Source organism: Myotis nattereri (genome assembly GCF_964212035.1).
Source record: "Myotis nattereri genome assembly, chromosome: 4".
NCBI lineage: Eukaryota > Metazoa > Chordata > Mammalia > Chiroptera > Vespertilionidae > Myotis > Myotis nattereri.
The window spans coordinates 21,876,650-21,948,738 of NC_138079.1; the positions used below are offsets into that span (position 1 = coordinate 21,876,650).

At 35.6% G+C, this 72,089-nt stretch overlaps 1 protein-coding gene across 1 annotated transcript; it reads left to right on the forward strand.

The window, feature by feature from the left end:
- Nucleotides 1–13,919: 13,919 nt before the first annotated feature.
- LOC308518116 (large ribosomal subunit protein mL37-like) lies at nucleotides 13,920–49,484 on the forward strand (the record flags this gene model as incomplete). Its single annotated transcript, XM_081089680.1, is given in 3 exon segments — nucleotides 13,920–14,655; nucleotides 14,658–15,145; nucleotides 49,332–49,484. Coding segments are annotated over 3 exon segments (1,377 nt in total).
- Between the last annotated feature and the right edge of the window lie 22,605 nt (nucleotides 49,485–72,089).

Consider the following 72,089-nt stretch of genomic DNA (forward strand, 5'->3'; position numbering starts at 1 on the left):
TATCTATATATGAATTTATAGTTTTAAAAGTTCATAGACATAGGAATTGAAAGTTACCACCTATCAAATACCAATTATGTTCTTGAGTTGAATAACTTTTCTTGAAGAAGTATTTTAGGGAGGAGTTAAGGGAGCTTTAAAAAAATTGTATTATCAGTTTTTGTACAAGGACAATCAATTGTGGATTTATTAAATGTAACTTTTAAAATTTTGTAGTATTTTGATTACTAGTTTAGAAACATAAAATATAATTTCAAAATGTTCCTTAAAATAAATTGCATATAGATAATTTGCATAGAAAAACATAAAGACATTTTTTTAGTTAGAATGACATTTACCTCAGAACAAAATTTCTTACATGACTTCCTTCTTCAAAAATTATTTTAATGAGAAATATGGTTCTAAATATTATGACAGCAAGAAGTTAATAACTCTAGGAGCCCAAGTCCACTGCTTTGCCAATTATTCTTCCATTTGACCCTCTTGAAAAGCATTATTTTATTCAGTAATCCTGAGTGAAGATAACTCTATTATTCCCCTTAACTGAATAACCTTTTTGATCCCATTTTTCTTCTTGACTTCAGAGTACATAAAGAAAAACTGAACATGCAGAAAATACAATTTGTATTACAGGGTCTTGTAGATAAACACCTATGAGACATTATTAAGTATTTATTATTAAATGATTTCTCTCTACCCACAAACATTTGCTACTTTGTATTTCTTCACGGTATATGAGCTTTTTGATCAAGAGTTATTATGCTTTTTGCTACCTTTAAGTTATTAAGATAGCTTTCCTTTAGTTACAAATAAATATTATACTGTGTACTTCAAAAATAAATATTTAGATAGAAAATTCGTCAAAGCATCTCAAACTACACCTGCACATAATTTTTCATTATAAAACTTACTCTGCTCTTCTTGCATAACCATCTGATTATTGAAATATGTGCAAACAAATAAAAACTGGAACATTACAGTATGTTTGGCAATGTGTTTGATACAGACGATCTGAAAAAAGTAGGTTAGCACTCTAACCTGTATTTTTCAAAAATGTGTTCAAATATATTGAGTAATCCTAGTATTTGAATTTAGGATCTAACTTTAAAAATAGACACCAAAATGTGCCTTCCTTAATTTTTATTGTCCTAAAAATTATTAGTTTTCTAAGATGTAAAATAAATTTGCCTAAAACCTGCCTCAACTGTCCATAATAAATGTGTCAGTAATGGAAGAGAGGGAGCTATTACTTGCATTTTGAAGAAACTACATAACATTTATCATTTCACATTTGGATACATACTTTAAAATGTAGTAAGATTTTAGATAAGATTTACTTACCTCTCATGCTTAAAATGTCTAATGCTTTTGGAGGTGTTGGTAAATATATTGATAACAAGGAAAAGGTTACAGCTTTGTCAAGTAAACATAGTATGAAAAAATACCTAAGAAAAACACAGAACAAAAATATTTGGGAAGAAAGAAGTGAAATAAGCACTGCTGCTCAAATCAGATATCTTCCACTACAATTCTTTTACATTAAATCCATCAGGTATAATAGATTTACTGTAGGCAGCTGTCACTAGGAACTGGAGGAGAAGGGCCTGCAAGGAGGAATGTGCAGAGGATGTGGGCATGCCCTGTGGACTCCACCAGCTCCCCTGGAAGTGCAGGAGCCATGTCCATTGTTGGGAAGCGGGCTGAGGGTTGCAACATCTCCAGGCTTCCTGATGGTGGGTCCTTCAACACATCCCCTGCCCACTACCTTAGAGAGCACCAAAGAGTACCCCCCCCTTTGGCCAACAGGGCACGGTAGGCAGGGGTTCTTGCATGCTACAAGCTAGCAAGATAATTGGATAGAAATAAAAAGCCCTCCCCGCCTTTTCTCTGGAAGAACCGGGCTTGAGCAGGAAGAGGGGATGGTCTTTGAGATGGGAGTCCACCCTTCTTCCTGGCCTTGGCACCTGAATAAAACCTCTTTTCATTTGCACTAATACCTGCCTCACAAGTTTGGTTTTCAATGTGGCAGCAGCCATACCTGCATTTTTTGTTTGGTAATTCAGTTAAAGTATTATTTCTAATAGTTGCAAGTGCTCCTTCAAAATTTCAGTGACTCTAGAAATATATCCTTTAGTTTTCCAAATATTAGAGGGAATTGGTATAATTTCTTCCTTAAATGTTTTATCGAAATCACCCATGTACTTGTTTGGGCCTGGTTGCTTTATGTTTTGAAATATCAATTACTGATTCACTTTCTTTAATAGATATAAGACTATTTGGATTGTTTCTTGCTGTGTGTTTCAAAGATCATATCTTTCAAGGAATTGGCCCATTTCATCTAGATTATTAAATTTGTGGGCATAGAATTAGTCATACCATTTCTTTATTATTCTTCTACTGACTACAGGACCTGTTATTCTCTCTCTTTCATTTCTGATATGAGTACGTTTGGTTTCACTCTTTTTTTCCTAGTTAATCTGGTTGGAGGCTAGTCAATTTTAGTGCTTTTGTCAAAGAACAAACTTTTTGTTACAGTACTCTCTGTCAATTTTATGTGTTTTTTTTTTATTTCACTGATGTTTGCTCTAATTGTTATTATTTTATTTATTTGAATTGGATTTAATCTTATTTTCTAGATTCCTAAGGTAACACGTAGATGATTAATATTAGATCTCTTCTTCTAATATAATCTGTAAATTTCCTTCTCAGCACTTTCTCTACATCAAAAAGTTTTGATAAGTTGTGTTTTCATTTGTAATTAGTTTAGAGTATTATTTAATTCCTCTTAAGATTTCCTCTTTGACCCATTTGGTTTTTAGAAGTGTATTGCTTCATCTCTATGTATTTTGAGATTTTCCAGTTGTCTTTCTGTTATTGATTTCTACTTTAATTTCATTGTTATCTGAGCAACTATTGCATAATTTCTTTTCTTTAAAATTTCATAAGGTGTGTTTTATGGCTCATAAAGTGGTCTATTTTTTTTCCATGTCACTTCCCTGTCTGTATTTAGAGAAATTGATAAACCCAATAAATTCAATATAAGGAATTGCCCTGGACCCTTAGCCAGAGTGAAGGGGCCAGAGATAGGACCTGCAAGGACCTGTCACTCAATGGCAGAGCTTAAACCCCACTGGATGACTGCCCGGAGACAAAGATGAGAGATTCTGTAAATACCAGTCACTTTAACTGTAGCCAATAACTCTGTTGTCTTATTGAAAATGTTTCAGATCCCAACAGACCAGTGACTGATTATAAAAATAAGTTCCATTTCCATTACAAGTTTATCTCAAAGGAATTAGTACACAAATAAATATATAACTACAACTACATAAGGATTATGATATCTCAAGCTTCTTTCGCCTGCTTTCCCAGCTGCTCATGTAAATGAGATGCCATGACCTCCTATAGGTCTATGTAGGTATGTGCAATTGAGCTAAAAAAAAAAAAGTATTATCCTTTTTGTCCTATATCTCTTGATATCTGAATCTATTCAGTCTGTAGGAATTCATATAGTAAAAATGTTTTGCTACCCAGGATTCCAGATATAAATGAGGGCTCAAATAATCAGGATTACCAGCTCTGATCTGACACTAAGGAATGCCTATAAACAATGATGTCTCCCTTAAAACACACACACACACACACACACACACACACACACACACACACACACACCTCTCCGACAAAAAAGGTTTCTTTAAAATCCTAAATGATAGTGTTACGGGCAGTGTTGGTAGCAAAATTGGACCTTGATTCTTGAGTTCATTTGGCAAAGAAAGATTTCAGAGCCAAAAACTCAATTTACAAGAGCAAGTCTATTCACAAAGTTACAAAGGTAGTAGAAGGGCCCTGAAGCTTCAGAGAGAGAAAGCTAAAAGTGGTCTATATTAGTGAATGTTCCATGTGAGTTCTAAAAGATTATGTATCCTGCTGTTGGATGAAGCAGTCTACAGATGTCAATTAAATCCAGTTGATTAATGATATTTTTGAGTTTAACTGTATCCTTATCAAGTTTTCTGCTTGGTAAATTTGTGCATTTCTGATAGATGGGATGTTGAAATCTATGATAGTGGATTTAACTATTTTTCTTTGCAATCCTGTTATTTATTGCCTCACATAGCTTGATGTTCTGTTGTTAGGTGCTACACATTGAGGACTGATATATATTCTTGGAGAATTGGCCTTTATAGTTATGTACTGCCCTTCTTTATTCCCAATAACTCTCTGTGCTTTGAATTCAGCTCTGTCTGAAATAATATAGCTACTCAGACTTTCTTTTATTATTGATAGCATGATCTATTCTTCACCATCCATTTACTTTGTATCTATATGATTCTTTATATTTAAAGTTCTCAATTAGTTTTTGGATCAATCCCGTATACAAATTTTCCCTAAATCATGGCTGGTGAATGACTTCAGGGGACTCTTTGGACTGCTGGTTTGAAATGCAAATTTATACAGGAAGAAAGAGAAGCATCTACAGAATATTGGCAAAGAGGACTAATTGCCTGCATCATAAACAAGAACACTAAGGAATTATGATGCATAATAAAATTTAATAATTACAGCTGTAAAGATAGGTAATTTACATATTTATATAGACATTCACTCATATGATATTTTAGAAAACTTTTAATACTTTCTTAACCAGATTTTTCAGCATTTTAGAGAGTGATTTAAAGAATAAACAAAGCGTTCACTGTCAAGGTTTCTTTCAGCTGTTGAGAAATTTTCAAATCTTTAAGTGTTACTTCTCTTCTTGTATTCTAATTAATTTTTATTTCCAATTCTACAATAATGTACTTTGCTCATATTATGTGAGGCTTAAATATGCCTATTTATAATCTGGATATATAAAGGAATTCAATAATCTCATATGTTGCAACATATATAAATGTTATGATTTTCCACCATATAACAGATTGTCTTACTATTAATTTTGTACCACTGCATATTACTGCAAAATTCTAATTTTGTTTTTAATTTTTAACACATAGTCGAGGTATTTAGTTGTGTGTGTGTGTACACGAATGTGCGTTTATGTATCTCAGGAAGGTTACTAAAGTGGTTTATTATTTCCTTTGTGTTCTAGATATCATGTCAGCATCACTTGGTTCCATGACTGATTCTCTTTTGAGCTTCCTTCTTGAATCATGTTTTCTAAATTTCTGTCCTCAGCCCTTTTTGATATCTACTTCACTATGTGTTGTCCCTTCAGACTTGTGCTATTGCAGAATGGGGGCAATCACCTCACCAAGTGTAAAGTTCACACTCTAAATACAGTCTCTTAGGGAGCCGTTGTCTTGAATTCCCATGACTGCTGCTTCTTTGCCAAGTCTTTTAAGATCAGGCTGTCAGCCAAATTGGCTCACGTGATGAAACTTCATGGATATGTGTCAGATGTCAGAAAATCTGGAATCCATTTAATATTTTTTCAATATTGTGAAGTCTGTCCTCACCTACCTCTGACGTATTTAATGAACCTGACAAGTATCATGCATTATTTTCTTTATAACTTCTGCAGAATTGACAGGTGCCAGGGGCTATACTAGCACATATAAAATGTGTTATTTAGAAAAAAACTTGATTGTTTATATAGATAATTATAGAACCAGTATTTATTTTTATACTGCACTTATAATCCAGTGAATGTTTTAAGTAGTACCAGACATGAAATGAGTAATAATCTCTAAATGTCAACAAAATCTGTTATTGTTAAAGAAAATTATATGAGCTCTTTATATCTAAATAATTGTATCTCTTTCAGTAGGAAAAAACAGCTATCAGTCAAAAGATTAATGAATCAAAATGAAGCAATTTTTCAAAAACTGAGAAGCCTGATTGTCTCTCCTTATTTTGGGAGAATTTCTCAAATTTATAGCAGAAAGATGACTTGACGAGTCAAAATCCTGATATTCATATCTTCTCAACTTTCAATTTCCTAAGCAACAGAACATGGTAAGATATACACAGCCTGGCTCCAGATAATTCATGCAGCTTCTGCCTGGATCTTTTTGGATGCTTTATCTGGAGGAAGAAATGACCACGTAGATATCTGGCTATTCTGGGACCATCATGAGTGAAGGGTCATATCTAAGTCTTCTGACTAATGGTCCAGCTGAGAACAAAATTATAGCCATCTCATCACCAGTGCCAGACAGGCCAGCGCAGCCAACTTAGACACTGCACTAGCTTATCCATTAGCTTAGATCCACTCACTGACCACATGCAATGCCATGCATAGCAATCTAACCTATGTAATTCAGACGTAGCCAATCTAACATATACTTTGGGCATTCAGACTCATGATGGCTTAATAAAGTGTGTATTATTTTAATCCATTATTAATGGGGCTAGTTTGTTATGCAGCAGTGGCAACTGGAATTCCCTCTCAGTTTGACTACAATTGAATTGTTTGAATGACTTGTTAGCAGACAAAACGCACAAATATATTTGATAAGAACTTGCATATTCTTGTTCTCCTGTCATCACTATTAATGGGATATGCCTGGGATAGCCCACTGTTTTTAGCAGGGTAATGAGAAACACAGTAGGGTTGGCCAAACACAACTTTAGCAGATGAACCCAGCCTAGAATGCAGCCCTAGTGAGTGAGCAGACACATGAGTGAGCCCACCATCTCACAGATGCAGCCAGAATCAGCGGAAGGCAAGCAGGTTCACCTGAACTCCAAACAATACGCAAATGTCAGTTTTGTTGTTTTGTGTTGTGTTTTAATCCAGAAATACCAGACTGATACATACTACAATAAGATTTCTCATTAAACAAATTGAATTACTAGAGGTCAAAGAGTGTGCTGTGTCATTTTTTATGTTCCACATATTACTCTGTATATAACAAAAATCACCAAAATTTGTATAGCTCAAGTTACAGTGTCTTATATTGTTCTGTATTTAGTTTTAAACAGCTATGTTTTTCTCTAGTTTTAATAGCAAGTACATGCATATGTTTAGTTATACCCTAGATATTATTCTAACAATAGTAATATATATTTACAAATGTAGTTAAATTATAATTAGGGTGTACAGAATTAGACAAATTTCTTGATCATGTAGAGCAACATAAGTCAGTGCAAACTACAATCTAATCAGCATACTGTGTAAAGAAATGTTAAGATTCACTGAAATTTCCAAAAATTGTTATAAATAGAATCTAAATACTTACAGTTTGTGTGTAACATAAATATTGCATGTAGAGGGAGGGACAGAAGTTCAAGCTAAAATATGTTAATTTAATCTTTATTAAGGACAAGATAGGAGCAATTTTGGCAAATTATATGGTGTATACATATATATTTTATTTTCTATTATCTTCTAATAATACCTTCTTCCCCTTTACCATATATACTATTATTTTGTTTGTTTGTGTGTGTGTGTGTGTGTGTGTGTGAGTGTGTGATGAAGATGAGTAAAGTAGTCACAATTCCTCCTTAGAAGGTAGAAGAGACACTATTGAGGAAAGTGATGATTTGTTTAAGAAGCTGGCTCTCCTCAGTGATGAAGATCTTCTAAGTCATTTGTGTGTTAAGGTTGCTATTTTGTGCAATTATTGAAAATAAAGTGTACCGGAATCTGTCACTCTATATGGACATTCTAGAATTACAGGAGAAATCTTGACTCAGAGTGAGAGCTAGCTATTGCAGACTCATATATTACATGGTTTCATCATCTCCCTTCCTCCATTTTTTCCTGGTTTCTTTGAGCACCGACCAGAGCATTCTTTTTTTAAAATATATTTTATTTATTTTTTACAGAGAGGAAGGGAGAGAGATAGAGAGTTAGAAACATCGATGAGAGAGAAACATCGATCAGCTGCCTCCTGCACACCCTCCACTGGGGATGTGCCCGCAACCCAGGTACATGCCCTTGACCGGAATCGAACCTGGGACCCCTCAGTCCGCAGGCCGACGCTCTATCCATTGAGCCAAACCGGTCTCGGCAAATAAAAGCTGCCTGAGTGACCATTATTTCCTTCTTCAACAGATATATCTTGTGAAGACATTCAGAGTTAGCAGTGTAGCAACTTCAGACTTAGCAAAATGAATTTATATTTGCACTAAGCCTATATTCTTGTTGATGCAATTTTCCAAAATTTCAAGCATTCAACAAGATTTTATAAGACTATTTAGCATTAACTACAAACCCAGTAGTATGAATCAATATAGCTATATGGGAATCTCGAATCAACTTTTCTTTCCAGACTCCAGATCAAAGGATAATATAAATATGTACTGTGGAAGATGATGGTCTAGAAAGTGATGTTCATGATTAAAAGTTAAAAAGCAAGGGCCTCATGCTTTCTACCTTGCCATAATTCCAACCATTTTTTTTCAGGTCTAAAAATCTATTTGGGATTATTAAAACCTAATTTATAGATTGTCTTAGCACATTTTGGCTCTCATAACAAAAAACCACACATTTATTTTATTTATTTTTGTCAATGTACTTCTCACTGCTCTAGAGGCTTAGAAGTTCAAGATCAAGGTGTCTAGTGAAGAATCAATCCTGGTTCCTTATAAGCTCATGTGGTGATCACTTCTCAGCCTTTTGGCTAAGATCAAGTCTATACCCTCATGTGGTGAAATAGGTGAGGGATCTATCTGGGGCCTCTTTTATAAGGGTATTAATTCCATTCATGAGCCCTTGTCCTCATGACTTAATTACATTCTAAAGGCCCCACTTCCTTTGGTGCACAGAGCATACACTGTTTATAATAGCCACTATCTATGTTAATGTCTTTGTACTCCTTGATTTCCAATTTTCTACCCTTATTTATAAATCATTAAACTGATTGTAAAGTCTTAGAGGTTTACTCTTCCAAAATGTACTTAATTTGTGACTTTTGCTTTCCTGGAGAAGCTGCCTTAATGGAACCTAAATTGCAGCTGTAGTTTTCCCAAAATGGTTTCCTTAGTTATTAACATTAAACACATATTTAGCAATATATACTTCCACATATTTTTAAAAATATAATTTATAGATTATTTTATATATTCAGTCATTTTGGGGGAGCCAATGATTTAAAGCCATACTTTCTGGAAAATTATATATATATATATATATATATATATATATATATATATATATATGCAAACTCCATCTAAGTTATTCAGATGTTTAGCCAGGGTTAACATGTAGAATGTGATCTACTTCACTATGATGCTTCTCACCTCAGAAAAGAGAAAGTAGAAAGAGAAACAGAGAAACTCAATAAAAAAGAAAAAGGAATGTAAAGCTTTTTCAGAGCACACTTACCTACGTTCTTTCAATGTTTCATTATATGATGTATATTAACCACCTAATATGTGTTGGTCTTCATTACTTTTCGTGACCATCTTTCTTTAGTACATGCCTTTGGGGACTAGCATGATTTTTCTCCCCTTCTTCAATTTACCACATAGCATAACAGTAATATTTGTCCTAAACACAGCATGATATAGTTTAAAATACTTGATTGATTTTTTTGCTCTTAATGGGCAATGCTGAGCCCCAAAGGTTAAACTTATGCTGCTAAACTGACAACATAGTTAACTGATTGATTTTGCAGCATTAGGCATCATTGAAAAAAAACAATATTTGATTGTTCTGTAGCTAAATTATTTTTGATTTCTAGATTAGATACAATCTCAAATCCACTTGTTCTTCCATTGTTTGAGAATTATGTACTGTATCCTAAAAGATTTATTTTGAATTTAGAGGCCAAAACCTCTTTCTACATAATTTCCTCATGTAGGAATTGGGACTTTGACTCATTCACTTTGAGATTATAAATCGTTGAACACACAACCATTAAACGCCACTTAATGATTCCAGAGGGTAACTAAAAGACACAAACTATTTTGCTATCAAATAAATAGAATAATAATTGCTTAATTTTACTGGCATCTTTGTTTATTACCAGAAGACAAACATGTATTATTCAATTTTATTCTACTTTCCCTTCACTAAATTGTAATAAAATAAGTATAAAAAGCCATAAGCATTCTGTACGTAATTATAGTTCCTTTAAAGTCTAAGTAGTTATATCTGAAGAAGAAAATAATTTGACTATTTTTAACATATGCTTTGGCTTAATCTTCACTAGCCTGCACTGAGGATTGTACAATTGTGGGAACATCTGCATTTGAGAAATTTATTATTTTTCCACAAGTCAAAAATATTCAAAACAGAGATATTTTGCATATTGTATCTTTAACTAAACAAGTTATTCTTCTGTGCTTCCTTGACTGTCATTGCTGAATAAAATCATTTTTTTCTTAAAATCAAACAATCGTCGTAATTGCAGACTAGTTTATGACTATCTTCATCAAAACTATGAGTATATTAATTGTTGAGCATATAAGCAACTTTTCACAAAGTGATTACATTGTTTAAAATATAATGAGCAGAAATGGCATTTCAACAGATAATAAGCCATGTGGGCTGTTTTTTTCCTCAAAACAAAAATAATACTTTCTGATTCTCATTATAGATATGGAATTCTCTGTACAAAAGAAGAGGGATCCTTTCTGTCTTTACGTGCATGCATCATCATTTTAGTTCCATAGACTTCTAAGTTCACTTTGGAAGCTATTTGTATTTGCACACATTGTAGAACTTAAACTTTATAACTGCATGCTTTTATATATATATTCAAAACCTATTCAGTTACTTAAGCCTAGTTTATGTCAATGGTTTTTAGCTCTAGAAATAATTGCATAAGTTGTTATAAGTTATCAACTCCTATAATATATAAATATATTTATAGGACACAGCACTTCTATAACAATTTTATATATTAAAAAAAAAACAAAAGTTAAGGAACTCAATAAATATGAGATCTGTGATTTGAATATGCAACAGCTGTAAATAATCTGATGTGTGTTCCACTAGATGACGCTGCTTTCATCATCTCTATTGGTGAAGGTTATGGAACAAACTGATACTAGAAAATGGGAGGTATAACAACAAATAGAATTGTACTCATTTCTTCACTACTATCATGTGTCAGGCATGTGAAATGAGCAACGTATATATCAATGTTACAACTGTAAAAATGAAAAAAAAAATCAACATAGAAAAAGTTAAATAAGCCTACCCAAGGCATTTTTAAATAAAAGAACATTGGGTTCCACTACCCGCAGAGTTCAAATTAATTCTCCACACAGTAAATTTAATTACCAAGAATGCTATAGGGGGTATGAGAAACCTTGGTTAATTATTATATTTTCTAGAGAATATGAGGATTAGCCATTTGAAAAATCTTGGAGCATAATAAAATTAACTCAGTGCTAAACATATTATTATTTCTTCAAAGAGCCAGATAATACACTGGAGTCTTTTAGTCCCTCCGAGTTATCATTATGAACCTGAATTGTCCCCATTCAGCATGTGTGGGTTTGAGCAGACTAAGAATTGAGGGAGGTAGAATTTTAAATGAATTGACTTTCACTGAAAATAGTTGAGTGTTAATCACCAAGCCTCTAAGGTATTATTTAACATATTTTTGTTGCAGTGCTAAAGAAGACCTCAGCAATCCTTTAAAGACAGAATAGTTTTTTAAGTATAAAATTATTTCCAAGATCAACTTGGAATCTGAAGTAATACAGTAGTCATTATTCTTACATCCACTCTCATTTGATTAAGATGAATAAGTCCCAATATTATTTATTATTCAAATAAACCTTCATAAAATTATACACTGAAAATATATAGGTCCATTTCTATATCACACTTGAAGCCTGTTACACTTAGGATATATCTTTCTCTGTCCATTTTTTTTTTTTAAATCCTCACCTGAAGATATTTTTCCATTGATTTTTTTTTTTTCTTTTAGAGAGAGTAGAAGAGAGAGGGAAAGACAGAAATATCAATGTGAGAGAAACGCATTGATTGGTTACTTCCTGCAAGTGTCCTGACCAGGGCCCCGGCCAGGGAGGAGCCTGCAACCAAGGTACATGCTCTTGACTGGAATTGAACGGGACCCTTCCATCCACAGGCCAATGCTCTATCCACTGAGCAAACTGGTTAGGGCTGTCTCTATTTTTATCTCTACCTCAGCCTAGGCCTTTGCCTATCTCTGTCTCTATCTAAAGAGAGAGCAATATTATCCATTCAGAGCTTGTCTTCTATATATCTGTATTGAAATGTATAAAATACACAGGTTTATTGACATAGATATAAATGTATATGTAAGTATCAATATAGATATAGATAGTATATATTTTCTTTGTGAAAGTAGTTGTCATTTAGTAAACTATCATTCCAGGTAGTAGGTATAAAACTGGAAATTAAAAGTCAGTCTTTTTAGGCTGTTTGATACATATCTAAACATTTTTTATTATATAAATCAATTTATATTTTCTATATAAGACAATCTAGTTTTTGCATTTGATAGTTAAAAGCATCATTTTTAATGCAGTTGAAAATAAATGCAAATATTAAAGTATTAAAGAATAACAGTAATGCCTGATATTTATTATTTTCCATGTGTGCTTTATATGCATTAAACTAATTTAAGTTTCCTATCAAACTTTCAGGTAGGCAAAATCACCCCCAAACTGCTTCCCTAAGATAGGTAACTGAGATACAGAGAGTTGTATAACTCTCCTATGGGCATGCATTTTCGATGTGTAGAGGGGAAAGGCATTTGAGATAAAAACAGCTACACTTGCATGGCCAGCATGGCTCAGTGGTTCAGCATCTACCTATGAACCAGGAGGTCATGGCTCAATTCTGGTCAGGGCACATGTCCTGGTTGCAGGCTTGATCCCCAGTGTGAGGCATGCAGGAGGCAGCTGATCAATTATTCTCTCTCATCATTGATGTTTCTCTCTCCCTCTCTGAAATAAATGAAAATATATTTTAAAAACATATACAAAACAGCTACACTAGTGGATAAGCAGAAAATTTCGGAGAGGCAAACTAATAATGAAGCAGATCTCAAAAACTTAAAATCTGTTGCTTCTCTGAGTCTCACTCACTCTACTCCTGGACTCTCAGTGAACAAAGGACATTACATATTCCTCTTCCCATCGGAGGATGCCCATTCCTCGCCCATCTGGCTCTCTTGACTTAATTTTTCTTTTGGCTGGTTCTGGTTACATGCTAGCCTTGGTACAGCAAACCTTGCTAGGGAGACTGGAACTTGAGCCTGCAGATTCGTGAACCATTTTCTGCTTCAATGTTTGTTTGAAAAGGGAAAAAATTGCCTTTGTCAAGAGCTGATGGGGAGAAAAATGTACTGGAAACTCACAGATAAACACTGTGAGATATGATCTGAGCATATTAGGCACTCTACTTTTCCCTTTTGTATTATTAGCCATAATGTTTATATTTCTCATCAATTTTATCTCCATCCTTGTTTGCTACATTGGGAAAACACCACAAATGCAAATTTCCCTGGTGTCAATTCTACTCTAATATGCTCAAAGCTATTTAAGTCTTTTTGCATTTACAGTTTATTTTAAATCATTTTTTATTGCATTCATCTCCCTTTTCACTTGGTCTTTTTTTTAATAGCCTATCCATTTGTCTCTTGATTTTTAGTTCCTGTTTTATAGATACATCTTCTGATCTGTTGATATTACTAAAAACTAATGATGAACATTTATTTAGAAACTAGAGGCCTGGTGCACGAATTGGTGCACCAGTGGAGTCCCTTGGCCTGGCCTGTGGGTTCGGGCTGGAATTGGCTCTCCGATGTCCTGCAAGGGGTCCCAGATTGTGAGAGGGTGCAGGCCAGGCTGAGGGACCTCACTGATTGGGGCTGGGGAGGGACGCGAGAGGTTGGCCAGCTGGGGAGGGACTGCAGGAGGGCTTCAGGGCATGTCTGGCCTGTCTCACTCAGTCCCAATTGGCCTTGCGCACGGGAAGATGGCGGCGTCCTGGTGGAGGTCTTGAGGAGAGCAAGTCGGCGGGCATGGCGTTGGCGTCGGGGCCGGCCAGGCTGGTGCTGGCTCGCCCCGGACAGCTCGGCCTTGGGGGCTGTGTGGCCCCGAAACGCGGGGCGTACGAGTGGGTCGTCCGCTCCACGCGGAAGCCCGAGCCTCCTACCCTGGACAGGGTGTACGAAATCCCTGGACTGGAGCCCATCACCTACGCGGGGAAGATGCACTTCGTGCCCTGGCTGGCGCGGCCGGTCTTCCCGCCCTGGGATCGCGGCTGGACGCATCCAAGGTTCCGCCAGCCGACCCCCGTGCACAAGCATCCGCTGTACAAGGACCGGACCTGCCACACCTTCCACCAGCGCTGCCGCCTCCTGGAGGGTGTAAAGCAGGCCCTCTGGCTCACCAAGACCAAGTTAATTGAAGGTCTTCCCGACAAAGTACTTAGCCTTGTTGACGACCCACGGAACCACATAGAGAACCAAGATGAACGCGTTCTGAACGTGATCTCTCATGCCCGTCTCTGGCACTCCACTGAAGACATCCCCAAGAGAAAGACCTATTGCCCCGTCATTGTGGAAAGCCTGATACAGCTGTGTAAATCCCAGATTTTAAAGCATCCTGCTCTGGCCAGGCGGATCTGCGCCAAAAACTCCAGGGTATCCACCACCTGGAACCGAGAGTCTGTTCTCCTTCAGGTCGATGGTATTAGCGGAACCCGGCTGAATGCCAAGGATCCTCTGCCCCCCATCGCCTCCAGAGAGGAAGTTGAGCTACTAAGAATCATGTTCTCGAGACGTTCTATCCCATATCTCCCACTATTGGTCTTCAGGAATCCAATGTTTATGATGAGAAAGACGACACAGGTTTCCAGGAGGGTTATCCTTACCCCTATCCCCACACCCTGTATTTGCTGGAGGCAGCCAATATCCGACCGCTAGGCTTTCAACCAGATCAGCTGAGGGCCAAGATGATCCTGTTTGCCTTTGGCAATGCCCTGGCCCAGGCCCGGCTTCTCTATGGGAACAACGCGAAGGTTTTGGAGCAGCCAGTAGTCGTGCAGAGTGTGGGCACTGATGGCCGAGTCTTCCATTTCCTGGTCTTACAGCTGAACACCACAGATCTGGCCTCTAGTGAGGGAATCAAGAATCTGGTCTGGGTGGACTCAGACCAGCTCCTCTATCAGCATTTTTGGTGCCTCCCAGTGATCAAAAAGAAGGTGGTGTCCCCCTGGTGTCCCCAGCAGCAAGCTAACCTACCAGTCAGAGCATCTGCCTCCTGGTGTTCAGTGCATGTCATAGAAGTGATTGAGCAGCCTTAGCATAGCATTAGCATATTATGCTTTGATTGGTTGAATGGACGACCGGATAACCGGACACTTAGCATATTAGGCTTTTATTATATAGGATAACAATTTGCCAGACACTATGCTGAACAAGTGTTCATTTAATCTGCACAGCCACATGAAGTACTACAACGTGTATATTTCACAGATGGCACCAAGAGATTTAGTAAATCATCTAAGGTCATGCCCTGAAATTGTAGAGCTGATTTAACCTAGGCCATCTGAGTAGAGTCCATAATTTTACAACTATGGACAAATGCACAACGATTACTTTCAAATATACTGCTTCTTGTAATAATTCATTTCCAATGTCTGTATCTATGTGATGATTCCTTTTCCTAACATTGTTTTTGTCCAATTTTGTTAATCTTGTTTATCTATCTCTGAATAAAGATGTATTTTATCAAAACTGTTTTAGCTTCTCTTATCCTGTAATTTATTCCTATTTGTTATTTCAGTCCTCATATATAGCACCCAATGTATTGTTTATCTGTGATAAAATGTTTTCTTCCATTTGTTGATTGCTTCACATTAATGCTGCGAAATTAAATGTACCATTGTATGCTGTTATTAGAAATATTTCTATTTCAGCCTCAACTGAAGCATTGAGGAGGCAATGTATTCACAATATATGAAAATAAAAATAATGTATATGAGTTGACATATGTATATTTTAGTACATAAAATAATCACCAATATTTGTTGAAAAGTAGTTTCTAATAGCAAATGTAAAATTGATCCAACCATAATATGTGCAACTTTGCATTCTGCACATATTTCTACACATAATTATTGAATTATCAGTGCTATATTTCTTGAGATAAATTTGTTATTTTCTAAAGAGCTTCATGAGTTTTATATAATTGATGCATTTAAACTTCAATAAGTATTTGCTGAATTAATGTTACTTTTAGTGCATCTGCTTTGAATTTAATTTAGAAAAAAAAAATTGACACTGTTTAGTTGCTTGATGTCAATCAGTGACCTATACTTGTATTTTTTTTGGAAATAAAATGTTGCTATTTTATTTGAAAACTAGGGGCCCAGTGCATGGATTCGTGCACCTTGAAAGGAACTGTGGGCCACAAAACTGCAGTGGGCACAGGGGTAGGTCTTGGCCCATCCTCTGCACCCACTCTGGCCCTTCCCACCTCAGCCCTGGTACCCTGTCCGCCAGCAGCCCCACTCCCGCCACCACAGCTCCCATGTCTGATGGTGCCAGTCCTGCTAGCACCCGCTCACTGCATGGAGTGATTGGGGCTGGTGCCAGCAGCAGGTGTGAGCAGGGCCAGTGCTGGCAGTGGGTACAAGAGGCGGCTGCCGGCCCCAATCACCCCTCAGGAGCAGGGGAAGGTAGAGAAGCCGAATGATCATGGCCAGCGCCAGCAGTGGGTGCGAGCAGGGCCAGCACCATCAGCGGGTGTGAGTGGTGGCTCCAGTGCTGGCAGTGAGTTCGAGCGGGGCCAGTGCTGGCAGCAGGTGCGAGCACTGGGCAGCACTGTGGCGTGCAAGAGCAAAGAATTTTCACTAACCACCAGAGGCTCGCCTAGTGACAGCAATTGGCACCCCACCTTGGTCTGGCGGCCCCGCTCACCTGCTCCACTATCCTGCCATGGCCAGCACCTGCCATGTTCCATGCTCTGCCACCTGCTGCCAATGCCTGCCATGTTCCATGCACACCCCCTGGTGGTCAGCGCACATCATAGCAACCGGTTGTTCAGATGTTCTGTTGTTAGGTTTTTCTGCCATTTGGACTATTTGCATAGTAGGGCTTTATATAGAGAGATAGTATGCACATTTTATTTTGAAAATTTTATTTGCAAAGTTTTTTTTAAAGGATACAGATACAACAGGGTAGTAAACAAGAGAGACTATTTGACTTTAAATAATTTATCTTTTTATGGAATGGGTGAGTTTATTTTCAATAGTTTGTTACAGGTGGTATTACTATGATGAGCATGGACGAGGTGTGTTTTAAGAGAAAATACACAAATGCACTTAGTTATCTTTATTAAGTAACTAGAAATTAATCCAAACTACAACAATAGTTATTTAATGTACACACTGTAGCTGGGGCTGGTTAGATGCTGGAGACCCAGGATGGAGTGGAGATAGGGCAGAGATAGTAAACATTTTCATGCTAAACAGTAATCTAGAATTATATATTCCTATGTTTTACATAAATACATTCCATTCAGTGGTAAAATATGCATATAATATAAAATTTATTTCCTTACCCATTTTAAGTGTACAGTTTAGTGGCATTAGGCACAGTCACATTTTTGTGCGACCATCACCACCATCCATCTCCAGAACTCTTTCATCTTGTGGAACTGAAACTGTGTACCCATTAAACAATAACCCCCTCTACCCCTTCACCTCAGCACCTGGCAACCACTGCTCTTCTCTATGGACCTTTTTATGACTGGCTTATTACACTTAGCATAAGGTCCTCAATTTTCATCCAAGTTATAGTATATGTTAGAATTGACTTCCTTTATGAGGATGAATAATATTCCACTGCTTGAACATACCACATTTTGCTTACCTCTTTATCTGTTGATTCACACATGGGTTGGTTCTATACTTTAGCTATTGTGATTAATGATGCAATGAGTATGAGTGTGAAAATATTTCTTTGAGACCATACTGAATTTTTTGGAATATATACCCAGAAATGAAATTGCTGGTTCATTTGGCATTTCTATTTTTTATTTGTTTTGTTTTTTTTAGGAAGTGCCATGCTGTTTCCCATAGCAGTTTACCATTTTACTTTCCATCAACAGTGCACAAGAGTTCTAATTTCTCCACATCCTTGTCATTTTCTATTTTCTTCGTTTTGATAGTAGTTTTCTTAATAATGGATATGAGATGGTATCTTATTGCAGTTTTGATTACATTTTACTAGTCATTAGTGATGTTGAGCATCTATTCATGTGCATTGTGGCTATTCTTACGCCTTCCTTTGGAGAAATTTCTATTCAATACCATTGCCCTTTTTTGGATAATTCATTTTTCTTGAATTTTAGGAGTTCTCTGTATATTCTGAATATTAAATCTGTTTGAGATATATGATTAAAAATGTTTCTCCCACTTCACTACTCTGTTGACTATGTTTTTTGATGCATATATTTTAAAATTGTCATTAAGTTCAATTTATCTTTGTTGTTGTTGTTGTTGACTATGCCTTTGGTGCTATATCCAAGAAACCATTGCCAAATCCAATGTCATAAAACTTTGCCCTGTATTTTCTTCTAAAAGTTTTAGGTCTTATATTTAGCCTATAATTCCATTTTTAGTACATTTTTATATGTGGCAAAGGTTAGGGTTCAACTTCACCTTTTTGCATGTCGATATCCAGTTTACCAGCATCATTTTTTGAAAAGACTGTCTTGTCTGCCCCCCGCACCCGACCCCATTTAACTGCCTTGGTATCCTTGTCAAAAACAACTTGAACATATATTCAAGGATTTATCTCTGGACTCTCCATCCTGTTCCACTGGTATATACGTATATCTGCCATTATCCACTTCCACACTGTTATGATTTCTGTAGCTTTGTAGTAAAATTTCAAATCAGGAAGTATGATTTTTGGCTCTTTTTAAGGATCATTGTGTTTTGGGGTCTCTAGAGATTCCATATGAATTCCAGGATGGGTTTTCTAATTCTGAAAAAAATGTCATTTGGAAAAAATTTCATTGGAAATTTGATAAGGATTTTATAAAATTTATATATCACTTGTAGTAATATTTACATCTTAAGATTATTATTATTTTTTTAATCTGTGAACATGGGATGTTTTCCCACTTGTTTGTCTTTATTTTCTTTCAGGAATCTTTTGTGATTTCTATTGTGCAAGTCTTTCTCCTCTTGTTTAATTCCTAAGTATTTTATTCTATTAAATGTAAGTTGGAATTATAAATAAAATTTATAATTATAATATAATTTTCATTATATTAACAATGACATTATTTTCTTAATTTCCTTTTCAAATTGTTTATTATTCATATATAGAAATGCAACTGATTTTTGTTCATTAATTTTGTATCTGGCTAATTTGCTGAATTCATTTATTCTAGCAGTTTATCTGTAGAATTTTTAGATTTTTGTACATACAAGATGTTATCATCTGACATCAGAGATAATTTTACTTATTTTTTTTTACAATGTGATGCTTTTTTCCCCCTTGCCTAATTGCTATGGCCAGGATTTCCAGTAATATGCTGAATAGAAGTGGTGAAAGAGAGTTTCCTTGCTTTGTTCTTGATCTTAGAGAAAAAAAGCTTTTATTCTTTCCCAGTTGGGTATGAAATCCCATCATTTCCTGTAGGATTTTAAAATATGGCTTTTATTATGTTAAAGTGGTTTTCTTCTATTCCTAGTTTGCTGAGAGATATTATCATAAAAGGGTGTTAAATTTTATCAAATGCTTTTTCTATATTAATTTAGATGTTTATGTTTTATTTCTTTCATTCTGTTAATGTGATGTTGATCAATATTTTGTATGTTTAAACATCCTTGCACTCCAGGAATAAATCCCACTGGCTTGTGGTATTTAATCATTTCAATTTGGTTTGCTAGTATTTTGATGAGAATTTTTCCATCAGTGTTCATCAGGGATATTGGTGTGTGATTTTAATTATTATAGGTTTTTTTGGCCTGACTTTGGTATTAAGGTAATGTTAGCCTCTTAGAACAAGTATACATCTTTTGAAAAAGTTTGAAAAGTATTGGTTGTTAGTTCTTAAATGTATTTTTTTAGAATTCATAAAGCACAAAGGTACAGGGTTTTTGGTCAATGTTGTTGTTCAAAAGTTATTGTTAATGATTCGTTCTGCTTGTTATTTATACATTTAATCCGATTTTCTATTTCTTCATGATTTAGCTTTTGTAGGTTTTGTGTTTCTAGAAATTTGTCAGTTTTATCTAGGTTATCCAATTTATTGGCCTACAATTGCCTATGGTACTCTCTTATAATCTTTCTTATTTATCTGGAATTAGTAATAAAGTCCTCACTTTCATTTCTGATTTTGATTATTTGAGTCTTCTGTCATTTTTTAAAATATAATTTTATTGATTTCAGAGAGGAAGGGAGAGGAAGAGAGATATAGAAACATCAATGATGAGAGAGAATCATTGATTGGCTGCCTCTTGCAGGCTCCACACTGGGGATCCAGTCTGCAACCCAGGCATATGCCCCAAGCAGGAATCGAATCATGACCTCCTGGTTCATAGGTAGACACTCAACCGCTGAGCCCCAGCAGTCGGGTGAGCCTCTGTCTTTTTATCTTAGTTCATCAAGCTAAATTTTTGTCAATTCTGTTTATCTCATTTTGGGTTTTGCTGATTTTTTCTATCATTTTTTTTCTATTTATTTTGTTTATCCAAGTCTAATTTTATTATTTCCTCTTTCTGCTAGCTTTGGGTTTTATTTGTTCTTTTCTAGTTTCAGGTGTAAAATTAAGGTTGTTGATTTGATGTATTTCCTGTGTTGTTGTTTGTTTGTTTTTAAATGTAAGCATTTATAACTATAAACTTCTCATTTAGCAAAGATTCTTTGTGTCCCCTAAGTTTTAGCATGTGCTTTCATTTACATTCACTTGTATTTTATAATTTCCCTTGTGATTTCTTCTTTGATCTGTTGCCTTTTAGATTACGTTGTTTAATTTCCACCAATTTGTAAATTTTCCAACTTTTCTTGTTATTTATCCCTAACTTGATCTCATTGTGGCTGAAGTAGATGCTTTGTATTACACCTGTCTTTTTAAGTACATTGAGACTTAATTTATGTCCTAATATATGGTCTGTCTTGGAAAACATCCCATGTGTACTTGAGAATCATCTGTTTCTGTTGTGCGTAGAATGCTCTGTGTATGTGTTAGATCTTATTGGTACATTGTGTTATTCAAGTCCTTTAATTCCTTAGCTTCTGTCTGGTAATTCTATCCATTAGTAAGAGTGGGGTATTAAAGTTTCTATTTTAGAAATATGTATGAACATTTATGAACATATATAAACATTTTCTAAATGTGTAATATTTAATTTCATACTTATATGTTATTATACCATTAACCTTCTGAAAATTAGAAATTATGTGATGAAAGAAAAGTGATAACCCATAGGATATTTTATTTTGGTAATCCTTACCTTAGGATATTTTTCCATTGATTTTTTTAGAGAGAGGGGAGAAGAGGAAGGAGGGGGAGAGAGGGAAACATTGATGTGAGTGAGACACATAGATTGGTTGCCTCCCACAGGTGCCCAGACTCAGGCCAGGTAGCCAGCCTGCAACCAAGGTACTTGCCCTTGACTGGAAATCGAACCTGCAACCCTTAGGTCTGTGGGCTAATATTCTAACCATGGAGCAACACTGGCCAGGGCCATTCATAGGATATTTTAAATGACCGTTGGAATTTAGTGTGGTGCAATGCCTTATATTGCTGTCAATGTAGAAAATGCCCAAACCTGTAGAGAATTATGTGTTTATTTACCCAAACTGATGGCATGCACCAGGGAGCAAGATTTTAAATGTTCTGGAGAATAATAGCAGCTTCTTTTATCTATTTGAAATTAAGGAGGGAAGTAAGGAAGATTACATAGAGGTAGGGGAAGCAAGAAAGGGACTGGATTACAGGATAGTGAATAAGATTATTTTCTCTCTTGAGAGTAGTTATTTCAAAGGTGTGTTAATAGATGCACAGAAGAAAAGGCCAATGGGGGGAAATGGGACGTCGATAATACTTTTAACAATAAAGATAAATTTTAAAAAGTAGATGTACAGAAACAATGGTCATGGCCTGCTAAAGACAAGGTTAAACCTGCTACTAAAAGGTATATGCCTGCTCTAACTGGTTTGGCTCAGTGGATAGAGCCTTGGCCTGCGGGATTCCAGTCAAGGACACATACCTGAGTTACAGGCTCCTCCCCAGCATGGGCCCTGAGGAGGCAACCAATCCATGGGTTTCTCTTACATAGATATTTCTCTTTGTTTTTCCCTCTCCCTTTCACTTTCTCTAAAAAATGGAAAAAGTATCATTGGGTGAGGATTAGAAAAAAAAAGTTACATGCCTGAGGCCTGATTATCCACCCTGACCTGGCCAGTTTAGAATTTACAGCTAGATCACTCTGTGAGGTTACTTTCCATAAAAACCCAATTTTTGCCCAGACTTCAATAAGACTATTTTCTTAGGATTCAGAAATGTGTTCCTCTCCTTGTTATGCATGTCAGAAGCAGAGTCTTGGTCATTTCTATAACCTGCTGAATCAAAATATATTTTTTAGCAGAGTCCGCTATGACTTTTAAAGATAGCCACTCTAGCAACTGTTCTTATCTTGTCAGCCAAACTTGGACACGAAATTGTTGAAAATATTAGTCACTAGGACTTGAGTAAATCTGCATAAACATTCATCTATAATGTTACCTAATTTTATCAATGAATAAGAAATGTTAAAAACATTCAAAAACCTTGGTTGAGTTTTTCAGAACTGAGAATATTGATAACTATAAGTTATCATAAAGACACCTGATAAACTCAATTATATATAGTTTAGGTCTTTCAGGAAGTCAGTTTATAATTAAAAATTTAATGGTTTACCTGAAAATAGTTTTTGAATGCATTATTCATGAAAATTATTCTCTTATTCTAACATATGCAATAAATTTCATTTTTGCAAACCACAGGGCATAATTATATATATATCACATAGATATAAACAGGAACACATGTTTTTAAAAAGCCTGCTTCACGCAGTCATTGATTTATTTGGGAATTGGAATTTTAGGGAGAATTTGCACATGACAATATAAGCTTATGGGTGTGTGTTTGTCCCATATTTCTTAATAGACAAATGCTAAGGTTAAATTTAAAACTTAGAATTGGATGTTGTAAAACAGGAAGCTAAACAGATGTCCCAAAATATCCAGATGTTTGATGTAATTAAAATGAAACATCTGGATTATTAACACAGTGATTTTTAAAAATTAAAATGGCTGGAGGTTTTAAGTAACAACATTATATTTTAAAATGACATAATTTGCTATTAGTGACATGAAAGTCTTAGCCTCTTTTATAGCTATAATTGAAAATCTGTTACAATATAAATTATATTCTCTGTACCTAATACTACCAAATTAACTATTATTATTCTAGTTGACAAATCACTTTCTTTTGTAATTTTTCTTTAATGTTAAAAGATACTTTCAATTTAGCCCTTTTGATTACATTTAATAATTTGTACTTTTTAAAATTATATGCACCAATTTCTTAAGCTATTTTAACTGATAATTACCTCTTGTGATCACATATAAACATAAATCATTATTTATAATTACTGAATATAAACTAAATCAAAGTAGATGCAATTTATTCTGATACTTAAAAATTGATTTATTTTGACTTCATTATTAAAATACAATTACACAAAAGTTAAGTGTTTTTTGGTCATCATTTATGACTGCCTCAACAAGTAAAATTTTGACATTTATAAAAGAAATGTTTGGGAAAAGAAAGACATATGTAATACTTTCAACATTAAAGAATTAAAAAAAAATGTTTATACTGTGGTTGGTGTGGCTCAGTTGAACTTTGTCCCTTGCACCAAAAGCTTGCTGGTTTGATTCCAGATCAGGGCACACGCCTGGTTTTTGGGCTCAATCCCCAGTATGGGGCATGCAGGAAGCAGCTGATTTACTTTTCTCTATCTTCAATGTTTCTCTTTCTCTCCCTCTTCCTTCCTCTCTCTCTGAAGTAAATAAATGCATATTTTTTAAAATAATGTTTATATATAAAATTTCTTCAAAAATGTACTTTTAATTAAGTTTTAAATAACAATTACATTTGAATCTATTCAATATTCAACTTCGTGTGTTTTTTATGTTTGATTATCTCTCTGTGACCATTAATAAAATACCTAAATTAGTAGAAAGAGTGACTAAAATAATAAAAAGTAGGCTTTTAATATTGAAAATTGCAAAATTCATGGCCTTTCTTTTAAAAGAATAATATTAGTGTTCAATGTGTGACTGTTATAATTTAGGCACCACCAATTCTCTCTCTCTCTCTCTCTCTCTCTATATATATATATATATATATATTATATATATATATATTATATATATATAGATATATGTATGTATATATATATACATATACATATGTATATATATATATACATATACATATGTATATTTATCTCAAAAGAAAATGTATATATACATATCAAAAGAAGATAATTTTAATAACTGTTTCCTAAACCATTATCTATCTTAACACATCTAATAAAATTTAAACTAAATTCTGATATTAGATTACTCTTTATCAACATTCACTCCTCCTTCCTATCTCCTTGGGAAAATAATATTTCAACTCCATTTTCGTTGGGCTTACTGAAAAGTGGGCAGATTATTGATCCTCATAGCTGGCCTATGAGCTCAGCCATGTGACTCACTTGGACAAATGAGATATTATTGGACATATTATATGCAGATTTTTCTTTTGTGCTTCTGTAGTTCAGCTCATCCACTTATGCTTCTATGATTACCGATGAGGATTTTTTGTGTACCTACAATTCCTTCTGTCAGGCCCCATTGAAAATCGTTTGAACAGACTGTTACTAGCCTGCAGTGAAGCAGAGTCTCCAAGCTGAACTTCGTTTAGATTAGCTCATCTGAAATAGATCTGTACACTTAAGTGTATGAAATAATTATTGTTCAATGTCATTTAGTTTGTGGAATTTGTTGTTTCCCAACTTTTTTTTTTTTTTTTTTTTTACAATACTTGATTAATACAGGCGGCCTTGACTAGTTTGTTCATTTATATAGTCCATGACCTTAGGGTTATCTTTAGTGGTTTTAGATATAGAAAGCAAAAAGAAGTTAGTTTCAGCTATTGATATGAACTGTGTATTTATCTCCATATGGCCTGTCCTCTAAGTCAATGTGGAACAAACTGGGGAATTCATAAGATAGAACAGGAGGGATTTTTGTGAACTATTTTATCCAGATGTCCACATAAAGAGATATCATGGAGACCATTCTGCATGTCAACATTTGATTAGTTAGTCTTTATAATAAAATAAATAATTTATGAAAACCAAGCCACCAATATTACGTATTCCTTAAGCTTTATCCCAGACTTAAGTAGAATAAGAACCTTGGTTGATAATTTTATCTGACGTATGTTAAAATCTGGCATATTGAACAAGAAACCACACAATAGACAGGAACTGTTACGAGTAAATTGACTATTACTGTGTAACTAGAAAATGTGTGGTAAATTCTTCAGTGGAATGTATTAACTTGTAATTAATTGTGTAGTACATTGAGGATTCTGCTTGCCCATACAGATTGTAATAGAGCAAATTAAAGTAAGATATTGAACAAATTTACTGACCATAGGAGATGTAGGTGGAAAGCCTGCATTTCTGTCCTCATTTAATTAAATAACTAAATGTCTTACTAAAAAACCATACCCCAAACAGTGCGAAAAAGGCTTTCTATCAACTAATTAGTAGAAAGGATAGAGAGAAGTGCACAGATAAATTAGAGGAAGAGGATGGAACTGCTTAAACCTGGAAGAGGGTGTCAAAGCTTCTAATCTCCTCTCACTTCTAGTCAAATGAGTTCCTCTCTGAATTTGCTATATCTCCATTGTTTGCAAATATAACTAGTACATGAAGCATTACTCCATTAACCTGCAAAACAGAGTATATGTGTGTGTATATATATATATATATATATATATATATATATATATATATATATATAGAGAGAGAGAGAGAGAGAGAGAGAGAGAGAGAGAGAGAGAGAGAGAAAATGAAAGATCCTGATATATTGATATATGGACAGTTTTAAATATGAAAGAAAAAAGGGAAATCTTTATTTTAGCATATTATAAATTTCAAAACATTAAAATAAAAATAGAACATCTTTTGAAGAGTTAGTGGTAGTTGGTTCCTTATATATTTTTAACACAGAGAAGTCCTGTGACTAAACACAAGATAGAGTGATCAGAAACTATGTTTTCAGAAAATGAACTATTAACTGGGAGGACATTGTCTTTCCACGAGTGTATAGGTGTGCTCATGTGTGTGAGTAAGCGTGCATGTGTGTGTGGTGCTTCTGAGGTGCCAGGATGAGTCGCTAAGCCTGCGAAATGCAGAGATATTGCTGCCTTCAAAACTGCAGCGTTTCTCCTGTAAGGTCAGCATTCCAGATGGAGCTGAGGAGGTGTGTTCAGAGGCTAGAATAAAATTGTTCTGTGATCCCACCCACCTCTGCGGTGTCAGCACGGCTTTGTAAGAAGAGCAAACGTTTTCTAAGGGGAACATGTGACCTGCCGACCCATCTGTATTTCAGTCTTTGCATTGACTTTGGAAACAAATTTTAGATCAGGACTTTATTACCTAAGTAGTGGAGTTCAAAAGGTCAGTGTTTCTGTAATGGTTATTTTTGTATACAGGGGTGAGCAAAAGTAGATTTATAGCTGTGAGGAATATATATATATATATATGTATATATATATATAATTTTTGACCAAAAATACCATTTTTATAAATAGAAATTGATAATTGATACATAAAAATAATTTAAAATATAAAAAAATCTGCACAAGTTGCTGTGAAATTAATTATTTTGAGATATAGTTGACACAAAACATTATATTAGTTTTAGGTACACAACATGTTTTGATATATGTATATATTACAAAATGAATGCCCCAGTAAATCTAGCTAACATCCATTACCACACACAGTAACAAGTTATTTTCTTGTGATGAGAAGTTTTAAGATCTGCTCTCTAAACAACTTTCAAATATACAATACCATATTTTTAACTATAGTCACCATATTGAATGTTACTTTTCTAGACTTATTTATTTTATGACTGGAAGTAAATGAAAATATAGATTTATCATAACATTAGAATGGTTATAGGATAATATATAATACATCTGCAACTTAATATTAATGCAATAAATACAAAATAATATGTTAAATAAATATTTTCCATATTAAATAAATATACTTAGAAAATGCCACCCTAGCCGATTTGGCTCACTGGGTAGAGCGTCGGCCTGGGAACTGAAGAGTCCCAGGTTCGATTGCAGCCAAGGGCATGTACCTTGGTTGCAGGCACATCCCCAGTAGGGGGAGTGCAGGAGGCAGCTGATCAATGATTCTCATTGATGTTTCTAACTCTCTATCCCTCTCCCTTCCTCTCTGTAAAAAAATCAGTAAAATATATTTAAAAAAAAGGAACTGCCAAAAATCAATTCTCAGTTTAGTGTGCACTCACCAATTTATTCATTCTTTTACTCATCTGACAAATATCTTTTTACAGCCTACTATATATCAAAAAACTGAATTAGAAATTGGCAATGTAGGAAAAATAAGACAGCCCCATTTAAAGTCTCAAGTAAATACAAGGTATAATATTAAAATGTACATACATGTACACACATATAAATATAAAATTTAGTAATATTATGACTAAACTTTATAATGAATATTATTCAGAGGAGGTAATAAAGGTATAAAAGAATTAGAACTTGATAGACTTTTCTATTTTCCATTATTGTTCATTATTATTCAGATATTTTCTCCCTCCTTAATTTGTGGCTGGGCAAAACAGGTGGAATTGCTATGTGGTCTTTAGAATTATTTACTATCAGCACAGATATCAATTTCAGTGTTCTAGAGGCTTTTTTAAAAAAATATAACTTTATTGATTTCAGAGAGGAAGAGAGAAAGAAAGGGAGATAGAAACATCAATGATAAGAGAGAATCATTGATTGGCTGCCTCCTGCATGTGCCCTTGACTGGAATTGAACTTAAGACCCTTCCATTTCCAGGCTTACGACACTCTGTCCACTGAGCCAAACAAGCTAGGGCCTAGAGGTTTTCTTGTTTGTTTGTTTGTTTGTTTTTGGAGTGTTTTGTTCATATGTTTTGTGTTAATCCTAAAATAGTGCCTATTGATAAAAGTAAGGATTGGTGACAGGTTTGCCTTTTTTTTTGAAAAACAGGAAAATGATGGTGGGAGTAGGGATTCTTTATCTTCTTAAAAGAGTACTATCATGCAGTCTGATTTTTAAGAGAATCCACTATATGAAATTGAAGTTATTAAAACCCAGGTTCCCTTTGAAATGTTTTTATATAACCCACAAATAATTTATCTAGTTCAAAATCACTTTCTCCAAAAGCATCTAGGCTGTAGGTCATCATGAAGAGCATTCAACTCAGTGCAGCGGCACTAGAATTCCTGACACCCAGACTGTCTGTCATCCCTTAGATTCTACTGTGCACACTTAACAATCTATGCTAAATCTCTGCCTTTCCCCATCCTCTAAGACCTGTTGTTCACTATCTCTACCTGATAAGCCGTCCTTAGCAAGTGCCTCCCTATATTCTCAGCTGTTCTCTGAGCATCCCCCTTACTACCTTCCCTAACTGAAAGCTGACAGTTCTGTGAGGGCACAATGTCCATGGCAGGCTTCCCAACTGGAAGCGGTTGTAAAATCTCTGATACTTCATCGTTGTTATGGGTTATGTTCAAGTGTGGTAGATGCTCTCCTTTCTTCCTACTTAAACTTTCAAACGATTTCTCACTATTCTGTTAAAGAGTCAAACTTTTAATATCTTATAACAATTGGTTTTGTATTTCGTATGTGGCATACATCTGGAAAATTGCTTCTGGAGTGAAAATCCTGGCTGGGTTTTGCATAATTAGGAGCTATGCCATAGACTGTGCTTAAAGGCACCAGGAGGTATTGGCAGGCCCCACGGATCCAACCTCCAACATCATCTCTTCTCTGCTGAAATCATGAGCCAATCTCTGGCCTTGCCTCTCTGGCTTGGAATGAAAATAGGTACTAGTCATGCAACTTTCACAAAATGAGCCCCAGTAATGGCTTCCTGGAGCTAACAAGCTGACCTTGGCTTTCACATCACTAGCAATGGTCCTTTTTTTGGCTTGCATATGAAGACCCATCTCCTAAGCCAAAACATGATTTATCCAAATATGTCTCAAGCCACTTTTGGCCTAGTTCCCTCAGAATTTTGATTCCTCCTCTTAAAGTTAATTCTTTCAAATATTTATAGACTGATGTGATTTACATACTCCTAGTTATGAACATTCTCCCTTTTGTTTTCCTGTCAAGAATCCCTATTCCATTCAATGGCTCACACTAAACATCAGTCTTTCATTTAATAAATTTATATATAGGGTGTATCTATATTTGTCCATCAGAAATCTATTAGTAATAGGGAGATATACTAGATAGATAATAGGTAGATAGATGATAGATGATAGATAGATAGATAATAGAGATATACATGTAACCTCAAAGTTTCTAGTTTCTGAAAGTGTAGATCATACCTTCAGAAAGAAGATTACAGTCCTTTGAGAAAAGCTTAAAATTAAGACAGTATTTCAAGTGTTATATGCTCTATTTACTAAACAGAAAGTACAGGGGAGTTATGTAAACACATGGTAAAGAAATGTGCCTCGTTTAAATAATCCAGGATTATTAAAAGTTATTTATATACTTAGATCTGAAATATTAGTGAAAAATCAGAGGATGAAGGGAAGTGGTTCTATGCAACAAGCAATATACAAAACTGTTCAGAGTTAACTGAGCCTTTGTAGTTCGCCAATCTATAAAGCATTCTGGGAAGCTAGTGGGAGAAATTTGGGAAATTTTATATTAAGCACCTAGCACATAGGTAGCATACAATTATTTAATACTGTTCTTAAGAAAAAAAAAATGAGGTAGATCAGAGTCATGTTCAAATAAGAATAATCATCCCTTCCAATGCTTTAATATATAATTTATTTCAAGCATATTCTTATTTCTCCTAACGTTTTTTATGAATCACAGGAAAAACAATCTATTATTTAAACACCATAGTGAAAAATAGGAAAATTGGATGAAATAAATTATATTCTCTTAATGGGAGATTTATTTTCATCATTAACAATTAAGTATTCTTAAAGATGTCATTTTATCTCAAAATTGAGCAACATAGGAGTACAGAGGAATGAATGTCAATAACACAGCAGGCAAGAGCAACATAGTGGCAAACAACTGGAAGCTAACTTTAGTACTTCGTAATGACTACATTATCAAAGTTGTTTGCTTTAATCATGACTTTTAAGAATCTTACTCAATTGCTACTGGAAGATGAACACATAAGCATAATATTTTGAAGATAAATTAAAAAGTTTGAAAATTGCTGCAGTTCTAACTCTGGAATAGAAAGGCAGAAAATGCATTTAGTAAAAAGAAAATTAAACAAGAGAAACTCGTCTTCCAAAACATAGGCAAAATTCAAATGCACAAGTGCAAAGAAATTGTCCTGAGTTATCAGAAACAAGATGAATAGAGGGAAAAAAGTTCCACCAAAACACAATTTGAAGTGATATCCCCCCTTTTTTTGTTTTGAAGAAATTCTACAAAATTGGCAATTAGCAACTCTTGTTTATTGTGCAACTGCAGTTCTATTTTAGTCCTGTTTGGAAGAAAGCCCAATACTGGAATTTCATAGTTAAGATCCTTTAAAAGAAGAGTAAGGTATTTTGATAACCCTGAAAAAGCATATGTTATGCTTCAGATGACTGGATTAAATTGCCTTTTTTATATAAAGGGTTTATGGAACCAAAAATAAATGTTCCACAAAGTAACAGCCAAAGGGCAGATGGGGGACGTTGGCATCTAGAGAAAGGATACAGTTTATATCTTGCAACTGGCATGAAACATTTTCTTAATTTTTCACATGTAAACACAAGTTTACAAAAGACTCTAAGTGCACATTTAAGTGAAAAACAAGTGAACTACTGTTTCTTAATTGCCTAACAGTATTTTATCTAAAGTGGAGACTCAGGCTGCATAACAACAGGCTTAGACCTGTTAATGCCTCTTTTTTTGTCTTCCCAAGTTGTTCCAAAATTTTTCTACCTTGAAAATCTACTAGATTCAGAAAAGAAGCCAATATCAAAATGCATGTGTATGTAATTATTTGACTTGAATAAATTATTTTGTAGCTTTTAAAGCATTTAAATAACTAGGTATATTTATTCCCAATCTCATCATATTTTTATTTTTATAGCTTTTATTTTTATTCAACCAAAAAATAAACAAACACAAAAACAAAACAAAAACCTTGGATCCACAGATTATTTCCATATTTTCTGAATTTTTTTTGTTTTCTCTGGATCATACTGATCAGTTATCTTATCTCCAGTGGAAAAAAAAATTGAGTATTTTGCTGATGACAATCTATATATATATAACCCTAATATGCAAGTAGACCAAATGGCAGAACAACCAGTTGCTATGATGTGCGCTGATCACCAGGGGGCGTGCATGGAACATGGCGGGCATGGGCAGTGTGTGGCAGAGTGCGGAACATGACGGGCATCGACTGCGGCAGGATGGTGGAGCAGGTGAGCGGGGGTGCCAGACCAAGGTGGGGTGCTGGTCCCTGTCATCAGGGCAAGCCTCTGGTGGTTACTGAAATTTTTTGCTCCCGTGTACCGCATTCCCACTGGTTGCTTGCACCTGCTACCAGAGCTGCCACTCACACCCACTGCTGGCACCAGCCCCACTCATACCCGCTGCCAGCTCCTGTTGCTGGTTCTGATCTCTCGGCACCGTCAGTGGGTGCGAGTGGTGGCTGCTGGCCCTGATCGCCCCTGAGGGCTCCTCCACCTCCCCCTGCTCCTGAGGGGCAACTGGGGCAGCAGCCACCGCTCACACCTGCTGATGGTGCCAGCCCCAATCGTTCTGTGCTGTCAACGGGTGCGGGGTGCAACTAGTGTGTGGGAGTGGCGGCCGAGGGAGTGTGGCTGCTGGTAGACAGGGCACTGGGGGTGGTAATGGGAGAGGCTGGGCGGGTGCACAGAGGATGGACCGAGACCAGCCCTTATTCCCACCACAGCCTCGCGGCCCACAGTTCCTTTCAAGGTGCATGAGTTTGGCACTGGGCCCCTAGTATTACATAAAATTAGTAGGTTGCACATTGCTTAAACACAAGAGAATGGGTAAAATAATTTTAAAAGTGCCCAGCAAGCATGGCTCAGTGATTGAGCATCGACCTATGAACCAGGTCTCTGATTCCATTCTAGGTCAGGGCACATGCCCTGCTGTGGACTTGATCCCCAGTTGGGGGGTGCAGGAGGCAGCGAATCAATGATTCTCTATCATCATTGATGTTTCTATCTCTCCCTCTCCCTTCCATTCTGAATCAATAAAAATATTTTTTAAATGTAATAATTTTAAAAGCAACTACATATATGTTGATTTAATGTTATTATTTTGCAATAAATCAATTTTATTTTACATGTGGGAATACTCACTTATGAAAATTAGGTCATAAAATACATGTCCCTTTAACCATATCCATGTTATTCTTCTTTCCCCCCTCCAACCCATTTTTGTTTCTAATTCTGTAGTTTATTATTTTCTTTAGAGTTCTAGTTTTAAATTAATTGTAATTCATTATTTTAGTTGAGAATTTGTAAAATTATAAGGCATGTTAAAAAGAAAAAAAAAATAATAAAACTAAAAGGAACCTCTAATTGCTATCACCTGAAGATAAATACTTCTATTTTAGGTAGATTATTCTCAATTTTAAAAATACTTGAACAGACCTTAAATGTACAGCTCCATGAATTTTTCCAATGTGAACTCACCTTTGAAACCACATCTTAATCAAGGCATACATTACCAACACCCAAATCCTCCCTTCAACCCATGGTTACTGGACCTGTACTCTGACATCTAAATCTAAATTTTCCTCTTTTGAACTTTATATAACTGGACTTATATGTTTATTTCTGTGGCTGGTTCCAGGCTTCTTTCAATATTACTTACTTTATGTTATTATGTATATAGTTGCAGTTTGTGATTTGATTCCTTAATATAAATACACCACAATCAATCAATATTTAAGGTGTTGTTTTTTTTTTTTAACATTTATCCAGTATAAATTATGCTGCTATAGACCTGCTTTTATATGTCTTGTTGGTAAACATGGACCCATTTCTTTTGTAGAAAAATGTAGATGAGTCATGAGATATAACTTTCAGTTTTTAGTGTTCTATCAAATAAGTTGCCCAAAGCTGTTTTGCCAACTTTGTAAGATGGTTCCAGTTGCTTTATACCTTTACCACACTCAGTATAATTTATTATCTTTATCTTTCAATTTAGCTACTTGGTAAGTGTGGGTAGTATCTACTTACATTTTCAAATTAGGTATTTTTATTCTGCTTAAAGACAAATTGGAAACTATAATTTTATGTAGTTATTGACCAAGCACTGTTTACTAAAACTAGAGGCCCAGAGCACAAAAATTTGTGTACTGGTAGGGTCCCTAGCGGCTGCCAGCTGCCTGCCAGGGCCTCTCTCCCTTCCCCCAGCCGGCTTGCCCCCTAGTCGAGCTCCCAGAAGAACTCCCAGGCAAGGGACCAATTTGCATACTATGCTTTAATTATACTAGGGGCCCGGTGCACGAAATTCATGCACTGGGTGTGTGTGTGGGGGGGAGAGTGTCCCTCAGCCCAGCCTGCCCCCTCTCACATACTGGGAGCCCTCAGGCGTTGACCCCCATCACCCTCCGATCGCCTGATCGGCCCCTTGCCCAGGCCTGACGCCTCCGCCAGAGGTGTCAGGCTTGGACAGGGGAACCCCATCTCCCCCCGATCACTGCCTCTGGCCCCCGCCCAGGCCTGAGGCCTCTGGCCCAGGAATCATGCCTGGGCAGGGGACCCCCATCTCCCTCTGATCGCTTGCTCCACCCCCCGCCCAAGCCTGACCCCTCTGACCCAGGCTTCAGGCCTGGGCAAGGGGACCATCATATCCCCCCAATCCCCGGCTCCGCCCCCCACCCAGGCCTGATGCCTCAGCCAGAGGAGTTGACCCTCATCACCCTCCGATCACCAATCACCGGATCGGCCCCTTGACCAGGCCTGAGGCCTCCGGCAGAGGTGTCAGGCCTGGGCAGGGGACCCCCAGCTCCCCGCGGTTGCAGGCTCCGCCCCTGCCCAGGCCTAACACCTCTGGCCTAGGCGTCCTGCCCAGGCAGCCGGGGACCTGCAGTGGCAGCGGGGGGGCGCCGCGATCGTGGGCTTCGCTTTAGGCCCAGGCAAGGGACCCCTAGCTCCCAGGACTGCCAGCTTCGACCGTGCCCAGCTCCCAACGCTGGCTCCACCCCTACTTCCTGCTATCACTGGCCAGGGCGGCAAAGGCACCTGATTCCCCCATCATGGCTGGGGGGCAGGGCAAAGGCGGCCCCAGGGCCGCCTTTGCCCTGCCCCCCAGCTCTTAGCTCCCCCCTGGGTTTCAGATCACTGTCAGTGGCAGGGGGCTTCTTCCTGCTTTCCCTTTCACCTCCCTGCATTGTGCCTACATATGCAAATTAGCTGCCATCTTGTTGGCAGTTAATTTGCATATGGCCCTGATTAGCTAATGAAAAAGGTATCGCCGTACGCCAATTACCATTTTTCTTTTTTATTAGTGTAGATAGGATGTCTTCATTTACCTACTTCCCTATAAAGTCATTTTGTCATATTAAGTGTCCTTATATGTATTGGTGCTGTGTGTTTGTTTTTTTTAATTTAATATCTCATTCCGTTGGTCTATATCCTTATCTTTCACAAGCACCACAGGGTTCCACTTATTGGAGCTTTATAATAATTCTTGGCATCTTACAGTTTAGGTTCTGCAGTAAAAATTGTTTCAACTATATTTTGATCCTTTGCATTTATATGAATTTTAATAAGTTGATTCATTGTCATTGGACTAAAATCCTGTGAGTCATTTTTTATTGAGTGTTGGACATTATGTATGAAAAATTTTGGAATCTCTGAATGATGTTATATCCCTAAAAATGTGATTCATGTTCTGGTAATCAGCTTGGGCCCAGTTCATTTCAAATTGAATTGAGCGTTTCATGGAGCGGATTCTCCCTGTGGGTTCTTGCCTCACAAAGTTTGAAGAATAAACTGACAGACTTGTTAGTAAAAGTGTGGAAATTTATTGGAAGCAAATACAAACCCCCATGTGGGGAGGGGTTTCCAAGGGCATAACCAACGGAGCCCCTTTTCCTAAGGTTTTTAAAGGCTGGAAGTTCTTTGTCTATCTATGCTCCCTTCTAATTGGACCCCTTCCCCATTTTATGACCCTGTGCTTTCCTAATTGGTCACTTTTTTCAGGATATCAGTTTCAAAATCCAAAACCCATGTGGTGCCCCCCTCTATATCTCCCACTTATCTTGCAATATTACTCTACCCTCTGTGAAAATATGTTTACCTCTTCCCAGTATCTTGTGACTTTTCCCTCTCCTCTGTGAAAGTATGGTAAGCATCTTGGCAGCTTGGAGCTATTTCTACTCTTCACATACTAGTATGCATTCCTCTCCATGGGCCCTCTTTTTATTCCCTAGAACTACCTGTCCTGTCTCTAAAATTTCTTTCAAAATTAACCAGGATCTGTACCTAACCAGGGCAGATTTGGAGACCTAGTTCACTTAAGTTATCTTCTGTAGACCAAGCTTATCATTAGTGGATGCAAGCCTCAGCTTTTGCATGGCCCAGTGCTAGCAAGATACCAGACTATCTTCAAGATATACTATAAGGATACTAAAAACATCTTCACAATAGCTACAACTCATGAGTAGAAAACCAGATCAGACTATGGAGTTCACATTTGTGTACTTCCTTTCTCTCTAGAAATATCCTAAATATCCTGAATGCTTTTGTAACACTAATTTTCATTTTTTGTGGCCCCCTTGATGTGACATTGTCTGAAGCACTGCTTTAGCAGCTTTTATTTCTATGCCTATGCTAACTTCTTAGACTTTTGCTCCAAGTCAAACATCATCAAATACAGTAGAAAAAGCAGGTGTAAGAACTTGAGCTTGACTTTCATAAATGAACCATCCTCTTCACTTAGGGCTCTTCAGAATATTTCATATATCTTCAAACAAAAGAATTTTGCTTGTTGTTATTCATATTTAATTTGCATTAGTGATTTTCACTGGGACTATTATTGGCTACTTATTTGTGAAATTCACATATACTTTAACAAAGCAACTTCCTATTTTTTTTAAATTTTCTAAATGTTTTTGATTAATGGGTATATGAACATTTTTGATACAATGTTTAGTTAAAAGATGGCCATTGTATTGCCACCAGAGGTCAATAACTGGTGATGGAAATAGTGTATATGTATATAATAATGACTTTAATCATGTGCATTTCCTCGATTCCATAGATTGTTAAAGCAGATATTCCTAACATATAGAAGTATCTACTTCTGAAAGTATCAGTTTTTCCTGATTCCATTCATATGGAAAGTAACATTTCCTTCCCTCAGTCTATTCAACTGGACCCAATTGAATTTCCAGCATCTCTATGCAAATACACCTTTATTTATCACCACATTTTATTTAAGATTACCAGATTTGCCAGGGCACCTATTATATAATCAATGCTTACCTAATATCGGCTTAAAACAGTTTTTATTTTCTAGTGATATAATTACTGCTTTCTGGAAGACCTACTTATGATTGTCAAACTAAGTATTAAGAATAAAATATATTTAGTTAACACACAGAATTATTGAAGAAAATGATCAAATTTCAGGATTATAAATTTAGATAAAATATTTTTTAATATATTTATTGATTTTTTTACAGAGAGGAAGGGAGAGAGATAGAGAGTTAGAAACATCGATGAGAGAGAAACATCGATCAGCTGCCTCCTGCACACTCCCTACTGGGGATATGCCCGCAACCAAGGTACATGCCCTTGACCGGAATCGAGCCTGGGACCCTTTAGTCCACAGGCCGACGCTCTATCCACTGAGCCAAACTGGTTAGGGCAAATTTAGATAAAATATTAAAGTCATCTCAGTACTTTAACTTCTACTAATTAATAGGTAAAACGGGAAAATAAAGTCAGATTTCATCAGAACAAGTCACAGGAATGTGAATAGATATGCAATAATATTAGATTAAAAAGTATTTGTAGAAGAGAACAAAAATAAATTTACATGGTAATTTCCATCATAGAATTCTTCTCTGGAGTTTGTTCATCAACCAGGACAAAGAAGTATTGTTAAATAAGTTTATAAACCAATGACTTAGCGTTTGCATGGGTTTAACTTATAACTGCCTAAGTTTTTTTCTGAATACCTCCATGCCCCTCTTTTCTCTTCCATCTACTTCTTGTGTTCTCTTATATGAAGTATTAGAAATGAAGGAAGGATGACTCAAATAATCATGTGTTTTATCCAATGTAACACACTTTAATACATGCCAAAAATGAAATGTAAATCAAATATGGATAACTATAAACCAGAGTCTAGCTTATGTTTTAGGTAGGTTTAATTATAGTCAATATTCCTCTACTTATTTGAGAAATAGTAAGGCTATATTTTCCAGAAGCATGCTAACATCATTCTCAAAATGTTTGAAATACTACTTGGAATATAGTTGTGGCTATAAAGAATCAAAATTAAATTTTTTAATATGCTTTTATTTTTTTAAAATATTTTTTTTTGATTTCAGAGAGGCAGGGAGAGGTATAGACAGATAGAAACATCAATGATAAGAGAGAGCCAATGATTGGCTGCCTCCTGCATACCCCACAATGGGGATTAAGCCTGCATCTCAGGCATGTGTGCACACCAGGAATTGAACCATGAACTACTGGGTCCTTCAGCTTATTTTATGTATCTTCAAAAGGATGCTCTGTCACTGAGCCACGTGGTCCTGGCTGTTTAATATGCTTTTAGTTCTCATATTTAAGAAGATTATGTCACATTTTGTTTAACATGGCAGAAATGCTGTTGTTAAATCTGTTGCATAGAAATTTAAAAAGTTATAATGTCCAGAGTATCTAAGATATTTGCTAGTAACAATGTGTAAATAATTACATTTATTCATTAAATAATTGAAAAGTGATTTTCTTTTTAATTTTATAAACCCATTTACAACTTCATTTTAATAAGAAATATTTTATAACTATTATAAATTTTACCCATATAAAATATTTGAAGGGTAGTCAGGGAAGGCATTATTTCCTAATAAGAATTCTTTTTTTTTGTTGTTTAATATATTTTATTGATTTTTTACAGAGAGTAAGGGAGAGGGATAGAGAGTTAAAAACATTGATGAGAGAGAAACATTGATCAGCTGCCCCCTGCACACCTCCTACTGGGGATGTGCCTGCAACCAAGATACATGCTCTTGACTGGAATCAAACCCTGGACCCTTGAGTCCGCAGGCTGACGCTCCATCCACTGAGCCAAACCGATTAGGGCCCTAATAAGAATTCTTAAATTTCCATTTGTAGAACCTATTGCTGCTGGCACGCAAATACCAATTACCAGTCATTGGGTGCCCCATTAGCTTTCTTGTCATTTGTATGTTTCTTCTGAATCCTAACTACAGCTGTTAGCCAATCAGAAATTAAAAGACTACCAAAGACAAAGAAAATAATAATAAAAGCTCTACATCTCACAAAACATGATTCAACCCTTTACTTTATAGTTTCAATAGTTCATGATTTATTTTTAACTTCATAGTGACACAGAGAAAATATTGTAGATGTATTTTTTAACATCTTACACAACCTATGACCTTTTTATTCTCCTAATTTGTCTTTGTTGCTGATGTACTTGGTTGCCATATGTAGCACTAAATAAATAAATAAATAGATAAATAAATAGATAAATAAATAAAGTAGGAGATAACATCATTGTATGGAAAGTAAAAACAAAAACAAACAAACAAAAAAAACAAACCTGCATTATGTCTTCACATATGAATGTATCGGCTTAGAGTGATTTTCTTTTTTAGTCAAGTAGGAAAGCTCTCCTTTCCAATCTACTAGTATATTTGACCATTAGATAATATGTAGCCATTATTCATGATGCTAATATATATTTCTGTAAAAGTATAATACATAAACCTCAAAGTGCAGCTATTCTTTTAAATCTAAAAACAATAATATAACGGAAATTGAACATTTCTAGAACATTTAAATACCCAAAGGAAAGTGATTTACCTGTCTAGTTAATTCTTCTTATCTTTAGTTCACATTTTCAAACTATTTCTAAGTTTATGTTTTGCACCTGCATGTAAATCACACTGTTATTTACCTGAACAGCTTCTTTTGGATGGCTTCCCAGATTGGAGCCATTTATACACAAAATTGCCTTCTTGGCAGGAGATGTTTGAAGTGAAGTAAATGATTTTGATTGGTTGGTACACAAAACCCACAAATGTACAGTGAAAGGAAGGGTTGGTACTGTAACTGTCCAAAAAGCAGTGCTTATCATTTGCAGAATGAAGTATTTTATTTGATCTCTCTATATTAAGAAGAAGACAAGATTATAGTTTTCATTTAGTAAATGGAATAAATCCAACCCTTGTAATTTTCCATTCACTTGGAGATCTTTGTGTCCAGGCAGACGTGTGGTGAGAGCGATACTCTAATTGATGTGTATTACTGCAGCTGCACCTCACCAGGCTTTAGGAGCAACAAGAGTGCTTAGTGACTGCTTTGTATTCATATATTTATGAATATGCTAAAGCTTCTTTTTATCCAGGATAAGTGATAAAAGTTGTACAAATGATTAGGCTCCTAATGAAGACTGTTAATACATATAACACATTGTAGTTAAGGGTAAAAACTTCCTATTAAATGCATTCAAATCTTTGCTCATAAGGAGTCATGTGTTTAAGAGCAACTTATTTTATCTCAGTGGAATTTAGGTTCTTCATCCTTTATATCAAGCAAAAATATAGGACATTCCTAATAGGCTATGTCCAAGGAGTAAATGAGGCAATAAATGGAAAAAATTAAATTATCAGAACTGTTTGTTTTTATTGGTGATGTTATTATTAACATTTTATATCCACATAAATTTTTTGCAGTTAGCAGTATAGTCATCTTATGTTTTTTATCGATAAAGAAACTAGAATTTAGGAACATTTAGTAACCTTTAGCTGTTGAATAGAAGCAAATTCAAAAGCATAAGACCCTTTCTCTCTCATTTGTCATTTAATATAGGGATAAACATTCCACATTTCAATTTTTGCTTATATTTTTCCAAAAATACATTATTTTAGGATGTTGCCATTCCTTGGTTTTATCACGCTGAACAAATGTTATGATTCTTTAATCTTATTGTAGGACTGAACATTTTATTGATCCTATATTTTGTATTATATGTTGTACAGATTTCATTCCATATATTAGAATATGCTTAACTTCAAATATGATGTAATTTAATCACATTTGTTCATAGGAATAAATAAAATTTTATTTTACAAATTTATAATGGTTATTTGAACTAATTAGAATAAAGGGTAAAGGTGAAAAATACAGGACAGAACTTGATGTTTGATTTCCCTGTAAATGTTGGAGATTAGGCCCTTATCGGAGATAACATTGGCAAATATGTTCTCCCATGCAGTCAGCTTTCTTGTTTTGTTGATGGTTTCTTTTGCTGTGCAGAAGCTTTTTATTTTTATATAGTCCCATTTGTTTATTTTTTCCTTAGTTTCCATTGCCCTAGGAGCTGTATTGGTATAAAGATATTGCTATGACATATGTCATAAATACATTTAACCAAGGAATAAAACTGTGAAGTGTACTCCCTTGACTTTATCAGTTCTTCACAATTATAACTATTCTTACCACCCAAGATGCTCACATCGAGAGAGAGAGAGAGAGAGAGAGAGAGAGAGAGAGAGAGAGAGAGAGAGAGATATGGAACTAAACACCGGCCTAGTTCTGATGAATGATGTAGTTCAGATCTGGCTTTGAAAGAATTACTTACTACTAAGTGGAGAAACTCTCATTTCTTTCATTTTGTAATGACACTGAAAGCTGCCTCACTTTAGAAACTGTTATATCACGCTTTAGTGATGTAAAGATTCATAGTAAGATACCTTACTGTGAGGTAGAGAACTGGTATGATCCTCTTTCAGCTTCAGGAAAAGACCCATATAAATGTTTGGTGTTTTCTTGCTTCCAAACCCTTTTTAAGCCTAAACTGTATAACTCCTAACTAAAGATAGTGGCCTCAGTTTTTCATTGTTTTTGCTTCATTTTATTACAAGGTTTGATAATTTCTTGAGCATTAAAGCCAGTCACTATTTTGTGAACTATATAATGAACATTTCATTGGGTATTTGGTACCTAGACCCACTGTGAATTTCCCTGATATCAATTAGTCCTGCTAATTAGTAGGCATATTTGCAAGGATTCTGTAGACAGAAAAAAGATGGGTTTTACATTTGCCTTGAGTAGATGTCAATAGTTTAATTCTTACTGAGTAGTGTATACATACTAGTACAAAATCAGTTAAGCAACATTCTTCCATCTAACACCCAGTATTATCAATGCCACCCCCCATTTAGGTCCTCTGTGTGGTCTGAGGAGTAAACAATTTACTTGCATGGGATGCTTTGAGCCACTTCAGAAAATTCTGAGTTATGCTTTGGACACCAGCAGTTGTACCAGGTCCAGTCTGAGGCTCTTACTCTCAATATGATACCCTTACTCTCAGTCCTTCCCATCCAGAATAATATTAATGTATTATGGAAAAAGGAAGGCTGTAGTATCTATATATCTATATATCTATATATCTATATATCTATATATCTATATATCTATATCTATATCTATATCTATATCTATATCTATCTATACCTATACCTATACCTAGCTACCTATCTGTATCTGTATCTATATCTATATCTATATATCAAGTTGGAGCTTATTTATTCAAGTTTTTTTTCAAAGCTATGCTTTTACCTCCTCTCTCTCCCCCTGAAGTGAATGATTCCAAGAAAGAAAAAATGGTTGCCAATTTGCAAAGGAGAAATGAGAGATACACAAATTTAGAGACAGGTGAAATGAAGACATTATATCAAGAGACTAGCAAGCTACAATAGATTCCACACATGACAATATGGCGTCAGGGAGTGGCTATAATAATAGGTAAAATAATTTTTCTCTACCTCATCTCTCTCCCTTTAAAAATTTGTATCTGGAAAGTGATCTTGCCTAAAACTGAAAGTTAGGTTACACAAGGAAGCATTAAGAATATCATTGCAACAGCATCATAAAATTTTTTGAGATGCATTCCCAAAAAGGTTACCACAGTACAAAACTCAAAGATACATGCAGAAAAAAAAAATATTACTCCTATCATCTGGCATGTATTGCCTGAGATTATTGATTACATTTGAAACATAAAATGTCATCATATAACATAACATCTAATGTGCTAAGGAGATATTCAGGTTTGAATTTTTCATGTGGTCTTTTAAAATCAATTTTTAATTTAATACATTTCAGGCTTTAATCCAGAAATAGTTTAATCCACTCACATGTGGAACTTGGCAATATTTAATATGTAAGCACCTGGAAAATTATCTTGTTTCAAAAAAATTAATTTCTAGGACCTCTAAATGAAAAGATCCTTTGAAGCAGAAAATAGGAAAAGATTGTGAGTGTGTATGTGTTTAGAGAGGCTAGAAATTAATATATGTAATCATGTGGAGACTATTTTATTCTCTAAGCAGCTAGTACAAGAATTCCTTGAGCTAAAGCCTGGCCTTTAATGAGAAAATATTTTTAGGATCTCAAACTCTAGAACTCAATAGCTTGCTCAAAGGAAGAAGGAGGCAACTCTGGGTAATAGGAGAGAGAAGAGTGTGAAGTATTTAGAGTGTGAGCAGGCAGTTTGCTGTTGTGCTCAAAGCAGAAGGTAACTAAGATATCTAATGCTTAATGCAATTTTAAAATAATTTCCCAGAGGCATGTGGTGCGAACCTACTTTGGTGAATTTAAATCTTATCCAAAATCATATAATAAATTTCACATTGCTCATTAGTGTTCCCATGTATTGGTCTTTACATAAAAACTACAAAAAAATTTAAAATTCTACATGCAGGTGGATTTTGCATAAAACGGGTATATATTCGGTCAAAGAAAGTAGGACTTGAGAACACTGCTCCTTTTGGTTTTACATAACATTTTCTCCAGTTAATGTCTGACTGTGGTACTAGTAAAGCTGTGGTGCAATTATTATGCACTGCTGTGTGCTACAGGCTCAAACTAATAGTCCTTTTTATAAGACATCTGAAGTATAATCTTATAACTTTTCCAACTGAGTGAAGGGAGATCAGGAAACCCTATTAAAAATAATCATGAATTTCTGGTCCTGTCCAAGTCCTGATTATATACTAGATGACTGGTGCACAAAATTCATGCAGGGGTTGGGACCCTAGGCCTGGCCAGCGATCAGGGCCAATTGGGGCCTTCCAGATGCCAGCCAGGGCCTTCTTTCATTCCTCGCCACCCCCTGGTGGTCAGCGCATGTCATAGTGAGCAATAGTACTCTGGGTCTCCCAGTCGAATTCCCTCAGGGACATTTTGAATATTAGCCTTTTATATATATAGATGGGATTTTATCAATACCTTTAAGTGATAAAAATAAGTTTTATCTCAAATCCCTAAACAAGAAAGCAAGTGCCAACTCATTTTATTTAAAAACTAGAGGGCTGGTGCATGAAATCTTTGTAAAAGTAGGTCTTTGCCGCCACCATGGCTGCCTAAATCCCTCCCTCCCAACCATGGCAGCTGCCTGGATCCCATGGCAGCTGCCTTGATCCTACAGCTGCAGCCCTGGCTTTGTCCGGAAGGACTTCTGGTCTAATTAGCATATTATACTTTTATCATTATAGATAGGCAGGATTTTATCAGTACCTTTAAGTGATAAAAATAAGTTTTATCTCAAATCTCTAAACAAGAAAGCAAATGCCAACTCATTTTATTTAAAAATGATTATTGCACATGATATTGTTTTGTATGTGGTTTATTACAGTGTGATTCACTAACTTTGGTTTAAGTTGGTAAGATGAAATAACAGCTGAAAAAGATAGTGCCGTGTAAATAACGTGAAAGTTAAAAGTACACATGCACATAACTGTTGTTAGCAGACCTAATTGTATCTCATAATTGTCTAGGATTATCTCCTTCTTTAAAAGTTAGGAATGTTAAATGGCACTCAGAATACCATATTTAAGTGAAAGATTAACAGATATTTATGAACACTTATTAGAGCTTATAGACTTTCTGTTTGCAGTTTCATTTAAATTTCTAATAATGACCTACAAAGAAAGAGTTTTATTAACAAAGTAACTATTTTCCACTAATTACAGTCTCATTGCTGTCACTTCACATTTTTTCTTTTCGTCCAGAAGATGCTGCTGGTGCTGCATGGATGCTGAGGCAGCTCTGGCTGTGGTTGTTCTGTAGTCTCATCGTCTCACTGAAAAAGAGATTGATGCATTTTTTTCTTACTCATTTTGTTCTTTACTCCACCCCTGATTACTACAGTCTTAGAAAAGAAGATTCATAAAATCTAAAGGGTTTTCTAATAAATCCATTTATGTTATCTGCTCCAGGAGAAAAGCAAAAACAAAGATTGGATTAAGATGAGTTCAGGCACTGAAGATTGAGGATATGAAGAGTGAAGGTGGTACGGATGTGTGTTTGCAAACAGTACCAAAACCTAAAGAAATCAGTTTTATTGAAAAGCCAATGCTCTATAATAGAATACACAGCAATAAATCAGAATGGCATGTTTAAAAAAGAAAATTAAAAGAGAATGGTTGCATTAGGAACAAATAAAATAATTTCCCTGTTTTTGCTTACTTATGTTAAGGTAGATGAAGCTTAAAATATTTTTTAAAACAAATCTCACATTGTAATGTAAGGATTCACTATGTATGGTACTGCTTATATGTATCTTCTATGCCCTGTTTATTCATGATATAATTAAGTTAAGCTAGAGAGGTGTTCTGAAATAGCATCGGTTTACTCGCTCTACATAAGAGGAAGGTATCTTTTCAGTGATATTCTTGTTCCATCTCCTGACCTCCTTCTTTATGAAATTGCTAGACAAATTACAATATCTTTAGGTGTGTTATACACACACATACATCAGTCACTTAGGAAGACATGTTTGGTAAATTGCTATATACCAGTGATGGCGAACCTATGACACGCGTGTCAGAGGTGACACGCGAACTCATTTTTTTGGTTGATTTTTCTTTGTTAAATGGCATTTAAATATGTATAATAATATCAAAAATATAAATCTTTGTTTTACTATGGTTGCAAATATCAAAAAATTTCTATATGTGACACGGCACCAGAGTTAAGTTAGGGTTTTTCAAAATGCTGACACGCCGGACTCAAAAGGTTCGCCATCACTGCTATACAGTGCCTTTTAGAGAAAAGTTATATCTCTTTCACATTTGTACTCCAAAAGTGCAGTTTTAAATAGTATGCAATTTAAAAAATGTACAATTATAGACCTATGTGTTATGATACCTATGATTAATCTATGTATATAAAAGCCAAACAACTAGAATGACTGGTCGCTATGATGCACACTACAGCAGCCAACCAGCCCAATTGGGGCCCTGATTACACTCCCCCCAACCTCACTCAGCCCCTCCCCCCAGCCGCCCTGCCCCCCACCGCCACTTCTGCCCCTAATAGCCACCTCCCCCCCCCCCAATCCAAGTTGGGGCTGGCCATCCAACCACCCAACCCTCCTCCCCCAGCTGGCTCCACCCCTGATTGGGTCCCCCCACCAGGGGCAGGGTTGGCTGGACCTCACCCATGCACAAATTTGTGCCCCAAGCTTCTAGTATAATAATAATAATGCCCCTATCAAAAAGGTAGATTATATGCAAAACAGTAGGTAATTTCAGCAGTAAAATGGAATTTAAAAAAAAAAAAAAAACACAATGGAAATTATTCAAAGCAATATATAAAGAAGAAGAAAGTCTGTGATAAGCTCATCAGAAGATTTAGAAAAACTAAGGACAAAATCAGTAATCTTGAAAGTAGCGTGATTGAATTACACAAACAATGCTGAGAGGAAACAAAAGAGTAAAAATAAAAAACAGAAAACATCCAAGACCTGTGGCATAACAAATGTGTGCTAAATTAGAATCCCTGCAAAAGAGTTTTTTGAAAAAATAATGGCTGATATGTTTTCAAAAGTAATAACAGACAACTAACCATTGTTTTGAGGTCATAGAGTACCAAACTGGAGAAATACCAATAACACACACTTGCCCACATACGTATGCACACACACAAATTAAAACACAAACGCAAAGACACCTACAAACATCAAAACATATTAAGTCAAACTGCTGAGGAGCAAGAAATCAGAGAAAATCATTATGGCATCCACAGAATGACATTTACCTTCAGAGAAATGATGAGCAAAATTATAGCACACTAACCAAAAAACATGCAAAAAAAGAACATAAGTAACTGATACAAGATGGCACAAAGTTGGAAGTAACACCTCCCCCCAGGACCTAACCACATTTAAAACTAAATTATAGAAAAAATCAACCTACATAACCAACTGAAGAAAAGCTGAACAGAAGTCTTATAACCAAGGATTTACAGAAGAGGCCACAGTGAGAGCAGTAAGAAGGGCAGAGACTCGAAAAGGGCTGGCCCCACACCCCCATGCCGTGGATTAGAATCAGGGGTATTATCTCTGCTGCAAAGGTTCCCCCCAGGGAGCGAAGGGATTCAACTCCACACCAGGCCCCCCAGCCCAGAGCACCAGAGTCACAAAGAGGAGTCCACATTACCCCTGGCTGTGGGAATCAGCTAAGGACAGACTGGAGTCTGCTAGAAACTCAGGCTCCTTCTTAAAGGGCCAGCAAACAAAATTATATCTGTGGCCACTCACAATGGGCTAAGAGCAACATTACAGTTATGAAGTAGCAAGGAAAATAATTTTATGGTTGGGTCACAACATGAGGAACTGTATTTAAAGGGCCAGAAGGTTGAGAACCACTGGGCTAAGGTAAAGGGACAGCAGCTGAGAGTGGACTAGAGTCATACAGAGAAGGATTGGGTTGTGTGGCTTCAGGAAGAGGGATAGCCGCCATTGTCAGTGTGTGGAGTGTCACTCCCACACTGCCCACAGACTTCCTTTTCCTGGGATGAACACGCCCCTCTTAAGGAGTGGGCCTACAAAGATCTACTGGCCCCACCCTCCCAACTCCCTGTGGCCCCACCTGCCAAGTTAATGCCTTGCCCTACCCTGCTCTGCCCAGGAATCAACTAGCTATGGGCAGCCTGGGCCTGCTGTAGTCTTTCCTGGAAAGCTCTGGAAGAGGTCCTGGCAGACAGGCCGTGTCAAAGATGCAAAGGGAGAGACTGAGTTGTGTGGCTAAGGCCATTTTTCCCCTTGTGTCCCAGGTCTGCTCCATAGTTCCTGTGTAGAGAGCTCCCTCCCATGGCCAAATCGTAACCTGCGTTAGCCTGAGGAACTCCACTGGCCTCACCCTGATGAATCCTTGAGACTCCACCTCACAAGAAAAGTCTCTAGGCCCCAGGAGGGTGGTGGCTGGCCTTGGGGTACCCTGAGACTTTTATTGAGTGGCTGCAGACCTAGCAACTGGTGCCAAGTTCAAATCTGTGTCAACCTGGTGAACACCACTCGTCCCCACCTGGTGACTCAGAACCTGTCTCATGCAACTCGCGTACTGCTGAAGGCTCTTTCAATGGCTGAGCCTAACAGGCCATCAGTAGGTGAGGACAGATATTGAGGTGCCCTGGGCTTTTTGTTGACGTGTCCCAGACTCAGGACTGGTAGAGCCTTACCTCAGTAGTCAGCTTTTGCCCTCCCATGCACACCCAAGCCTAGCAGAAGCAGCCATCAACAGTGGCTTTGACAGGTCAGGCATCTAACAAAAGTGGCACAAGGTTTTACCCTTTGGGCTCTCAGATGATTTATACATTTTAGGACCCCCTCAACAAGGTTGGGCAGCTGAGTATGTGTGTGTATATCTGAAGAGAGTGCCTCAAACCAATAAAAGCCCTGTGAAACAATCAGCATAGACTTATGCTTGGAAAACATTGCCAAAGATAATACAATCAATAGAATCTTTTAGAAAATTGGCCACCTTCCTCCATGCTCTTCTTTTGCACCAGAGTTTTAGCAGGAGACGACTTTGCGTGATGACTAGCTCAATGTCCTTAACAATTAATTCCTTTTTATATCTTTCCTCTAGAATTATTGATGAGACTCAGTTTCTTTAAGACTGTGATGTTATGCAGAGAAGCATATAAATTCTAAAGTTTCATTCATCAACTCACAGAAAGTATTTCACATGTTTTTAAAAAACGAGCTTCTTCGAAATGTATGAGACTTGGCAATCTTGCCATATTCCATGAACTACTGATGTATAAACTCTGATGTAAAATCTACTGAAAGTTGTTTGAAAATGTATGTTATGTTATATGAGAAGTATTTTGAAAAAAGGTATTAGAAAGTATACCTCTAGTATCAAGAATAACAATGTAAACTAGAAAATAATAATGGTAGCTATGTCTCTGCATAGCATTTAAAACAAAATGTATTATTATATTATTAATACTTTTCATATGATAATAGCATACATAAAAGTACTTTTATGCATTGCTACTAACTTCACTGGTAATATATTCTTATAGGTATATAGCTAGTATCTGACATCAGAATAAATAGATAAATTCTTGTTCCATTTTATTGAATTTATTGGAGTGACACTGGTTAACAAAATTATACAAGTTTCAGGTGCACAATTCCACAACACATTTTCTTGACACTATACAAAGTCTTCTTCCATCACCATTAATTCCCCCTTTATTCTCTCATACCTCCCATCCCACTTCCCCCCAGCATTTATCTGATGAATGAATCATTGAATCAAACGTAAAAACATATTTTTCTCTATATAAGCAAGTTATCCACATTAAAAAAACAGATTAAAACTATTTCACTTTCTATCTAATCATTCTTCTTAGTTCTCCTCTACCCCCCACACTAAAATTATTTTCTTCCAGTTATTTCTTACCTTTTGGCTTAGACTAGTGACTTCAAATACATTATATGGAAAGCTTATACTTTAGTATGTTAAATCACTTTTACTTGGAAAAATATTTATCAGATATGTTTGCAATATTCAGGGCTCTATTTTTTAAATGTAGTTTTTGCTACCTCAGAAATCTGGAAAAGTTCAGAAGCACTACACAGATGTAGAGGATATCACATGCAACATACTCCAGCATTTGGACTACAGAACTATTCTTTTATATGGAACACTGCTTGATGCATTTTCCAGCAGAGATTCCAAAACTTAATCGTACAGATAAGAACGTGGAACCTTATAAAGGGCACATTCTGATTGAGAAGTTCTGTGTGGTGTCCTAGACATGCTTCACAATCTCACTGATCACAAGCCCCTAGTGGTACCTGTAACTGTAGTTTGAATAGCAAAGTTGTACAGCAACACAGTTCAGAGCATGTTAGATCGAGATCTGTAACAAAGTAGGTCTCTTACTGTGTCAATAATGTATTCTAGTACTTTATTATATTTCACTTTTTAATATCTTTTTATATCGAAAATAAAATATTTGCAGTTTTTCTGCAAAGAAATGGGGAAAGAATAAAATGTTAATAATTCCCCAATAATGACTAACCACTGTTAGTAAATTTTCTCTTATTACTATCTTGTATGTTGATTTTTTTCTTTGTTTGTATTGTACTTAATTTATAAATTATTGGTAGTGCTCAAAAGAACAATTAAAGGGAATATTAAATTAAATAAGAAATAGAAATTAAAATAATAACCAGGGGAAGTTAGTACATGAAAATGAATGTTATTAGGTCATGTGTAATTAGTAAGCTTGTTCTACAAAGTCAGCTTTAAGATTCTGTCAGGCAAAAGATAAAATAAACTACAGTTAGATATAATAATCATAACAGGCAAAGGATAAAAATAAATCTTGAGAACCCATCTTTTTCATTGCTAGATGGGAATAAAATTTCTTTTATAAAAGCCACTAAAGATATAGAAAGAACACAATGGTATCAACAAGAGCTTCAAAATAAGATCATATTAAAAGTCACAGAACTTGTTTATAATACTAAAAATATGACCTTAAATCCACAGAAAACTCATACATAGATTATTTGGGAGATTTGTATAATGCAGTGTAATTATTGCATGGTATTTTGTTATTTTCTGGTTCTATCCAATAATATTATTTTACTAGTCCAAGTGTCAAATATAACTAAGGAAATACGAAGTTGTGTTTGTATGTTTCCTTATTTTGACCATAGCTTATTAATTACTACTACTTCCTAGAGGTAATTTTATTCTGGATGTCATTTATATTTAAATGGGTTATCAAAACAACCATAAGATTACATCAGGAATATTTAACATCATAATTTTAACTTTTTAATTCATACAATGATGATTTTGTACTCAGACAATGATTGAATCCTTCCATTGGTGGGGGTATAATTAAAAAAGAAAACACAGATTCCTAAACTTCTTTTTATTATAAGCTATAACATAGAAAGTCTAATGAGACCTTGGGACATTTTTTCCCCCCAGCATATAATTTTATTTTTTTAATGTCTAGCTGAAAAACAACAACAAAAAATAAACAAAGAAAATATGTTGATAGTGCTCTTCAATTTTATTTTATATCATTTGATTTTTTGATTTTTTGATATTCCTACTGTTTTTAATACAGAATGTTCTTATAATAAGAAACAATTGGCATTACCCTTATGGATCAAGCAAAGCTTATAGTAATTTGGCATTAAGAGTAAAGGAATGATAGCTACAGGAGCAGAAACATCCGGCACAGAGATCTGTATTCTCCCACAGACTTTTACATTGGGTATTGACCAGAAGTTGGCATTTGCAAAGGTCATGCGGTTGCTCAGTGCTAGTCAATTAGTGAACAACAGGTGCTACTGACAGTTAAACCCACTGCAGAACAGGCTACGGCATTGCAGAGACACTGAGCACTTCTGACAGAAACATTCTGCATGAGTCTCAGAACATGTCCCTGCTGCCTTTATACTAGCTTATCCTCACCTGTACAAAAAAATAATCTATTTCTGTCTCTTAAAAAATTCCAGAATTATGGGGTTGTAAAAAATAGTTAGAATTTGAATCATTATTTCCATTTTGAAAACCTGACTTGAAATTCTTCCTTCATTCTTACAGTAATATTTTCAGAAAGTCTCCTTTAAAATGAGCTGAAACAAATAATAGCATTAGAGAAATATATTCATTCTCACATGCTACATATGTACATATACATATACATACATGCATATATAATTTATCTTGTTCACCAGAATATAAACACATCACTAAGCTATAAACTATATGAGATCAGTGATTTTTGTCTCTTTTATTGCAGTGCTGTATGCCAGTGCCTAGATCAGTGCTTGACTTTGACCAGGTACTCAATAAATATCAATTGAAACAAATAACAAAAAAAAGTGAAGTCAGAAGACAGAATTTGGCATGCTCCTCTGTGACGTCTAGCTGGAATATTATATATGAGTTCTGCATGGTTAAGATTTTGACCTCTGGAGTGAAACTGGACAGAATTTCAATTCTACCTTCTATTTGCTGAGCCATCATGCCAAAAAGATTTCATTTCTAAGCTATAGGAGTTTCAACTAAATGGCAAAAGTAATATTAGTACATACTTCATTGGATTAATCTGAGAATTGAGTGAGATAATAGATCGACTGTATTTACTACCATTTGTAACGGGTTCAATTGTGTCTCACACCAAGGTGTGTTCAAGTTCTAACCCCTGGTATCTTTAAATGTGTCCTTATTTGAAATATGGGTTTTTGTAGAGTAATCAAATTGACATCATCCTAGATTAGTGTAGGCCTCAGTCCAATGACTGGAGTCCTTGACAGATAAGGAGAGGACAAAGAGACACGGGGGGAGGCTGTGTGAGGAGGGAGACAGAAATGAGAATGTTAAAGGTTGCTGGGAGGCATCAGAAGCTGGGAGGATGCAAGGAAGGATGAAGCCTTCAGAGGGAGCATGGCCCTGCCCGCACTTAGGTTCCAGAGTTCTGATCTCCAGAAAGTGATACCTCTTATTTTAAGCCCTCTTGTGGTAATTTGTTATGGCAACCCTAGGGAATTAATATAGCACCTTTAATGATCAATTAATATAACCTCTTTAGAAATGGTATCACTTCATGCCTTGAATTTATCATAAAAAAGGGGACATAATAACATGGATTGCTGTATTACTATCAGATTTATTTTCTAAAACACTCTTCAAAATATGTGTATATACATATATAAAGTGTGTGTGTTATATATTTTATATATAGTATATATATATTCTCAGAAGATAGATTACCAATGTCCCTTCAAATTATCCCTTACAGATGTTGGCATGAAAATATCTTTTTAGGATTAGATTTCCTGGAAGCATGTACCCATGTACAATGAAATATTTAGCTGATTAGAGGCAAAACATATATTTAATTAGTACTTTAGAATGCATGGTGTATTGTTTTGTGCAGGATTCTCTTATTAAATCTTACCAGATATTTCTCCTCAATAACATTGATACATGGCACTTGAACAGAACATCCCCCTATAAATTAATTTTTGAGACTAATGTTAGCATGAGATTTTGGAGGAAAAACAATTTAAAGCACATAAAAACATTAAAATTATGCTGACTACCCAAATTTCAAAGTGAAACATAGAATTTATTTTCCTCTCTATTTTTGATATCTACAGGGAAAAAAAAATCCACTGAGTTACGGAAGGCAATCCAGATAGATGGTTGTCCTGTTGGCTCCAGACAGTCCTGACAAGACACTCATTCTCTTCACTGGCTTCCAGAAATCATCTAATCATGCCAGTGTAACTTGTTTCCTGTAATTTAACTCAGCATATGTGGGGTTACAAGAAGGGTCATATTGCAAAATACACTGAATATAGCATTTCACTTGTCAAACTCCTGTTGTACTTGTTTCTTGTCTCAGTGTTTTTGGCTTCTCTTGTCTCATATAATACTCAGATATCTGGCTTTTTGTTTTTTTCTTTCTTTCTTTTCTGTAGAAAACTTCCCACTGGTTCTTTAAGTTCTATTGCATGTCTTTTTAACTAAATAGAACAATTTAATTTCTGTTTTTCTGTTACCTCCACAAATAAATTTAAATTCAGCAAGGAACCCTCCTTTCATGTCCTCATTTAGAAGTCTCCCTCTATGCTTGCTGCCCTCTCTTTTGCTCTCCCTCTCCCTCTCCCGTCCTTCCTCCCTCAGTTCCTCTATTCATCTCTCTCCCCTTCCCCATTTACCAGGAGGGACAGATGATTTCAAGAATATAACTATAGCACAGCCAGTGTTGCTCAGTGGTTGAGCATCTACTTATGAACCAGGAGGTCACAGGTTCAGTTTCCTGTCAGACCATATGTCCAGGGTTGCAGGCTTGATCCCCAGTAGGAGGCTCTCAGGAGGCAGTCCTAGGAGGGTGGTTGCACCAGGCAACTGATCAATGATTCTCACTATTGTTTCTCTCTCTCTTTCCCTCTCCCTTTCTCTTTCTAAAGTTAATGAAAACTATTTAAATAAAAAAAGAATATATAATATGTAGAGTCATCTTTAAACTTCACTTTTCTATATCCTTTAAACCTAGAAGAAAATTACGTTTATATATTCTGTGCTTTAAAATAAATTATGTGAGAAAGAACCTCAAGCTCATAGGGTACTTTCTCACTAATTACATCACTGAAATCTTGGGATATAAATGATGTCTACTAACGGTCTCAATCTTTTTCTCCTGCAACATATTTCTACTTGTCTGAGAAACTGAACAATGTTTTTCAAGCATACTAAAGTTAAAAGAAAAGGTACTTTTGCGTCTAACCGCTGCCTTGATATATATGTAATTCCTAACTACCTTACAATGATTAAAGTTAAGATTTAGCACATATCTGCAGAGAATCTCTCAAAGGCATTGCACTAGGAATTTGAGCATATGAGGTCAAGTGAAGCCCTTGCTAAGCTCACAAACTGTGAGGACAGATATATATCTAACTCTCATATGAATGATAAATGTGCTATTGAAAAACATACTATTTTACATTCAGATAAAATTTTATACTTGAAAAGAGGAGTAGTGAAAACAGCAACTGAGAGGAATCAAATCAAATCAAATTATGTTGTTTAAAACACTCCACCACTACTTACTATAGGATATTGAGTAATTTTCTTAACATCTCTGTGCCTTAGTTTGCTTATCTATAAAACTAGAGTCCTAATACAATCACCTCATAGAGAGGTTGTAATGATTAAATAACCCATAAAACACTTATATCCCTGTGTGATATATTATAGGGACAAAACAAATATTTGCTCTTATTAATGCTGCTATTACAATGATGGTGGTCATGATGATAATGTTGATAGTGATTATAAGGACTAAAATTTCAAACTTATTCATATCTCCTGAAACCTTCATAGTCTTCCTTTATTTTGCTCTTAGCTGAAACTCATTGCTCTTATAATATCAAAATATCAATAAAGAAGGTACAAATGTGTATTAGGGTTCTCCAGTGAAGCAGAACCGGTATAGACTTTTTTTACTCCTATATACTTAATTTATATATGTATTTATATACTGGTTCTGTTTCACTGGAAAAAATATATTTACATTTATATATATTGGGAGAGAGAAAGACATTTATTATAAGGAATTAATATATTATGCAAAATAATTAGCTCATGAAATTATGGAGGCTAAGAAGACACAGAATCTGCCACCTGCAAATGGAAGACCCACAAAAGTTTGTGATGTAATTCAGTCAGAGTCCAAATGCCTGAAAACCAGCTGATGGGGCAAATCCAAGACCAAAGGCCAGAGAAGATGTGACCAGGTAACTCTTTCTGTCAAGCAGACAGAAAGCAAGAAGAGGCAAACTCCCCTTTCTTCCTCCTCTTGTACTATTCAGGCCTTCAGTGTATTAGATGATGATCACTCACATTTGGGGTGGGAGGAAGATATACTTTACTGAGTTCATGGATTCAAATGCTTACCTAATCCAGAAACACCCTCAAACAGAAATCATGATTAATTGGGACACCTTGTGAGCACATAATTTGACCCATAAAACTTACCACCACACAGCACTTTTAATTTCTCAATGTTTAATAATAATAATAATAATAACAATAAATAATCAAATAAGCACACATACCTGAATGAATTTGAACCATAGTCTCCACTTTCATCTTCTTTTCTAATAAGAGCACATCTTTTCATATATATATATATATATATATATATATATATATATATATATATATATTTGAGACAGGAAGGGGGAGGGAGAGAAGAGAGAAAAACATCAATGATGTGAGAGAATCATTGATTGGCTGCCTCCTGCAACCCAGGCATGTGCCCTGACCAAGAATCCAACCATATCCTCTTGGTTCATAGGTGGATACTCAACCACGGAGCCATGCCAGCCAGAAGTGCACTTTTATTAATCAGGACCTAATCCTAATCTCTAACCATGTAAAATACTATCTACAGACAATAACTTCCCCAGCCCAAACACCTCAAAAAAATTGAAGCACAATCTTTGATGTTTCTTTAACTTTCATGAGCATATGGATAACCAGGGAATCTTGTTAAAATGAATCAGACTCTAAGTTAGCAGGCCAAGGATGACTTTAAGTTTCTATATTTCTAACAATCTCCCAGGTGTTAACTGGTGTTGCTTGTCTCTGGACCACACTTTCAGTAACAAGGATGTCACAGATTCTTGTGCCCCACAAGAATGCCCCTTTCCCTGTATCCCTTATAATGCAGTATATCAAATGATTCCTAAGTAATAGATCAATCCTACTTTTAAAGACATCTGTTCTAGTCTTTCCTTAATTAAAGAGAGTATTCCTTCACTTAATTTCCAATGTTCAGCCACACTAATGCTCTCTTAATTTTTTAATATATATTTTTTATTGATTAAGATGTTACATATGTGTCCTTATCCCCACGTTACCCCCTAACCCCCGCTCATGCCCTCACCCCCCAGTTGTCTGTGTCCATTGGTTAAGCTTATATGCTTGCATATAAGTCCTTTGTTGATCTCTCCCCATTACCCCCACCCTCCCCTACCTTCCCTCCAAGGCCTGACAGCCCAATCAATGCCTCTCTGTCACATCTACACAATGGAATACTACCCTGCTGTAAAAAAGAAGGAACTCTTACCATTTGCCACAGCGTGGATGGAACTGGAGAGCATTATGCTAAGTGAAATAAGCCAGTCAGAGAAGGATAAATACCACATGATCTCATTCATTTGTGGAATATAATGAACAACATAAACTGATGAACAAGGACTGCTCTCTTAATTTTTAAGCAACTTAATCTATTTCTTTCTGGTTGCTTTTATTCATATTATTATAATCAGAAAGATTCATTCTGATTAACTCCCCATTCTGTCTTTAAATGTCTGAGTCCTCATTTTTATGTCTCAACTTAAATGGAACCTTTTCCAAGATTCCTTATGAACAACTGAAGAAAAACAATTCAAAATGCCTGATATGTTCTGTGTCTGGCAAAGCTACAAATCCTTGCCTTCCTTGATGAAGTATTGAGCTCCATTATGCAGTTTCAAATCACCCTTTGTATTAATCTCTTGGATTAGTATTTAGCGAAATGAAACATTTTAGACAATTTGTGTTAATTTCCTATGGCTGCTTTAAAAATCAATACACATTTAGTAGATTAAATATTAATATTATTGTCTATCAATTTTTGAGGTCTGAAATCCAAAATGAGTTAAAGAAACAGGGATACATTATAATCTTTCCCATAGTTCACTGTTCTTCAGGAAAATGGTGAAGGAAAATCTATCCTATCTAATAATAGACAAACATGGTAATTGCCCATACCTTCGCTACGCCTCCATTGGCTAATCAGCGCAATATGCAAATTGACTGCCAACAAAGATGGTGGCTAATTTGCATACTGCAGGCAGGGTGGGACAGGGCGAGCTGCCAGCGTGCTGCCATCCAGGCAGGCCCGGCCCTGCCTTCTGGGGCTTCTGGGTCCCGCCTGCCTTGCTTCCCGGGACCCGATCAGGTCCCCAGTGGCAAGGCAGGCTGGACCCAGAAGCCCCAGAAGCCAAGACAGATTATGAGGGTGAATCAAAAACAAAACCCACTTTAAATATAAAGACACATATAGATTAAAAGTAAATGAATTAAGATGAAGCCTGTTTTGCTCAGTGGATACAGCATTAGCTCATGGACTGAAGGGTCCTAGGTTCGATTCCAGTCAAGGGCATGCACCTCAGTTGCTGGCTTGATCCCCAGTCCCTATCAAAGCATGTGCAGGAGGCAACCAATCAATGTGTCTCTCCCTTTCCCTTCACTCTCTCTAAAATTCAATGGGAAAATATCCCTGGGTGAAGATTAACAAAAACAAAGTAAATGGATTAAGTAACATTAAAGAGATTATTAGAAAAATATATTCCAAATTCTGTTAGTTGTATAATGGTTATGTCTAAATTATTAACACCTAAGAAATTGGGTGAAGGGTACATATAATATGCTGTAGTATTTTATAGTGTTTTTTTTTACATGTATGAGATTATTTCAAATTAAAATATTAAAAAATTAAAAATTAATAAAATATTAATTGAATTGTATCTGCATTACCTGAAAAATCTCCTAATTGCTTCTAGCATAATTTATTAAATTGTGCTAAAATTTTCAAGGGTTCAATTAAAAAAATATCTTAATTCTAAATGATATAGTAGAAAATATATAATAGTGCAGTTATAAGCACTTATCTGAAAATAAAAGTTTAAAGAAGTGAATTTAAAGAAGGGATTAGCCAAAGAAAATATATGCACAACCCATGGACACAGACAACAGTATGGTGATGGCCAGAGAGAAGTGGGGGGCAAGAGCTGGGTAGAGGGGCAAAAGGGGGGAAATAGGGACATCCTATAAAATAATAATAAAAGGATAATATGCACATTGACTGAACAGCAGAATGACTGGTTGCTATGATGCACACTGGCCACCAGGGGGCAGATGCTCAATGCAGGAGCTGCCCCCTAGTGGTCAGTGCACCTCCATACAGAAGCTGGCTCATGGCTGGCCAGTGCAGTGGTGGTGGCATGAGTGTCTCCCACTTCCATGGCAGCACTAAGAATGTCCAACTAACAGTTTAGACATGATTCCTTGGGGGCCTAAGCCATTAGATGGACATCCCCCGGGGGCTCCCTGGCTTCCAGAAGGATGTCTGACTGCAAGCTTAGGCCTGATCCCCCGGGAAGTGGGCCTAAGTTGACAGGTGGACATCCCCCACGGGGTCCTGGACTGTGATGGGTGCAGGCCGGGCTGAGGGACCCCCACCCCGAGTGCACAAATTTTTGTGCACCAGGCCTCTAGTGTGTGTATGTATGAATATATATATATATATATATATATATATATATATATATATGTATATATATATATATATATATATATATATAATGTTATACTTTTTTTAAAAAAATCTTATCAGAGACACAGGAGAGACATTGCTTAGTTATTAATAGCATGTAGCACCTTGAATTAAGAGTTCTGAATTTAAATACTGGTTCTAATACTAAAGCTTAGGGAGTTTATTCAATGCATCTAATCATTTTCTTATTTATATCTAGATATAATATATTTTAATGATATAATATAGAAATATAATATATATATATATATATATATATATTATATATACACACACACACACACACACACACACACATATGAAATGAAATGAAAACTTTCATTCCAATGTATAGAATATATTTTTGGTTATTCACCATGAAATGCATTTAAAACCTATACCTGATTATTAAGCTATAAATTGATATTTGAGGATGCAAAATAATGAAAAATGATAGTTTAGCATCTAATGAGTAATTAGAACTAAAAACAAAATGATGCCAGTGGTAGTACTTTCAATATTTTTACTAAAGTTGTATGGAAATGAGTATATAAGGGCATACATTAATCATAGCATTTCTTTTGCCATCATCTAATAGATTGATGAGAGGTCACTGGAAAGTTTCTCTTAAGTATTCTTCATTCATTAACAAAACCCTTTTACAGTGAAATTTGGAGCTCTTGTCTAATAGATTACAAAGTTTAAGATGATTTGTGGGATTTTAAGGTTAACTGGAATCCCTCCAGAGTACAAAAGATAGTCAAGTGACTTGGGGAGTCCATTCTAGAGCACTTATCCAAAGGTATCAATTATACAAGACCAAAGTGTTTTTGGCATTGTCAACTTAATAATTCCAAACCATCCTGAAGATAAATTCTGTCTAATGACTGAAAAGTCATTCTATATAATATAAAGGAATCATGTCTTGACAACCATTGTAATACCATGTGCTAGAGACTTAAGTAATTTTATGTTTCTCAAATTCAAGCCAGAGAAGGATTTTTCTTTTATTTTTAGGAAATGATGAAACAGCTGGCTACCCATACTTTAGTGTCATTTGGTTCTAGTGATTTGCCCTAAACACAGCAGGACTCTCTAAGTTTGAGACATGTCTTTGAAGTTAAACCATCTCCTCCTTTGGAACAAGAAGTGATCAGCCAGGCAATACCAGCAGCAAAAACAGTTTATATGGAATTCGCAAAATTTCCGCTCTATAGTTCTGACACTGTGCTTCTAACATGCTACATGGTGAAACTCACCACACCCTCCTCTGCTCTATCACCATGGTGTTTCACTGCAGCCATTCCAGACCTAAAAATGAAGAGGCCAGGGTAGCTATTGACTCCTATTATTGGGCAAAACATTCTATCATCGCCACAGTTAACCACTCAAAGTCAAAGCAATCCATGGATTTTAGCAGAGTCTCTCCATGTGGGAACTAAATCGTGGCAGTGTGAACTTCCTGGAGAGTCAGGGTTCAGAAACCACAGTTTCCTAGAATTAATGGCAGCATCAAATGCACTTCTCATTTCAGGGTCATCATCAAAAATATCAAAATTATAATGGTAATAATGCCAGCTTTCATGCTGGCCTCCCTCTTGATTAGCTATAAGACCCTGTTCTCCATATTTGCCATACTTTTCCACAGAACTTCATCTTTGAGTACTCCATATGCTCTATTTTTTTAATTAATATATTTTTATTCATTTCAAAGAGGAAGGGGGAGAGAGAGACAGACAGAAACATCAATGTTGAGAGACTATCATCAATCAGCTGCATCCTACACGATCAAGCCTGCAACCCGGGCATGCGTCCTGACCTGGAATCGAACCAAACCACAGCCTCCTGGTTCATAGTTCGACACTCAACCACTGGGCAACACCGACCAGGCTACTTATTTATTTATTTTTAAATCACTATGTGCATTTAAGTTATTTAGGTTTTTATCAGGATAAAGCTTGAAAGCCAGCTTTTTGAAAACTTGTCTTATTTCTCTACTGCCTGAAATTTTGGATACTTCAAGTAAACTGAAAAAATTCTGATTTTTGTCCATTAAAATGGACAAGTACTTTATAGAAGGCAGAGTGACCCTTTTCAAGTCCCTGCCATAGTCATTTTTATTTAACCAGACTCTCATTCTTTTTCTTATACAAGTTCTGATTGAAGTAAACATTAATATACCCTGCTGCTTCCAGTTGATATAATATGCAAGCTTGACAACTTCTGTCCACATTATTCCAAGGGTGACTCAAACATCATGAATTTGTCTCCCAAATGTTAATCCTGGGATTACAGGGTCCCCTCCTGTAACTACCCTTCCCATCCTCAATCCCTGGTGGTTGACTCTACCCAGCCAAGCACAGGCTGTGCATGCCGGAGGGAAGCACACACTCTCCCACGAATGGACAGCTGCTCTCCGAATGGCTGGGGGGTGGGGGGTGGAGGAGGTAGGGGAGTTGGGGGAGTGGGAGAGAGCTGCGCTGGGACCATTTTAGGTTTGTTCCTCTCAGGGTCATTTTAATCACTCGAGTATGTTGGGATTTTTCAACATCAGCTTCTCTGTTATTTTCTGACTACTCTTTTTGCTGATGAGAGCAGCTTCCAGCTTCTAGTATTCCCAAAATGTTCTGTTGCATGAAGGGCGGAACTGGTCTTTCCACTTTTTTTTTTTTTTCATCTTTCAGTTCATCAGAATTTTCAGAAGCTCCCAGAGTCTTTCACTTTGGATTGAATCAACCAGAATCAGGCTTTTTGTCTCACCCCTAGCTGGAAGAGCTGTCAAGTTTTCAGTAATTGACCTTTCTAACCTGCAGGGAGGATGAGCTATAGTCACCACTGCAAGGAAAACTCAGTTGAGAAGTGTTGGTGGTTAATAACAAAGAAGTCTGCCATATAGTACTTGACCTCTGAGGTCCCAAGACAAAGTCAAGCCACCTTAGGGTTCCAGATGCACACTTATAAAGGCTCATATGAGGATTTGGCTGCCCCTAATAATTGAGATATGATTTTATAGAAAAAATATAATTGATGTTTTATATACAGCACTTAAATCTATTCTAAGTACATTAAAGGATATAAAAAGATAATTCAGGAATACATAATCTAAAAAATGGTATTGGCTATTTAATGACAATTTGTCAATTACTTTCAAAAGGAAAAAACACACAATGTATTAGAAAATAATAAAAGTTTAGAAATTTGTGAATTCACTCAGTTCTGCCTGTGCTACTTATTAGCATTTTGATGTGAAACAAATTATGTCACTGTTGAGTTTTAATCTCTTCACATGTGATGAAGTTAATGATGTTTATAGTTGAGGAATAAAATGAGATAACATAAGTGGACATGTATAGCACAATCACTAATCCCTAGAGAGAGGAAGGAAAGGAGAGAGAGAGAAACATCAATGTGAGAGAAAAAATATCAATCGATTGCCTCCTTCATGTGCCCGACTGGGGATCGAATCTGTCAATATATAGTAAACAATATTTAGATAATCTCTGATCTTTCTCCTTTTGAAACAAATCAAACAGTGAAAAACATAAAACCATCCTTAAATTTATATCTTTTTAGAAACAGAACCTTTCAACATCTTATACTAATATAAGCATAAAACGATTGGCATACATTCTTCTTTTTAACTCGATTTTCAGTTGTCTTTGGTGTATGTGTTCATATTTAGAAGGTTCATTGTTTTAAATCTTGGAAACTAATTTAAAATTTAAGTGATTAATTAGCAGAAGTTATTAATCAGCAAAATGACATTAGTGGCAAATAAAAAAAATGTAAGCAAATTATAAAAGCATAAGAAAGAAAAATAACAGAAGCAAAGATAAAAGGGTGCTAAGTTTTTCCTATATGAGGTCATAACAAATGAGCAGTACGGAAAGGTGGACATCATTCCTGCTGTGTACTTTACAAACGTCAGTGTCCTCACCTTTTATTCACATTGCATAATGACAAATATTTGCAACCAATTTCCCAGAAACCTCAGGATGTGATATATATGTGATGTGTGAGATATATCGGCTAGGTTCAAATTTCATTTCATAAATCAAGAGAGTGTGTCTTTCAATGACACGAAGTTTAAAGATTAAATTAGTTCTTGGTCTTCTATATTATCAGGTTATAACTGTGTATTTAGAAAAACATACCTAAGTACTGCTAAATGTATTCAAAATAAATAGCTTTGTTTCTCTTTAACTATGTCATTTTAGTATGTACAATATATGTTTATATATAGATATATATATAGGTATGTATAGATATATAGATATGTGTATGGTAAAGCAAAAGTACGTTTACAGTTGTGAGTATATGAAACAGAGTTTATTCTTGTATTATTTATTAATTATTGTGTTATTTTTAAACAACTTAAACCTACTTTTGTCCCACCCTGTATATGCATATACGTCTATATAGAAAGTTAATCCCACGCAATAAAGATCTTTATTTATTCCATAATATTTAAACACTGAAATAGAATTAAAAACAAAATATAAAATAACCACTTTCATAAATCACCTGGGATGCTTGCATTTAGTTTTCTAAATCATTATACATAATGTATTATGTTATCAATAAAAATGTTAAATCTTAAAAAAAAAATGTTAAATCTTAAAATGATCTGAATTTGCTTAAGGAGTCATTTAAGATACTTTTATCTTTCTGTAAAAACTATTGAAATATATTTCAAATAAGAATATTAAAATGTGCCTTATTTTTGTATCATGTCCTTTGGTAATGATTACACTTCTAAAGAAAATGTAAGAAGTCACAGTATAGTTTCCCCCAAAATGAAGTGAAGCCTTAATAATCCTGTGACTCAGGGGAAGAAAAATGCACCTCCAGGAAGTCTCTATTTCCTTTTTCTGTCTTTTTAGAACAACCTCTTTTCCCCTTAGCTACCTCTCTTATGCCCAATTCCACCCCTCCCCCAGAGCTCCCAGTATATTTCCAATTGTGGGCTTCCCTGTTCTTATCTTCTCCATCAACGCATATCATATTCCATCACATTCTTTTGTGTAATTACTTAGTCATTTACACAGACTGTGTATGTTTTTAGTACTCTTCCCATCTCTAACGTAATTTGATCTTTACATTGAACACTGAGACATTACTTCTTAAGCTAGTTGATTATAATAATATCAAAATGACAGAGAACAAACAGGAATCTGTGTAAGTTCAAAATTTTTCTCCAAAAGCACAGAATTTCCTGAAAATTCCTGACTACTTTCCAAATTTAAGGCAAAGTAGGTATTTTACTCATGCTGACTACATGAAACAAAATTCTACCTTAAATGCAATTCTGAAATAAAAATTTTCTGAAACCAAATTATTTTTTAATATCCACCAAAACCTAATCTGAACTGATAGTATTTTTAGTTTTCATTTAAATGAATATTAATTTTTATTGCATGCATATTACACGTTTGGTTAGTGGGTACAATGATCAAAACAGTATATGTATCAAATTAGGTTTTTGAAATATAAAATTTCTTAATCTGAAACACATTGTGTATTGTGGCCTGGAACAAGCTAAATGTTCTAATACTACATCATTTATTTGCAAGTATAATTATGAATTTTGAATTTCTTCTGGTTAATTATCTCATGTAGAGGTAAGGATGGAGGTTCAGGTTAATAATATCCAATTTTGAAAAGGAATAATCTACATCTTATAAATGTAATATGAGTGTAGGTATTAGCCTTTCTTTGAAGATATGGAGGCTGAGAAATGAAATAGCTTGCCTAATGTCATATGACTAGGTCACCACTGAATCATAGCTCAGCACCTTCCACAATGATCATATTATTGCTTTCATCTCTGTCAGCTCTCATGTCTCCTGTAGTATTCTGTTTAGACACAGGATTCTTAGACTCAGAAATGAATTCAAGCTGAGCTGTTTGCAGGTGACAATGGCTTTTGAAAAAGTCAATACTTTCTCATCAGCTTTCATTGTCTAAAATATGGCAACATGACAAGGCCCAGGGAAGAAATGTGTTTTTGCAAACATGACTCCATTGTTGATACTTAGGCAAGGCCAGCATGAGCCCCAAATCTGATTGTTGTAAAAAGCACAAATCAATGCTACAGGATTTTAGGATGCTACTATTTCTATTTTTAAAATAATTCTGCGATTAATTGATCAATTACTAATGAGTTGTCTTATCTTTTTATATGTGTGTTTGTTTATTCAGTAAGATTTCTATATTGAAATGTTTTTATCAATTTGGAGGACTATTAAAGGCAATCTCACAACAGTTAAAATCAGTGGGACATACAACTTATAGGGGAAATTACATATAATAAAAAGGGTAATATGCAAATTGACCTTAATGGTGGAACAACCTGGAGCGACCAGTCACTATGATGTGCACTGACCACCAGAGGGCAGACGCTCAACGTAGAAGCTGCCCTCTGGTGGTCAGTGTGCTTCCACAGGGGAAGCACCACTTAGCCAGAAGCCGACTCATGGCTGGCTAATGCAGCCGTTGTGGCAGGAGCCTCTTCTGCCTCCACGGCAGTGCTAAGGATGTCCAACTAATGGCTTAGGCTTCCACCCTACAGGAAGCGGGAATAAGCCATTAGTCGGACATCCCCTGAGGGCTCCCAGGCTGCCAGAGAGATGTCTGAATGCCTGCTTAGGCCCGATCTCCTGGGGAGAGGGCCTAAGCCACCAAGTGGACATCCCCCAAGGGGTCCCAGACTGTGAGAGGATGCAGGCCAGGCTGAGGGACGCCCCCACCCCCCCCCACCCCCGAGTGCATGAATTTTCGTGCAACAGGCCTCTAATATTGTTCATAAAATGATTGAATCAAAGGAATTTTCTTGCTTCCAAAGTCACCTGTACTTTTTCAAGTATATTTTATTTGAATGAAAGTATGAACAATGTGAGATATATTTAAACAACCTGTCAAATACTCATGCATCATATACAAAGAAGTCCCATTAATAAGTGGAATTTTTTAACCTGCAAATAGATTACCTAGATACTTCAATCCTTATGGGTTATTTTGGTGTTCTGCATTAACAAATTTTTGAATTGTACTTTACTGTCCTATATGTTAGAAATATGACTGAATACTATATTATCTTTTACTAAATAATTATTAACTTTTAAAACCACATATAAATTTCATACTATTATACTAAAAAAATATACTACTCAATACTTCATGTTTACAAATTGACATTCATTAGAGAGAAAAAATATTTGTTTAAAAAGTTGTTTAGTAATTTCATATGCTGCTCCATATAAAATGCACTCCATTTTAAATAACTTGAGTATACATAGACAATAAAATATCATTAAAGGATAGTATACTTGAGTAATTAACTATTTGTCAAGATTACATATATATTTTTTTTTCTAAAATAAACTCAAAGCTCTTATATACTTTTTTAAAAAAGTGTTTGCCTAGAGACTGGTTCTGAGAATTCACAGCTTTGCTGGTTGACAAGTGTAGAGGATGTTGTGAATGGCTCACCAAAGAAATGCTTTACTGATGTTCCGAAAGGAATGCTTTCCCAATAGAAAAAGTAAATAAAAGAAGTTTGTTGCTAGAAGAATTGGTGTTAATAAAAGTTGGTTTGGTCCACAAAACTATCAAGTATTCCCTGTCCATCACGATTCACTTCTGAATGCAGGAGCCACATTTCCTGGAATAGAGGATGCTTCCGTCCCCACTGATAAATGTTCTCTGTTGCTTATTTCTTACACTCTGTTTTGTGCTGACAACAAGTTAGTCATATTTCCATTCTCCCTGCAGGTCCCTGAATCCCAAATGCGCCAAGTCTAAGCAAGAGCTAAAAGGTGGAACATGGCCTTACCAGCTTATCCTAGGAACTGGCTAACTACAGTAAGACACTGTCCCTGTCAGACCCCACTGATCATTTTCCCTTACTTGCCCAACTTAAAAATTTCTGTTAATCTCACCACATGTTTATGGGGACCTGTTTTCATTAGATTTTAAGATACTTGTAGATTTCTGAGATCTAGGTGTTCTCCCCAGCAATTGCCTTTCTTCTATCTAGGTCCCGATTTGTATATATTTGACACTGCCCTGTGCTTGAGTCTGGACACAGAGGGGCAGAATAGGGCAAACTGTTCATTCTAAGAAAACATCCAAGGCCATTTCCACAGATATGCCCCTGCTAGTATCAGTCCCTAAGCCTTTAAAAGGGACTTAGCCAGTGGTAATGATAAGGGACTGCCATCCAGCGCAGAGAGCTGCTCAAGGGAGAGAATTGCTCAATTCCTCTTTATATTACCACTTGGAATAAAGATCCATTTAACAGTAAACATTTGTTGAAAAGTCTTAATCAAAACTCATTTTTTTTCATCATGGATAAAAAGATAAATATGCCATCTTATTATTCTCTATAAATTGAGGTGTTGAAGAGAACAAACAAACCACAACAAAAAAACAACCACGGGGAGAAAATAGTTATATAAAGCCTGAAATTATTAATTTTCCAGGAAAGAAAGATTCTAGAAAGAGTTCACAGTTCACTCTGGTGTACAGTGTGGATGCTGGATATATGGCCAACATAGAGTTATGTTAAAATAGTATAAGATTTTCAGGCATTTTTAATTGGTTACTAAAATAAATCTCTCTTTTAAGAGTTCATTTTTAATTATGACATATTTTGGGTGGGTATTAAATCTATACTCAGTTCTTAACTTCCAGAAAGGCTAAGGCTCAAACAGGCATATGAACTTGCAAAGATTTTAAGGAGATAATTTTTTTTACAAAGTTCAATGGTATGTTTCTGAGACATTAATTTCTAACAGAGTAAGTGAAACATGTTATGCTATCACATTTGTGTCAAAAGATGGTAAATTTGTGTGACTACTGGAAAGTGGTATGCTCACCAAGTCCAGGAATACCAGAATTCTGTATTGTCAATGTTTCCCACTTCCCTTAAATCTTAAAGGGAAATGTGTATTTAGTATAAATAGGCCAATTTATTAATAGAAGTCTAAAAATGAGAAATAAGATCTTAAAATGTTTCCCAGACATTAAACATAAACTCCAGTCTTGCCATCTGTATTAATTTGGTAAAGTACTACTAAATGGATAGTTTTAAACAATAGGAATTGATTCTCTGAAAGTTCTGGAAGCTAGACATCTGAAATCTTAGGAGGGCTGTAAGATGTCTAGGAAATATAATTCAAATTGAAATCGTCCCCTAGGCCAGAAAACTGCCCCACAAAAGTAATAGAAAAATAGCATAGTTTCATTATTGAATAAGCATTAAAGCAGAACATGATGCTTTAACATGCTATCCCCTAAGAGGTTGCAAAGAGAGAAAATAATCTTTCCGCTTTATATAAGCAAGCAGATGCAACCCATATATATTCTCAACATAAAGTTGATAACACTATTTTACCCACATCATTTTCCCTAGATTCTCATGGTAACAGGGGTGACCATCTATGTTAGCTGATTGGCTTTATGAAGAGGAAAAACAAACTACTCATATATTTATGACAGAGGAAGTTTTGCGAAGTGGAGCAAGGTGCCTATAGAAGTTAGGCCCCTACCCTTCCACAGAAACTGAGAGATTGGGGTGCAATTTCTTTTGATGTTCAGATTTCAAAGCAATGGCTCCCAAGTTCTTAAAAAAGACATGCCTGGTCATAAAATGACAAAAAGATTTTTTAATTATATATATATATATATATATATATATATATATATATATATATATATATGTGTGTGTGTGTGTGTGTGTGTGTGTGTGTGTGTGTGTGTGTGTGTGGTGAAGGTGAGGCTGGGGTAGGTAGAGGTGGGCAAAGGTGGAAACTGGGGAAATCTACAATAATGCCAACATTAAAAGTGTTTAGTAAAAAATATAAATAACTAAATCACATGCAAAAATAATAAAATCTTTCTACTCTTTATCAACCACAGCAAGAGTCCTGGATGTTTGTACAGATATACAGTAGAGAAACCGGGGAAACATTACTGAAAATTGCTATGCAATCCCAGTCTCTGATGATTGAAAGTACCAGAATGGAATATTTTAAACTTACTGGAAGAGCAATTATGTCAACTAAATTTGGGGCTAAGCCACCATTCAAATAATTTGAGTCTGATGTATTTTTGTCCAAGATGTTGTGAGTGAGAATGGAGCCAATTCTCCATTGCTTGTTTCCAACTGGGTGATTGCATCAGCAAGAATCATGATGAATTGTCACGTTAATCCTCCTTTTATGAAACCTGGGGATTCGGCTACTAGCCAGTATCTTTATTTCAAATTCTTGAGTAGCATGACCTTAAGTGAATGTTAAAATCAGGGGTCAGTGGTAAGTCAAAGTGAACCAGAGTGGGGGAAAAAAGGTCAGATACTTGATAAGATAGGACACAGAGCATGTCCAAACACTAACTTTAAGCACTGAGATACGTAAACAGGAAATAAGAGCAGAAATGAGCAGATAGAGAGTAAACCATAAAACAGTCCCAATAATTTCTAAAAGACATCATTTCCATTGAAGTTCAAATCGAAAGGGATGCATATGCTTGAGGAGTGAATTAATGTGATTTAAAAAATGTAATGATATTTGCCAGCTGCTATGTTGCATGTATATGGGTGGATGACTAAATCCAAAAAATCTGGAGTAGAACATTAAAATACAATATTTTATTTTAGATTAAATTAAACACATTAAAGTGATTACTTATTTTATAATTGAAAAATACTTTTGAATCTAAACTATGAGGTCTCAGCACACATAAAAAACATAATTAACAATATTAACATACTACAATATACAATTTGCTTATGTTATTGTATAAAATATAAATATACTAAATCAAATGGTTTCCTTTTTTTCAGATTCTGTATCTGGTATATATCTGAGATAAAAAAATAGCACAACATAGGAGCAAAACACAAATTCAGAAAAAACGCAATAAGCAGTCAATGCGGCACAAGTGTCATTACAATGGCTAATGAGTTTTTTTCCAGGAAAACTCAACAGTCTGATTACATATCATATAAAATATGTTGAATAATATGTTACCTAATTACAACTGCTTTGAGAGTGTGACTTAAAAAAATTAGCTATTTAAAAGAATAAATTTAAACTTAATTAATTTACTTGAATGGATATCCATGATTAGTTATTAACTAGAAAACACATGTGAGAAAATAATTTTATTAAATGATACATACTCTGACTTTGTAACATATGTGTTTGTAAGTATGTAAGCATATAGATATATACATATATATTGTACAAACATGTAAACATGTTATATACTTATTTCTGGCTTGCAAAGTGGAAATTAATTTCTAAATAAATCTAATATGTAGAAGATGAAACATGTTCGAGTTTTAAATAGATGGGGCCGTGATTTGGTTGGCCTTCACTTCCCTGCAGAGAATTTTTTTAATGGTCTCTAAGGAAAGATAATGATGCTGTATCCCTGAGTATATCATCTTGAGGGAGCACAAGATTATAGCTTTTAAATGATAATGAGTTTGAATTAAATCTTGGCACAGTAATGAGTTTGCAACACTTCATTCTTTGTCCTCACTTCAATCTTCGTTTTGAAAAGCAAGTGTATACTGTTAACAGCTGATATTGTCAGAGCAGATAATGGTAATATAGACACCTTTTCTGAGGGATTTTGACAGAATGTGTACCATGGAAACAATCTCTCAGCAACAAAATCGTCCAAATTGGGAAAGAATCCCCAGGTCTACTTCCCCTTTTCATGTATACTTTTGGTGATTTTCTTTAAGCTATTTTGATTTCCTCATTAAAGAAACTTCAGGGATTAAAAAAAAAACTATGACTACATTAATACTGTATTTCATTTGAATTAGAAAATCAAGCCACAGAATACAGCTTCGAATGTGCCCTTAGAAATAATCCCTAGTAGCACATTCATTGGAAACAGGAAGGAAGACGATTCAGAATGCCAGTGCCAGTTGCCCAAGGCCAAGTAGCTAGTGACTGGCACAGCCTCCAGGGAAATACAGTTTTCCTTTTTCCTTTTCAGGGACTGTTTTACTTAAACTGTAACAAATACAGATGTAAATTATGGAGTTATCCATATTATTAGGAACAAAACATTCCTTTAAACAGTATGCATTTATTTTTTTAAAAAGACTTGTAGAAAATATTTCCCTTATGAAACTTTTCATTAATTTGATGTTTAAAATACATTGATTAGAAGTGATACTTAGTTTAAAAACTCTAGTGACTATCCTTTAATATCTATGAAATTGGGTTTATTAAACATTACATCATGTCATTTATTGATTGTAAAACAAAATAGAGAGTGGTTATGTATAAGAAATCCCTCAGCCCCAGACATTGTAGCTCAGTGGATAGAGTGCTGGCCTGCAGACTGAAGGCCCCCAGTTTGATTCTGGTAGGCTCAAGGGCATGTACCTCGATCACCAGCCCCATTGGGACACATGTGGCAGAAAACCAATCCATGTGTCTCTCTCACATAGACGTTTCCCTTTCTCTGTCTTTACCTCTTCTTTTTACTCTCTCTAAACAACAATGGAAAAATATCCTCAGATGAGAATTAACAAAAAAAAGAAGAAAGAAAGAAGGAAGGAAGGAAGGGAGGGAGGGAGGAAGGAAGGAAGGAAGGAAGGAAGGAAGGAAGGAAGGAAGGAAGGAAGGAAGAAGGGAGGGAGGGAGGGAAGGAAGGAAGGAAGAAAGAAATAAAGAAACCCTTTACCTTTCCAATTGTGGAAGGAAGTTGTTTTAAATTAGACCTTTCAAAAATAAAAATTGAGTGATTATTTATGAACAATCAATGGGAAAACAAATATATCCTCTATAGGTAGGTATATTGTCTACCAAAAGTATTTTGTTATTTGATGTTGATTCATTTTTTTATGTAGCATGTATTATTTTTTATATGAGCAGCTGCCATCTGTTTAACCAAAATAAACAAAAAGTTTCCAGAATCCTCTTTTAGCTTGCACAATTTTGAACAATTGATTCCAGAATTGCCTCTGGCACTTTGCTTCTAAATAAACACAACTTGTGGAGTCTCAATCTAATGGGATAGACAGTAAGCTAGCAAATAATCAGAGAAATAAACAAATACATGTAAAATAAGATCTGTTGCAAACAGTATGTGCCACAACCTTGAAATGGTTTGAGTCAGAGTAGATCACTGAAGATGTGACTTTAAATTAAAATTGGAAAGAAAGGTTTAATTTTACACGTAGAAGGATGTGAGGTGCAGAATAAAAAGTGTCCCAGGTAATGGAGACAGCAACTGAAAGTATCTTTAAACAGCAGCACGTCACATTTGCAAAAATGTGAAAAGGACAGACTGGCTGGTATCCAAAGAGAATGGGAGTAAATTTGAGGAAAAGCTGGAGAAGCTTCTATGTCCTGTTAGACTATGAGTAATAGAAATGCATTGATTTTTGCTTTTAATTTTAGATTTGATGATATG